General features: G+C 43.6%; 1 protein-coding gene across 1 annotated transcript; it reads left to right on the top strand.

Moving 5' to 3' along the window:
* Positions 1–13,177: 13,177 nt before the first annotated feature.
* LOC147459320 (membrane-associated progesterone-binding protein 4-like) lies at positions 13,178–50,711 on the top strand (the record flags this gene model as incomplete). Its single annotated transcript, XM_086511577.1, has 6 exons — positions 13,178–13,396; positions 48,684–48,760; positions 48,863–48,934; positions 49,697–49,734; positions 50,552–50,595; positions 50,673–50,711. Coding segments are annotated over exons 1-6 (390 nt in total), but the record flags the coding sequence as incomplete, so codon positions are not given.
* Positions 50,712–72,089: the final 21,378 nt, after the last annotated feature.

Below are 72,089 nucleotides of genomic sequence, written 5' to 3'. Positions count from 1 at the left end.
AGAAGAAGATGGGAAGTAAAGCAACAAGAATTTCAAGTCCAAGAAAAGGCACATGCATGTGGAAGATTTTGGAGAAACTTGAGAGGCAAGCGGGTTGAGAATTTTGGTAACTTGAGTCTAGTGGATATGTACACACATTGTAGGCAATTATATGAGCAAGAAAATACTGAAAAAATGCCATTTTATGGTTCACTCCCATGTATGCCGTCTTTTTTTACTATTGAGGATGTATGCGGTGGGCTTGAAAAGTTGGCCACTCGCAAAGCGGGAGATCTTCAAGGTATCAAGCCGGAGATGATCAAATGGACGGGAGATTTTACCCATGAGTGGATGTGTGATATGTTCAACCTTGCACTTCAACATGGTATGCCTTATGATTGGAGTACTAATTGGGTTAAGCCTTTGCATAAAGGAGGGGATGTAAAGAATGTAAGCAACTACCGGACTATAATGATTGGGTCTCTTATGGCAAAGTTGTTTGGGTGCATAATGGAGATGAAATTGAGTGATTGGGCTGAAGAGAATGACAAGCGTGCAAAGGGACAAGCGGGTTTTCGTCGATGCCATAGCACCATTGATCATCTTGTCACTCTTCGTGTTCTCATGGAGGAAAGTCGGTTGAAAGGCAAGCGATTGTATTGTTGTTTTGTGGACTTTAAGAAAGCCTTTGATATGATTCCACGTAACAATTTGTGGAGAAGGATGGAAGAACTCCAAGTGCCAAGTGAGTTTATGCTTGCGGTTTCTCGAATCTATGAGAAGGTGATTTGTCAATTGCGCATGGGAAGAGAAATTTCAGAAATTTTTGTAAGCACTATTGGGGTTAAACAAGGATGTCCATTATCACCAACTCTCTTTGGTCTATGCATCGATCAATTGGAACAAATGGTACTTGACTTTATGCAAGAAGAAGGCATTGAAGAGGTCACTATTTGCAATGCGGTAATCATGCTTTTGTTGTATGCGGATGATGTAGTGCTTCTAGCACACACTTTAGAAGATGCACAAAAGCTTATGGTTGTCCTTGAGAACTTTTGCTTGCATAGTGGGCTGATTGTAAATGAATCCAAAACAAAGGTTATGCTTGTGAAAACCAACCATAAGGAGAAGCCATGCATTGTGTACAACAACGAGACACTTGAAGTTGTTGAGAGCTTTAAGTACCTTGGCCTTGAGGTTCCATCCAATCACAAGTGGCATGAATGTGCTATGCGTCATTTGGAAGCGGGAAAGAGAGCCTATTATGCATTTGAGAACATGTGTAATGCGGGAAACATCAAGTGTTGGGTTCTCAAGAAGTATCTTTTTGATGCATTGGTGACACCGGTTCTTCTTTATGGAGTTGAAGTGTGGGGCGGGAGCATCTCAAAGTCTACTTGGAAAGAGTTTGAGAATGTCCAAAAGCGTTTTCTTACAAACTTTCTCCAAGTTAAGACACAAACACCATATATGCTCTTACTTCTTGAGTCGGGATCTCTTCCAATTGAGGTTATGGGCATGGAAAGGGTTGTGGAGTACATGATAAAGATGCATCAAAACCCCTCACATCGACTTCCTACAATTGCATGGGAAGCAAGCAAAAAAGTTCAAAAGACGCATAAAAGCAAGATCTTGAGCACGGGATGGATGCAAGACATAAAGAAGTGGTTTGGGAGATGGGATGCATTACACTTGCTACATGATGCTTCAATTGACTCTCAAGTGAATGAAGCTTTTCTACAACGCCAATGTATTACGGCTTGGGAGAAATCTGGTGGGTCACGCTTCATACATTACACCACCTATATTGCCCCCAACTACAAAACCATGTTCTCGCTGAGAGAGGAAACCGTACTCACACTTACATGCTTGAGCCTATTCCCTTGTCCGCGATACGCACTATCGCAGCAATTCGGCTTAGCTCCCATTTCCTTCGATGCGAGATAGGGCGTTGGAGAAGAGTCAAATCGATTGTGCACATTATGCTCACTGCAAGTTCGAGAGTCTGAGTACCACACACTACTAGAGTGCTCAGCTTTTGATCACATCCGAACTTGCTTCTCTCACATTTTCAGCCATAACTTAGACCTACACACTTTCCTCTCCCAGCCAAAGTGTGGGCTCTCCATTGCGACTCTCATCACTACAATTTTGGAGCATCGAGAGTCACTCATCAGCCATACACATACTACATCACATGTAACTTTGGTCCCATAGGTCATATTTGACCTCCGAGGACGATAATAAAATCTATCTATCTATCTATCTATCTCTCTCTCTCTCTCTCTCTCTCTCTCTCTCTCTCTCTCTCTCTCTCTCTCTCTCTCTCTCTCTCTCGCTCTCTCGTTGTCGGTACTCCCACACCTTGATCCTATCTCTATTTCACAAGTAAGTTTTTTTCTCTCCGTCTAATCCTTATGCTCTCTCCTTCCCTCGGTACTTATTTCACATACCACAACGCCACCTTAGAGAGCATACATATGAGTCAAATCCATGCTTCTATAAACTCGAAAAAGCATCACCTTTAGCCAAAAAACACGATTAACTCGTAAATAAAATTAACCCTATCTACACTTGCTAGGCGTGGTCTTGTAGTCACAGTTGTGGATGACATATGTACAATACATGATCTCAGTTTCGGTGATGAAATTGTTGCATCTGGCATTTTATGGCGTGGGCTGCATAAGCTCACTTTATATGATAAGTGTCGGCAACATTTTGCAAATGCAGTTGTGGATTCTAAGGCTATTTCAGATCCAAAACTTTGGCATGCATGTTTTGGGCATCTAAATTTTGACAGTTTGCTGCGTTTGCAGAAATCTAATATGGTTGCTTCTTTGCTGCCTCTTGAAGCACCTGTCAAACATGTTTGTGAAGGCTATATGTTGGGTAAGATGCAATGTTCAAAGTTTCCAAAGGATGGTTCAGTTAGGGCCTGACGTAGGTTGCAGCTTGTGCATAGTGATGTTTGTGGGCCCATGCAAACTCCACTTGGGCAATTACCTTTACTTTTTTACTTTCATTGACAATTACTCCAGGCATGCATGGGTATATATGCTTGAAGCGAAGTCCAAAGTATTTATGTGCTTTAAGCAATTTATGGCTATGGCTGAAAATGTCTCGAAATGTACTATGGGCACCCTCCGTTCCGATCAAGGGGGGGAGTATATGTCTCATAAATTTTTTGCATTTTTGGTTGGTCATGGGATAAAACACCAATGTACAGTGCCTTATACGCCTCAGCAAAATGGTGTTGCTGAGAGGAAAAATAGGTCACTTACAAAAATGGCACGATGTATGGTTAAAAGTCAAGCTTTGCCGCATTCGTTTTGGCTTGAGGCCATCATGTCTGCCACTTATGTACTAAACAGGTGTCCTACAAAATCTTTGCAATCTGTGACTCTATATGAATCATGGCATGATAGAAAGCCTTCTATTGAGCACATGCATGTTTTTGGCTATTTGGCATATGCTTTGGTGCCACAAACACAACGTCGAAAATTGGATGATAAGGCTGTCAAATGTATTTTTGTTGGTTATAGTGCTGAAAGCAAAGGTTATAGGTTGTATCAATCTGCAAACAAAGCGTATCTTGGTCTCACAGGATGTTGTGTTTGTGAAAGGTTCTATTCAGCCCTTGTTGTCATGTACTAGAGACAATAATGTACGCTCACATGACATTTATGACACTTTGTTGCCTCTTTTCATGGTGGAAGTTTGAATGTAAATTCCAATGAGGCAAATGTATAGCCTATGGGGGTTGCTGAAAATGTTACAGATCAGCCTATTACTGATGCAAATGTACATGCATTAAGCAAAATTTGGACTCACAAAGGGGCCCTTTAAGGAGTTTGACTTTACCTCTCTCTACCAAAACAGGCGCATGGATAAATTTTTGCAAATAAACTCCAAAGTTGGCAGAGGCTTGACAGTTAGAATGTCCTCTTCAAGCTCTATCTACTGATATATAGCACGCCATGAGATTCCTCAAATTTTAGAAGATTCTTTTTTTGATTCACCTATGATGTGACAACTCTGTCGAAATCTAAGTGAATAAAAAAAAGAATCTTCTAAAATATGAGGAATCTCATGGCGTGCTATATATCAGTAGATAGAGCTTGAAGAGGACATTCTAAATGTCAAACCTCCTCCAACTTTGGAGTTTATTTGAAAAAAATTTATCCATGCACCCGTTTTGGTAGAAAGAGGTAAAGTCAAACTCCTTAAAGGGCCCCTTTGTGAGTCTAAATTTTGCCTAATGATGTACTTGATGAGGAAAGGGTTGAGAATGTACAATCTATGGGGTTTTTCTAAAATATTACAGATCAGTATTACCGATGCACATGTACATGATGTACTTGATGAGGAAAGGGTTGAGAATGAGCAGGGTAGAGGTATGCCTAAATGGCTCGTGCATACTTTGCGTGACAATAAATTGGATGCACCTTTGTCTAGTCGTACTCGTTCATGTTCTCACCATGCATCATATTATTATGCTTTGGCTGTGTCTAGCTTACATGATGTTGAGGAACCTCTGTCTTTTCTATGAAGCACAGAATTCAGAAAATTAGATGACTGCCATGCAATCAGAATATGATGCACTTATAAAAAATGAGACATGGACTTTATGTGATTTGCCTCCTGGCAAAAAGGCCATTGGTACAAAGTGGGCTTACAAGTTGAAACGAAAGGCAGATGGTGAGATTGATCGCTATAAGGCTCGACTTGTTGTAAAAGGTTATGCATACTAGAAAGGCATAGATTATGGAGAGACTTTTGCTTCCACTTTTTGTATGACTACTGTGCATTTTCTATGTGCATTGGCATCTCATTTTGGTTGGGATGTACATCAGTCAGACATTGTTATTGCTTTCTTGAATGGTGACATATTTGAGGAAGTTTATGTAATACAGCCTCACTGTTTTGTCAAGAAAGAACAAGAGGATAAAGTGTGCAAATGTAAGAAAGCTTTGCATGGGTTGAAGCAATCTCCTCGTGCTTGGTGTGAGAAGGCTAACGCTCATTTGGTCAAACAAGGCTTTCTCAAAAGTCCAACAGAAAGCACATTGTATGTAAACCGTGAGGGTGATGTACTTCTCATTATGGTTCTCTATGTAGAGGATTTGCTTATCACTGGACCAAATGAGAGACATATTGCTGAATTTAAGGCTGATTTGAATGCTACTTTCGATATGAAAGACTTGGAGATATTGCATCACTACTTGGGTATACATTTTAAGCAGTGTGATGGTGGTATTGCCTTGTGTCAAAAACGTTACATAGAGAAATTGCTATGTAAGTTTGGACTTGAGGATTGCAAACCTATTGCCACTCCCATGGAAATAGGTTTGAAATTGAGTCTCCAAGATGTTGGTGATCCTTTCAATGTCACTCATTACCAAACTGTTGTTGACTGCCTCATTTATGTATGCAACATGAGGCTAAATATTCAATTTGCAGTCTCACAGGTCAGTATATTCATGCATAGCCCAGGGTCTAAGCATTGGTAGGCTGTCAAGAGGATTTTTTTCTACTTGAGTGGCACTTTACATCTTGGCTTGTTTTATTCCAAGGGGGATCATTTCCACCAAATTTACATGCTTTTTCGGACTCAGATTGGCCTGGTTGTTTTGACACACAAGTGTCCACAAAGTGGTTTTTGTTTCATGCTTGACATCTTATGTATATCATGGTTGAGCAAGAAGCAACCTACTGTGGTCACTTCTAGTTGTGAGGTTGAGTACATGGAAATTTTCACAGCTACGGTTGAGTGTGTATGGCTCAGACGCCTTATGGCTGATTTAGGTGTTGGACACGACATTGTCAACACTATCTACACTGACAATTAGAGCTCATTGGAAACTGCAAGGAACCCAATTTTTCATGCTCGCACAAAGCACATTGAGGTGCATTACCACTATGTCAGGAAGAGGCTCTCGGTAGGAGAGATCAGTTTGGCTTATGTGCCAACACAGGAAAACCTTGCAAATCTTTTCACAAAGGCCTTGTCTTCTGAAAAGTTTGAAGCTTTCCGCAAATCTTTGGACTTACTCCCCTTTGTGGACTGATCATGTCCTCAGGGCATGGCACTTCCCCATACTTTATGTGCCAGCTCTCGTTCACCGCATCATGCCCAGGGGGGATTTGTTACCATATACATGTGGTAGTGATGTGTGTGAACACACTTAGGACCGCAGGGGCATTTTTTCCCTCGCTAGGAGGTTTTTTCCCCATGCATTGTATATACGCCCATTACTCTAGGGCTATCTTATATTTCCATTGCACACTAAGTAATACACTCTATGTTGTGTGCCTTGAGCTTCCTTCGTCTTCTCCAAGCTGTGTGTGTTTTCTTGCAACCCTAATTCCAAAAAACAACACATACACACATAATGGTTGGTCAAGTACAACAATTTCTTTATGTAGCTCTAAATGCAAACAACTAATTTCAAAATCTAAGCACTCACAGTCTTAGATCTCCACGGTTTCCTTTGATTGAATTGAGAGTCCATACTACTGAAATCCCAAGCTCAATGCATATTATGCTCCAAAAATTGTTCCTTTTGTATGTAAAAACAATCGTTGTTACTTACTTAGAGCATAGGACAATGAGAAAACCATCTCTCTATTGTACCATGAGATGTGTTTTTCATTGAAAGAATCACTAACAACTAAGAATCCAAAATATATATCTTGAATTGGCTTTGTCAAGAAAGTTGGCTCTTCATTAAATTGCAAACAATAAATGCAAGTTAGTCTCCAATCCAAAACTAGAAATTAAGTTAGTTAAAGCAAGAGAATGGGAATAACTTTAGGCATATATAGACAATAGAGTCGGTTATCTGTGCATTTGGATCATTCGATATAGTAATATACACAAAATTGATTGGTAATTTCCTTGACACATCTGCTACTGGTGCGGCCTTTGTATGAGCTTTGCATAGAGTTTCTCTATTGCATAGCCTCATTCATTCAATTTGGGAGCTCCTCGACTATGAGCTTTGGACTTTCTTGCTCCTTAAACTTAATAGCCCTGCATTGCCTTGCATGGTTGTGCATGGCCTCAATCCTTAAACTCCACATGGTTTTTCATTGTTTCACATGGCTATGCATGGGCTTCCTTAGCTATCGTACGCAAGACCTTCTACAACCCTATCAAATTTCTCCTTATATTACCCCCTTTTTAATGTCATCAATCTCCCAGATTTTGATTTATCCTTGGACTCCGAATCTTGAGTCCAATTTCAAGCTTGTTTGGCCCATTTCGAGAAGCGATCTTGTTGTCTAGCTTTGAATCTAACTTGTAGCCATGGATTGTGATGAACTTTGCTTTGAATCCGGCTCATATCTATGAATTACACTATCAAAGATTTAAGTGTCAACATGGTAAGTCTTATAGTCTTTTGATGCCCCTCCCCATATCTAGTGGTCCCCTGTTTGAATCTGAATAACCCTTTTGTAAGGGTAGTGAAGCATTCAGTTGGGAGGAGAGAGAAGGACATTTTATTGGTTGAGAGCTCTTTCAGCAATGGTTACTTTTATGCTCAAATGGACGATTGCAATCATTGTTGAGCATTGATTTCTATCTATAAATAAATACACGCAAGAGGGAAATGCTTTGTTGCATAGGGGAAGTGTGCACCTAATATTATGTGCCATCTGCTAAAAGAAATTTACATTGGTAAACCAAAACCCTTCTTCTATCAAAACTTTACATAGTCCTAAAGAAGCCCAAGACACGTAAGAGAGAGATTCCCTTGAATAAAGAAAATTTGTATACATGGGAATTTTATAATGGGCATGAAAGAGATATATCTCTATTACATCATACAATAGGTAATCACATGAGGCATATTGTAATATCTCTATATAGGACTCATGGGATGCAAATAAGTAGATGTCTTTGAATTCACAACTAGAGTTGTCCCAAAAGCATGTGTACATTGAACATTAAATTTGAAAGGAAGTAGATTTTCATCGGTAAACCAAAACCATTCTTAATCTAAAACTTTACATAGTCCTAAACAAGACACATAAGAGAGCTTTTCTTGATAGATACAAGCTCAGGACACATAAGAGAAGAACTTCTCTTCAATAAAGAAAATGTGCACACAATGGACTTTCTTCATCATCCATTTTTATGTATATGAAGATATATATGCACCATACATTTTTACCCTCAACTATAAGCCGAGGTAGTTTGATAGAGATATGTAAGCCCATGTAGACCTAAACCCAACCATGCATAAAGTTCAAAAACATAGAGATACACCGACCTTTTGTTTCATCTTGAAGAACACAAGCACGATACCACCTCTTTGTGCCCGTGTCCTTGATTCACCAACAAGGGCACGCAAAAAATTCAAGACTAACCAATTGATTCCTGCATCCAAGAGGGTGCACTTCATGTATCATCATATTCTTCCCACCACATTAGTCATGTCCACGTGCTTGTGTCAAAAAATCTAAAAAAGTCACCACATTTGGTGCCAAGACCTCTTCCTTTGTACCACATTGCATTAAATTGTAATGGAAATGGCCTATGAACTTTGAGAATAACGGAATTAAGAGAATTAGAGTGAGCATTTTTGTGAGATCACTTTGAGAACATAGAGGGTGAACTTAATTGATGGTAGCAACATAAACATAGTACTTAATTAACTTGGCATGAACAATACTTTTGCAAGAGAGAGAGAGGATTAGAGAGCATGACAATAGTTGAGGACCGGATTTACTTGGAGCCTGTCCCCCCTCCAAAAGGTGTTTGTATTATAGATTCTCCTATCAAGAGAGACTTGGTGCAATACAATCTTTGTATTCCTTGATTGTGACCTTGGTGATGCTATGAAGATGGAAAGATTCATGCATCACAAGCATAGCATAAAATTTGCAAAAAGCGTTAACTATCCCAAGCCTCAGTCCCGAGGTCTCACCTTCGAAGGTGGAGAGAGCTAGCGAGGAATGAGGGTAGGGAAGAGGAAGAAAAATCATTCAGAGGAGAAAGAAATAGTTCCTCACTTATCATCGCTCTTCTTGCTTAGCATAGCAATGAAGATGAAGAAGATGGCAAGCTTAAGCATTGAATCATGGCTCTTGGTTGGATTTGTATTCCATAGCTAAAATTGTTGGTGTAGGCTCTCAACTTCTCAACAAGCTTGGAGAAGGAGATGGAGCTCTTGCACTTTGCACTCCACACAATGAGAGTGTGTGTGTGTGGTTGTGGGAGAGTATACCCCCTCTCAAGCTTGGTCCACCCCCTCTCCCTCTCCCTCCCCCTCCCCCCCCCCTCTCTCTCTCTCTCTCTCTCTCCCTCTCTCCCTCTCTCGTATTATTATATCATTTGGACATGTGTCCTGTTTTTCCTCTTTGAGAGAAAGAACTTAATTATTTATTTTTATGCATCTAAATTCTCATTGGACCCCTTTAAAGTCTATCCAATAGGATTGAAGCGCATCATGAGGGCCACATGTGGAGGATTTTGACATGTGTCTTTTATGCTTCTAAAGTCATTTGGTTTAAATTGGAACACTTCAAGCACTTAGTCAATTAAACATGGAAATAGTTTATGCCTCTTGAGAGTTTATCTTTGAATTTAACACTTCAAGAAATTTAGTCATGAGAATCACCTCAAGCTTGGGCAACTTTAGTTAACAAGCCGACAAGCACCTCATGCTTGGGTCGGATTCCCACCTCAAGGTCAGACCTAGCTTGCATAACGTCCAAGGACTTTTTAACGCTAACTTTTGGAGGTCTTTAATGAAGCTAACCCTAAGGTCTTTTAAGACCCATTAGATGCACGTTGCTCTTTGATAGACTACCTCCTTTTGGACTCCTATTGAGATGTAACCATCTCTCCTCTTGGTCCCTTGTTGAGGTAAATCTAGACGCACTTATCGCACATTGCTCTTTGGTAGACCATCTCCTTTTGGACCCCTATTGAGATGCAACCATTTCTCCTTTTGGTCCCCTGTCGAGATAGGTTTAGAAGCACATATCTATATCCTAACTCTTTTTTCCCTTTTTATATTCCCATATTAAATGATCAGTTTAATATGAGAAATCATTTGGTAAAGTTAGATATTATATTTTATGACAAAATTATCCATTGATGTATACATTATCGCGCATTTCCTTCGAAACCTCCAAACACAATTGAACAAAATGTTGGCATCATTACTAACTTGCTTGCAACATATAGCTTGAAACTTAATCATAATCACAACATTGAGTATAAGTAGAGGAGCAAATGCTCTACCCATGCCTTTTTTGCTTGGAATAAGCATACCACAACATCACATGCAACTTATTGGATGGTGCCATCTCTACATATATCCAATCAAAATCGAATGCTATGGAGAGCTTGCATGATGGCTCGTAATGAGGTGACGCATTTTCTATCACCAACACTCTAGGGTGAAGGTTTGACACTTTGGAAATTATGAAAATGTTTGAGAACTAGTCTTAATGTGATTTGCAAGGCAATGCTTTCTTGGCTTGTTCCAACATCATGGGTGCATAGCATGAACCATAGAGGTAAGCCAACCACCATGTTGATTTGGCAATATTGTTGCATATAGTGGCATCCCATACACATTTGTCGTAATTGTGGAATCTATTGGCCAAATCACATGTGGAGCATCAAATCATTCTGGATAATGAGAATGAAGGGGCTATCCTACTCATCTAAGGCATCAGATTTGGAGGATTGATAATATAGCACCTTATTTTGATCTTTCAATTTGAGGGCCTCCTTGTACATTAATGACCAATCGTTATTTCCTACGAGACTCGCAAACCAAATAATGCCTGAAGTCAACACAAATAATACAATACAGATAAACCTAGGTAAGCCAATGAATGTGGGTATGGATAAACATAGGCTCACGCAAACCCAAACATGGCTATAGATATGGATGTTGGTAAAGTTACCACAAACGTAAATTTAAGCATGATTATGAGATGCATAAAATAGGGAGAATATGTGGAGAATTTAAAATGAAATGATAAGAATGGAGACAGTTTTTTAGGGAGCACCCATGGTCATATATTATTACCTTTGATGTGACATCATTAGAATTTTACTTGGAATAATGAAGAATCTATAAGAGACTTGCTTTATCACTGATGCCATATTGATGTGGAATACTTCATTTGAGATGCTCACCTTGCAACATAGTGACACATGCCAACATTGAACAAATCCTCCATCTCTTGGATGCCACCAGTCATCTCCTCCTTCAAAGCATCATCTCTATCCACATGGGATCCGTTATCAATGCAATCTGTATATTAAAAACAAGCATCCATTATAACATGGTTTCTTGCGAAGGTTGCTCATTTAAAACCCAAGCATGTACCTCCTCATTGGATTGCATCTTTGTCTTTGTTGATTACTAGGGGTTATCCTCTTGTGCAATATTCTCCCTCACTTCAAAAAGTGGTGTGCAAGCTTGAAGGCTACAATCATGCAAGGCATCAACTAAATCATGCACGACATGTATTGTGCTGGCTAAACATACCCTTCCATGCTCGTCCACAACATGCTGCAACAAAATTGCATGCATGAAGCCTCACAACTCCTTGTTGCGAGGCCTCTCAAAAGTCTCACGTAATCGTTTTCCACATACTCCTTTTCTTTGAAATGTGAGGATGTGGCACCCATCGCCCCATCAACACTCTGCTTTGTGCCACATAAGCCCTCTCAAGCCTCATCACTTGCGCGGATTTGCATTTTTTGTAACCCAAGCACAGTCTGTCAAACTACTAGGTGGATAGCGGAGATTGTCTCCAAGTTCCACGATTGCTGGTTGATCACGATCATTGGATTCTCTAGGAAATGCAAAAGATTCCTAAGAGTCCCAAATCCGAGGGTTGAACCCATGTACTCTCTCCCCTTTGAGTTTGACTCTAATCGCTAAGCTATCGCATACTTGTCGAAAGGAGTGTGTATGTAAAGTTTATAGATTAGGTTGTCACGGATGAGTTCCATCTAGTTCAAGCTTAGTTCACATCTAGTTCACACCAATTTTGGTGTGGTGCTCATACCCTCCCAAGCTCACACCAATTTTGGTGTAGTGCCAAAATACCCCTCAGATTTGGGGAAATTTTGAAAATACCCTCAGATTCCCAAAATACCCTTGTTATCAATTTTAGATCGATCATTCCAAATTTTGCATAGTTTAGTCTTTCTGGCAATAGAACTACCTATAAGCATCTAGCATAAAAAAGAAAAAATTACCAATGACCTCACAAATAGAGGAATTTGTGTCTACTAATAATCAACATCAACTTGAGAGCGCACAATGCCATCCAAAATCCTAGTTCTATCATCTTTGGTTGAGGGATAACTAATTTTCATGTGAAGAGTTGCAAAGAAGAAACTGTTTGGAGATGTTTGCAAGAATAACAAGGCTGTCACTAACTTGCCAACGACAGCTCGCGCGCGAGAGAGAGAGAGAGAGAGAGAGAGAGAGAGAGAGAGAGAGAGAGAGAGAGAGCTAGCTGTAGTAGCAGCATACCTTGCACTCCTTGCTCTCGTTTCTGTTAGAGTCTTTTTGAGCTCCTTCTCTTTGCCTTGCTGCTGTCGGTTTTTTTAAGCGAGCGCTATTTTTATTTACAAGCATGGCTCCGAAGAAATGCTGAAAAATAGCATCTTAAAATAGCTTCAAAAGCCTACATCATTTCATAGACACCATGCCTATATCAAAAAATTAAAAGGTATTCCTAATGGCTTCAAAAAAATTAAAAGGTGCTCCTAGTACAAAGATTCCTTTCAAAATCAAGAAAACAATGCATTAATCTATAGCACATAACGACAGGCAATGACAAAGCACATAGATTTGCAACAATATTACCTAAGAAAGATGAATACAACATTGCGAGAGAGAGAGAGAGAGAGAGAGGAAAACGCTAATTAGATAGAACTTAGAAGAAAAGGCTAAAGGAAAAATGAAAGAGGAGAGAAACACCTATTTATATGAACACAAAAAGTCTTTTGACTTTCCATCTTCATTTGTCTTTTGACTTTCCACCTTCATGTATCTTTTCATTCACCCTTCACTTATGCACTTAATATGTTTTGAAAGAATTTTTATTTTTCTGAGATTGGGGAGACCTAATCACTTGCTCCAGATGTTTTTGGAATTTCGAAAAAATTAAGAGCATTTTGGGATTTTTTTGCAAAATATGAGGGTATTCATTTTGGTAATTTTCCGGAAGGAATGCCGCACTGCCTGTGGCGCTGCGGTCTCGACATAAGGAGGAAGACCAGGCCCCTTCTCCTCATCCTGCCGCTGCTATGGCGAAATCTCCTCGCCAAGCTAATGATGAGCGTGCCCCTGCTTGCCTTGGCCTTTCCATCGCTTTTTGCCTCGTTGCCATCGTCCTCTATTTAGCCTCTGAGCGCACTACCCCGCCGGTCAGTCCACTAGAGAGAGAGAGAGAGAGAGAGAGAGAGAGAGAGAGAGAGGTTCCTAAGCTAGATATCACAAGCTGAATACAAACGATCACAAGGACTTAATGGTTTGTGAAATATTGTTAACGGTTGACGTCTCTGTGCCCATTACTTCTCTTGTGATTGGCCATATGCTTGTCTAGCCTCCATTGGCTCCGGCGTTTCCTGGTCTAAGGGGTCGCCGTCTGGTGTAAGTTGCCGTCTAGTTTGAAACCGTTTCATGCAAAATAGCCTTGAAGAAGACTAGCGCTCCAAACTAGGATAATGGGCTCCCCTTCTTGTAGCATCATCAGTGTCTGTGCATGGGAAGCTTTTAAGTCACCAAGCCTCGTGAATCAACAGTTTGCATGTGATCAGCTTGTTGAGAATTGAGAGAATTGACTTCTGTAGGCAAAGCTTTGCAGAAAAATGTTATGTACAGATACCTTTACCTTATGTGTTAAAGGGATCGTTTTTTAATTAAACTCATTGCTCAATTGTGTTTCCTTGCGTTTCAAGACGAGGAAACCATGGTTCCGGGCCTTAGGCAGGCGTTTCTTGCAACTTAGCCTCATCGCATGTGGTGAACAGGGAGCAAATGAGTCTACCCTTGTTTTAAAAAAAGGAGTGGTGGGGGTTGTCATCCATTGGATGGGGATAAGTGAGTTGAGTATGGCCCCTTGATTGTAGGAGGAGTGCCTCCCTAAAACGTCTTTTTTGGCGCTGATAAAGAGCTGGTTCAACAGCTTTGTCTTCTTGTGACCCGAGGAACAGAATTGTCAGGCCTAAGGTAGGTTTGGGTAGGCCAGGGCCCAGGACGCTCATGCGGTTCAGGCGGACTATATTTAGCAAGCTACGGGCCTATATATAGCATGTTTGGGTGGAGAGTTGCATGCATGAGTTCCTAGTCGCCTCATATTGGTATCAGAGCTCAGGGGAGGAGGGCAGCCATGGAGGAGGAGGAGAACCGAAGGAGGAGAAGCGTGGCTGCTCTCTCTCTCTCTCTCTCTCTCTCTCTCTCTCTCTCTCTCTCTCTCTCTCTCTCTCTCTCTCTCTCTCTCTCTCTCTCTCTCTCTGGGGCCGTGGGCAAGCTCCATGAGGAGGGGATCCTCCTCCCGATGCTGCAGTATGGGCATGGAAGAAGATTCGGTAGTCGTTAGCCGTGGGAGCGGCCGCCTCCACACAAGGAGGATAGAGCAAAGGCCTGCTCTGTTTGAGGCGGAAACGGTACCAAAGGAGATCGTCTCGATGACATGAGCATAAATCTTTGCTTATGCAGGCATGGCCAAAACAGACTGTATCGACGGGCGTTTGTTTTCCTCTCCATCTGTGCTCTGCATCGTTGCCTCCATGGCCTTGTTTTCTCTTTCAAACGCGGCCGCCCAAGGCACGGCCTTTTGGCGATGAACCCATTTAAGGGAGGACGCCCATAGGGGCATACCCCCCCTCACACCTGTAACAGGCTTGGACACTCCAAGCGAGAGATCTATAGCAACACACGAACAGAAACTTCAAAATCATTGAACTTTAATAGAGAGAGAGAGAGAGAGAGAGAGAGAGAGAGAGAGAGAGAGAGAGAGAGAGAGAGAGAGAGAGAGAGAGAGAGAGAGAGAGAGAGAGAGAGAGAGAGAGAGAGAGAGACACGGCCCGACGTAGTTCCGTGCCCAGAGGTTTTGGCCCCAAAGTCTGGCGCCCCTTTCGGTATTTCTTTATCGTTAATCACTGCAACGTACAACTCCCGAGGGACCTGTGCTCTCAAACTCTGGTTTCAAATGCTTTGTAAAGTGAGGCCCCAAGGGCTCTTATAAACAGTACATGGGATGCCCAAAAGCAATCAGTCTAAAAGCACTTTCATCCAAAAGCTCTGGGCTCCAAAAGCTAGCGTTAGAGATTTCCAAAAGCAGCCAGTGTAATTTGCAAAAATCCGTACATCTTGTGTAACAAACTTGGACACCCCAAGTTTGGAATCTGTCGCGACACGAGAGAGATTCACTTTAAAAACTTCACAAATTTAAATTACAAACAATTGAGTCGACACGGCTCGTGCCCAGAGAGATTGGCCCCAAATACTGGCTCCCCTTTCGGTATTTCTTTTTGTGTTAATTAGTGAGCAAGTACAGGTGCCCTGGGCTCTCCTCTGCTCACCGGGGGTCTTATTTAAAGGCCCTTGGCCTTGGAAAAGCAGGTTACATATAAAGCTTCAGTTCCAAAAGCATTTGGTGTGCTAAAAGCTTGCGCTAAAACAACCAACGCAAATCATGGAATTACAGCTTGCCGTGTTAGCAGCGCAATTCGCAGGCGTGTGTACAACCAGCCACGTCAGTAGGTTCTACGTCTTTTTTAAGGTTTTGTGTCAGTTAGGCCCCATTGGCACTTATCCATAAGTTGAAACAACTTATAGGCTTGTAGTATTGCAAAATGGGACATGACATGTCATCAATTTGTGACATATCCCCCTCTTGAAAGAGTTGTAATCGTTCTCGATTACGCTTGCGAAACAGACAGAGGCCATAAACCAGTTCAGCAGACACTGACTGTAAGTATCGACGCACTAGACAACACACATCTAGCACTTGCACAAAGACGATAGTCACATCACATCACATCAAATCAATCACATAAAAATTGATTCCAAATTTAAGACCATATTTAGCGTCACATCTAGATCCACAAAGGACCTCACTGATGTCAGATTAAACTAATCCTTATTGCGATCATGTCTATAGATTCTCAAGTCCATGATTCCTTCCAACGTATTTAGTAATCTCATCTAGATCCACAAAGGACCTCACTGATGGCGGATTCAACTAATTCTTATTGCGATCATGTCCATAGTCTTGCAAGACCAAAATGCTGCAACCATTCCGTCTCGCAAACCTGCACTCAACACAATCAGATGAGTGAGCACAAAAATCAAATTTATTCTCGGGAATTTTCATTTCAAATGATTTCTTTTATAAAGTCATACAATAGAATACTATCAGCACAACGGTATCCTTGAAGTCCAAAAGGAAATCAGTGACTCTATTCTATCCAGGTAATGTGTGACAAAGGAGCGGAGTGACTCTCCCTCCGACCTCGTGCAGTCCCGTCTGCCGATCTGCGGGATCTTTTGGAGTAGACGCAGCTAAACCAAAAGCGTCAAGGTAATGTTCCAAAATTTGAGGAGTATCTGTGTCACAAAGTGTTGACGTGTCTGCCCGAGAGCATGCGGGAAACCCTAACCCTGATTGCTGCTGAAAACACTAATTCTGGAACCTGCAAACCCTAAAATATACCAAAACACCTAACCCTAACCCTAACCCTAAAAACTGCCATAAACCCTAACCCTAGGGCAGCAAGCTGAACCCCCTGAAAAAGCGCTGACTCGATGACGTGGCACTGTACGGCCAGGCCCGGATTTTGCGGCACCGATTTTCAGCTTTTGCGTCAGTTTTCTCTACGCAAATTGAGCATAAGAGGAGAGAGAATTCCACTGCTTTTATTTTATTAAAAGTCCTACAGAGAGAGAGCTTGTCAGAGAAAAGAGTTCTGCTTTATTTTTAAGCTTTTGGGGCTTTGCTTTTGGCATCCCTTGTAAACTTTAAATAAGTGGTTTGGGCACACTCTCTGGACGCAGAGTCTGAGAGTGAAACCCGAACCACTCTCTTGTACTTTGATCTGATTAATACATAAAGAAATACAGAAAGGGGCGCCAGTCTTTGGGGCCAATATCTCTAGGCACAAAACTCCGTCGGGCTAGTGCAAATCTATTGTGAACTGTGAACTGTTTTGAAGTGGTTATTTGGTGCTGTCGTGATTGATTCTTGACTTGGAGTGTCCAAGTCTGTTACAATGGTATCAGAGCACGGCCGATTTCTCTTCTACGGGAAATCCGATCCCAAATTTTTTCCCGCGGCACCTATGGCTTCACGCAAGGATCAGTCGACTCCCTCTGCATCCGGAGATGCGGGCAGGGATCACAACGAAGATTTCGGCAAAGAGTATGGCCCGCTTCGGCCTACTCAGGCGGAGCAACGAGAGATGAAGCATCGTCAATTGATCGGTGATGCAACAAAGATGATGCTCAGTTTTGCGAAGGATCCGAAATTGGCAAAATATATGAGCGAGACTTCTTTTCAAGAAGTGCATGCTCAGTGGCAGAAAACCACACCACCACCCCCGAAACCCGCTCTCAAGAAACCTTCCGATCACAAGCAATATTCAGAGAAGGAATTAGAAGAGGTGGTTGATGCACGGATTGCTCAGCTTTTTGACGCGCAGAAGAAAGCCAAAAAGCACGGCAAAAAGCAGAAGAAAGGCACTGACTTCCTGGGTTACTTGGGTCGTCAGTCGACATTTGATAAAGCAAAGAAACAGAAGAAGCGTGTTCGATTTGAAGAAGTACCGAGTTCTTCTTCTTCTTCTTTTGACAGTTCTTCTAGTTCTTCAGATTCGAGCGAAGAAGATAGAAAAGGCAAAAAGCGAAGCAAGAAACAATGCTTCGGAAAGGGCAAGAAAAAGGCAAAGAAGTCTAAATCTCGCCCAGTGAGTGACAGTTCTATAGAGGACTCGTCTACAGATAGTTTAGACTGTGATGATGGCAGATTTTATGCGAACAAGAAGAATTTTTACAAAGCCAATCAGTATGACTTTCTGGAAGATAGAAGCAAGAAAGTTCGAGAGTTTAAGGAAGGTGGACAGTCGATCAAATTTGACACTTTTTCAGGATACAAAGATGCTTCGAAGGCTTTGTCTTTTATACAGCAGTTTGACATCGCTTTCGTGGGAGGAGGCTACTCAGAGCACTCCAAGATTCGGAGAGCTGCCTCTTACTTTAAGGGGAATGCTCGAACTTGGTGGTCCACGCTTCTTTTAAACAAGACTGGGCCAGTTAAATGGCTTAAGAGCCTTTTTATTTCTTCTTGACTGATGCAAGAGTATGAACGCGATATACGAGCTGCTTGGAACCATCTTCGGATGACTAACAAATATACAGTGGATGCTTACTGTGAGAAATTCTGGAGCTCGTTTCTACCCGCCTCTTCATTCAAGATCTCGTTCAGAGAACAGATTGAGCGGTTCACCTTGGGTCCACCTACAGAGATCCGAGATCACTGCTTGGAACAGAAGTCAGCTTCTATTGAGGAGTTGATGAGTCATGCAAAGCGGGGCTTTGCCATTCACTCTGGCAGTCTAACCTACCCCATCGATGAGGTCATGCCACAATGAGCGGAACAGACTTCGGGAATGAAAGTAGAAAGAGAAAGAGCAACGCAGAGAAGAAGGATGCACGATCCAAGCTTACTCCTCAGGAGAGAGCTCGCTTCATCAGGGAGGGAAAGTGCTTTGGATGCGGGGAACATGGACATATCTCCGTGAAGTGTCCTAAAAAGGCACAGAAAGAACAGAATGATAAGGACGACGACAGGCCTGAGAGTTCGAGAGCAGCTGAGGACTGTGGAAGAAAAGGCAAGATGAAAACGGGACTGGTTCCAGATTGTGTGGGTACCGATCCCAATACCATGGACGAGAGTACAGAACTTTGCCGAGCTTGGGGCAAAGTGAAAGACCAAGAGGCCTTGATCTTCTTTGATGGAGGAGCCAAGGCCAACTTCATTTCACCGGAATTGGTGGCGCGGCTTGAAATCACTCCCGATCGGATGGGACCACTTGGGGAGGCACCCGGTAGGGACGTAGGGACGTAGTCATTATACCTGTCATTGGCAAACTTCGGTTGCATTGTCAGGGGTATTTGGGGCACGAGGACTTTTTCATAATGCCTTTGGAAGGTTGTGATGTTCTCTTAGGGATTCCCTGGTACCACAAGAACAATGCCGTGGTCGATTATTGGGTGAGGAAAGCAACGTTGATACAGAGAAGGGCATAACCATTGTATTTGATATTAAACTGAAGGTCGAGTCTGTCCCTATTGTATCGGCTTCGGCCATTTCTAAATTAATGAAATCCAGTCTGTTTGTTTACTCGATCTTTATGAAAGAATTGAGCGATAAGGATAGGACAAATATGTCTAAACTTGATAAAGAACGCCAAGATTTTGTCCACTCTCACGCCGATTGCTTCTCAGAGGGCCTACCAGGCGAGTTACCACCTTCTCGTCCTGAAGATCATACCATTGATCTACCATTGATCTGATACCTGGAAGCACACCATCGAATCGGCCACCTTACCGTGTGAGCCGAGCACAGATTGAAGAGATTATGAACCAAGTGAAAGACTTCTTGGAATAGGGTCTTGTAACAAACTGCTGACGTGTCGACATACTGAAGAACAGAGCTACCGGCCTAGGGGCCTAAACCCTTAGAAGAACAAGCAACAGAAGAAGTGTCACAAAGTGATGACGTGGCTGCCCGAGTGCAGAAAACCCTAACCCTAATTTCTGCCAGAAACCCTAATTCTGGAAACCCTAATTGCTAAAATCCTAATTTTGGAAACCCTAATTGCTAAAACCCTAATCTTTGAAACCCTAATTTTGGAAACCCTAACCTAAAACCTGCAAACCCTAATTCTGAAAACCCTAACCCTAAAACTACAAAAACCCTAACCCTAACCCTAAGGGCAGTAGGCGGATTTTCGAAATTTGCGCTGCTGATGACGTGGCAAGCTGTACGGATTTTCGTGATTTACGTTGGCAGCTTTTTGGCTTTGCTTTTGGACCAGAAGCTTTTAAGTTTGAAGGCTTTTTACTGTAAACTGCTTTTTAGGCCAAGGGCCTTTAAATATGAGGTTAGGGCTCATTCTTTGGGATGCTTCCTGGCGAAGGTGCAGAGTCTGGAGTACCGGCTTGTACTTTGATGATGCAATATAAAGAAATACCGAAAGGGACGCCAAGGTTTGGGGCCAATACTCTCTGGGGTGGAATTCCGCCACTGCGTGTCGCGTGTCGTCTCTCTCTTTCAGTTCAGTTGTTATTGAAGTGCTAGAAGTTTGTCCAGTCTGTTCTTTTCTATTGGCACGTGGTGCTCGTCTTGTGACAGGTCTTGTCCAGCCTAGTACTTCACCGTATTGCTCTCCAGTGTTGTTGGTTTTGAAGAAAAACGGATCTTGGAGAATGTGCATCGATTATAGAGCTCTCAACAAATTCACCATCAAGAATAGATTTCCGATTCCTAGGATCGATGATATACTCGACAGATTACAGGGATCCTCGTGCTTTAGCAGGATTAATTTGAAGAGTGGATATCTTTAGATCAGGATCGCGCCGGGAGACGTCTACAAAACAGCTTTTCGGACGACTTTTGGGTTATTTGAGTTTTTGGTGATGCCTTTTGGCTTAACCAATGCTCCTATGACATTTAACCGGATGATGGACAGGGTTTTTCGAGAGTACAGGCTATTTGTTGGCACTTTCTTTGATGATATCATTGTTTTCTCAAAGAATGAGGCAGAACACAGAGATCATCTGCTTCAGGTCTTTTAGGCATTACGAGATCACAAGTTAGTGATTAATGCAAAGAAAAGTGAATTTTGCCTACCAGAGATACACTTTTTGGGACACATTGTCTCAGCAATAGGAGTGCAAATGGATCCGGCCAAGATAGAGACTATACGTGATTGGCCCGATTTGACGAATGTCCATGATGTTAGAAGCTTCTTGGGACTGTGTTCGTACTACAGGCGGTTCATTTGAAAGTTTGCAGAGGTTGCTTTCCCTTTGCATATCTTGACATAGAAAGGAGTCCCTTTCTCGTGGGGACCCACAGAGGTGACTGCCTTTCAGACACTGAAGGAGAAATTGATTACGGGACCAGTTTTGACTTTGCCGGACTTGCAGAAGTCATTTGAAGTATATTGTGATGCTTGTGGTCGTAGTCTGGGTGCGGTCTTAATGCAAGAAGGCCATGTCATTGCTTACTAGAGCCGATTGTTCTCAAGGCCGGAGATGACAACACAAATTTATGAGAGATTTTGGCGGTTATCCATGCTCTTACTCAGTGGCGGCAGTACCTACTCGGAGCGGATTTTACTGTCTTTACAGACCATCAGAGTTTGCGCTACTTCTTGTCACAGAAGCAGCTTTTGGAAAAGCAGATGTGGTGGGCGAACATCTTGTCACAGTTTCACGTCCATTTGCAGGGATAGAAGAATGTGGTGGCAGATGCTTTGTCTCGGAAGCTGTTGATTCTGGCTATTTCCGCGATACATCATAGGAGCTTCGAGGATATGGTTGACCAGTATGCAACAGATACGGATTTTGCAGACGTTTTCACACGGATACGGGATGGGGAGACAGTAGTGGGATATTCCATTCGGGATGGCTACTTGATGAGAAAAACCATGTTGTGCGTTACACAACCGTTGAGGGAAAAGGTTATGACTGTATGCCACCGTCCACCTTTTACGGGTCACTGCGGCATTGCTACCACCATGAAAGGGGTAGAGAGATACTTCTTTCGGCCGAGACTCAAAAAGGATGTGTTAGAGTTTGTGTGCAGTTGCTTAGTATGCCAGAAGGTCAAGTTTGACAGGCATAAAGCACAGGGATTGTTATAGTCTTTACCCATATCCACCCGCCCCTGGGAAAGTATTGCAATGGATTTCAGTTTTGATCTCCCGAGAACATAGAGTGGTCACGATGGTATTTGGATTGTTATTGACAGATTTAGCAAACAGGCTCCTTTCATTTCAGTGAAGAAAACAGTCAAGGTGGATGTCACAAGGCGGGCACCATGTGCCCATAGAAAAGAACAGACTGAACAGACTTTTAGCACTTCAATAACAATTGAACTGAAAGAGAGAGACGACACGCGACACGGAGTGGCAAAATTCCAGCCCAGAGAGTATTGGCCCCAAACCTTGGCGCCCCTTTCGGTATTTCTTTATATTGCATCAACACAGTACAAGCCGGTACTCCAGACTCTGCACCTTCGCCAGGAAGCATGCCAGCGCATGAGCCCTAGCCTCATATTTAAAGGCCCTTGGCCTAAAAAGTAGTTACAGTAAAAAGCCTTTAAAACTCAAAAGCTTCTGGTCCAAAAGCAAAGCCAAAAAGCTGTCAGCGTAAATCACGGAAATCCGTACAGCCTGCCATGTCATCAGCCAGCGCAATTTTTGGAAATCTAGGGTTAGGGTTTCTGCAATTTTAGGGTTTTTGGCAAAGAATAAGGGTTTGCAGGTTTTAGGGTTAGGGTTTTCAGAATTAGGGTTTCAGCAGTTAGAGTTTCTGGCAGGAATTAGGGTTAGGGTTTCTGCTCTCGGGCAGCCACGTCATCACTTTGTGACAGTTTAGGCCCCTCGTCCACATCTCCAAGTTGGCTCCATTCTTTAGGCTTTGACACGTCAGCAGTTTGTTACACCGGATTACTTAGCAAGACTGTTTGTGGCCCAGATTTTCAGATTACATGGCATGCCTGAGACGATTGTCTCCGATAGAGACCTCAAATTTATGAGTTTGTTTTGGAAGGCAATTTGGGAGAACATTGGCACGCGATTGCAGTTCTCGTCATCGTTCCACCCGCAGACTGATAGGCAATGTGAGATTGCCAATTCAGTGGTTCTAGATTTATTGAAGTCTTATATATTGGATTAGAAGACTCAATGGGAAAAGAATCTACCTTTGGTGGAATTTGCCTACAATAACACGATACACTCTTCGACGGGGAAGGCGCCATTTGAGATTGTTGAAGGTGTTGTGAAGGTTCCACCCTTCCTAAGCACGAAAGATAAGATCTTTGAAGCGGGTGAATATACGCGAGATGTAGATACGGCTTTTGCTAAGGTTTCGCGAGACTTTGTAGAAATCTCAAGAACTACAGAAAAAGGCAGCGGATCGCCATCGTTGCGACTTGAAATTGAAGGAGGATGATTGGGTGCTCTTACGTTTTGAGAAGGCACGCCTGAGAAAGAAAAAGGGAAAGGAGAGGCTTTTTCCAAAGCTTAGTATGCGATACTACGGACCTTTCCAGATCATTGGAAAGATAAATGATGTCTCCTTCCGACTGAAACTGCCTGATACTTGGAGGATTCACAATGCATTTCATGTGAGTCTCTTGAAACCCTTTAAAGGTGATGTGCCTGATGATGGGGAGCCTGATGAGCAACCCGAAGTGAAAGAAAACGAGGAGATCCTTTTTCTTGAACAGATTTTGGCACATAAGGATATGAAGAATAAAGGTAAAGTCCGAAGGTGGTTCTTGGTTAAGTTCAAGAACTATCCTGCATTGGATGCGAAGTGGATGGAGGAGGAGGACCTTGCAGATACTCCTCAGATTGTGAAACTTTACCTCGATGCTTTTGGTTTAGCATAGTCTACTCCAAATGCAACCCAGAATTCAGCTTCGCCGGAGATCTGGTGCAGTGGGATGCACAAGAGGGGAGTCACTCTGCTCCTTTGTCTACAGATGCCTTGATTTAGATACTAGAGTCATTGATGTCTCTTTGAGCTTCAGGGATACTGAAAGCTGACAATATTCTACACTTTATGAAATGGAATTCCTGATTATGATACTGATTTGTTCTTGACTTCTTTTAAGTGTAGGAACTGATAGATGAAATGACTGCAGCATTTTGGTATGATTGATCTCGAATAGACATGGTTGCAATAGGGGTTAGTCAATCGGACATCGGATGAGGTTCTCATGACCGACTCGTTCGACTACACGTCGCCGGCGTGGGGAGTCCATGGTTGCTACTACTAGTGCTCGTCCTGAGAGAGCTACTCGAGCACGTAGGCCTAGACGCAGTGTTGCAGAGCTTACTTCTACTACTAGGCGACTTACTCCGACTCCTTCAGAGTGTGAGAGTGATGAGGGGAGTCAGTCAGATGGATCTCAGTAGTCTCTTTTTGAGTCTAGAGGAGCGACTCACTAGCGCTCAGATTTGCATATTTTGTCATGCTACTCTATCATTTTGTCATGGGACACCTTTTTTTGTGTTTGCCGTATGGGCTTTGACACCATCACTCCAGTCTTGACTCTTTACAGTCTTGTGCTATGTAGTCTGTCGAGTCTCGACAAGATTATGGTTTGGATTTCATCTTATTTACATGGAGAATTGACTTATGTGCTTGACATTCTATGTGCATTGTGTTCAAACTTCACTATCTAATCCATTGTTTTGTTTAGTTCTACTAGTAATGTTCGATGAATCAGAAATCTTGAGACTTGAATGTGCAAGTAGTTACTAGTTGTAACTTGTAACTTTGTAAGTTGTAATTTCTTGTCGCTTTGAGGTTTAAATTTTGCTCACTTTCAGTTTGTTACAGTTTAAATTATGTAGCGGTCTATACCTTGGAAAGTAGAGGTAATGTAATCGATATTGATCACATTATCATATATGATGATATCTCCCTCTCTCAAGCATCTAGATTCTAGATTTGGCACAAATGTGTGCAAATGTGCATTGCATTGTGCACACCTATTATGTATATATATAATACTATATATACCCGCGTTTCGGTCATACGTTTCACCGAGGCTCCTCTCAAGGGTGAAATGCCCCGTTTCGGGGTGAAACGTTTCGCGGTTACGCTGAGGCCTTTTCATTTAGCCATATAGATTGATAGTTTATTTGTAGGCTTCTTTTGTGAAATTTCAAATGTTTTTCCTAATTTTTAAGGGTTTTTTACCAATAGTGCGTATTTTTACGTACCTTAACCTCAATCCATAAAGGACTACGTACCTTATGTACCGAATACGTACAGTATCCTTCACTTTCCCTTAAGGGATCTGCCAAACTTGCCCCGATAGCTTAGGGGTTTATAGTCGTCTAAGCTCTCCTTTGCTTACTTCAAGCCCTTGCTTGCTTCGACCAAGCTCGCCCTTGCTTGCTTCAAGTTTATTCCCTTGCTTTGCTTGCTGGCCTCGACAAGTTCTTCTCCTTAGTTCTACTTCCTCTCCCTCGTTTTGCTTTGCTTCCACTCTCCTTGCTTGCTTCTTGTTCAAGCTCGAGAGAGAAAAAGCAAAGCTCTTTGTTCAAGCTCGAAAGAGAGAGAGCTCGAGCCTCTCTTGCTCGACCGAGCCTCTCTTGCCTAGTTCCGAGAGCGAGAGACTTTCCTTCCTTGGCTTCGTAACACCTTCCTTTCTTGCTTCACGCCCAATCTCCCTTGTCCCTAGCCCTCGCTATATTTGGCTAAACCCATCAGTCACGGCGCCGTGACTGATGTGGCGCGTGACTTATGGTGATGACGTGGCAGCTGAATCGCAACTAGCACCGTTTGCGGTGGGAGTGGTTCCAAATCCGCTCGCAAGGCCCTCCTAGTCTCTTTGCGCTTCTGCAGCGACCTCATCCGAGCACCGTAGCGCCCAGCGCGAGTGCTTTTCCCCTACTGCTCGTCGTCTTTTTCTTTCCTGCACGCCTTTGCCATGCCTTTTTCTTCACATTAGGTTAAAGTTAAAAGAAAAACCCTTTTAGGCGGCCATCCTTAGGCCCTTGGGCGGCCATTGAGAAGGCCTTTGGACGGGCCTTGGTTGTCTTGGGTGGGCTAGCCCATCTAGGGTGTGGCTTATGGGAGGCCTTTTTAGGGCTCCACTTACATATTGGCCAAGCTCCACTGGGCGGCTCTTTGGGCGGCCACCTTAATCAAATCGCCACAACATTAGGCATACACACTAAGCAATGCCAAGCACAACATCTTTCCCCTAGAGTCTTTGTCTAACCTTCATCTTGAACTTCGATGCCCGTATCAACCTCTCGTACAATCCTGCATACCTTTAAGATGCAAGTATAGGTGATTGCATTGAAGTAAAGCCTTCTCATCACATCCAATAAAAGGTGTCAGAGTTTCTTTCTTGTCAACCAAGTATTGTCAATTGCGACCTCTGCCGGCCAAGCACTGCATAAAATGACATCCCGGGCATGAGAAGCTACTACTGCTCCCGCATCCAAAACTCTAGACAATAGACACAACTCCAAGCTGAGACACCGACCGAGCCGACTGGACTGGTACGGAGCCGGCCCCCGGTGTATCTTAATCGGCCAATATCTTGGCAACTAGAACTCCGATCACTGATCTGAAAAGATCGACGCGCTCCACAAAGTGAACACTTCAGGCCCGTGCATTCATTTCATTTTTGTCACCTCACTGCAGTTGCCCAATCTGGTACGGAACTGCAATCGACTCAAACTTCAATATGCCTTAACTTCTTCACTGTAGCTCCTATCGACGAACCATAAAGACAGGCCGGTAGAGCACTTCAAGCACTACAATTCTAGATCATAAACTCCCATCTGTGCTCACTTCAAGCATAATCATTTTTGGCATCATTAAGGCATCTGGTTTCACCTTGGCCATGGAGATTCTTGAAGAAGGAAGAAGCATGACTCTAGACGAAGTTGAAGCATTGAAGGCGCCACAACAGACTCTGTCGCTTTTGGCGCGGTCTAAAGAAGCAAGCGTTGCAAACCTTTATGAAGTTCAAGTATCGCTTGACCCATGCATCAGAGTGGGCCGGCGAAGAGTCCTTTCGAGGATTCCAGAAGTTGTTGGCGATCTCCCTCGACGCCATACAGCTCGATACCAGTATCTCACTTTGAAAAGGAGAGGATGTCACGTGACACATCCAATCCTATGTGTCCGTGGACAAGCTACAACATGACCAGGGTTCAATTCAGTCAAGTCAGTCTAGAATAGGAAGTGATCTGGCACTTTTGTGAGTCTGTTCGCAAACCGTGCATGTCCAGACACTTAGAGTAGATGCATATCCTCTGGTTGCACACATCATGATCATCAGTTTTCTGTCAGGACCCATCAGGAGCATTTTTACAGTGCATAGATCTATTTTCCCTATTTTTGACATTTTTCACTTATTATTTTTAAGTGACTTTTGTTGGAAAGTAGGTAGGGCAATTTTGCTAAGCAAGTATATCAAGAAACCTAGCGCTAGCACTTTTTGGCAGAAGAGGGAGCAGGAACTTCGGTTCAACAGACACCTTCTCAGCAGGACCCCAGCAGGCCTAGCGTTTTTGCAACATAGCAGCAAGGACCTAGGGTTTTGCAACCACAGATCAGCCTTGGCGTTTTTGCTTGGCAGATCAGCCTCGGCGACCACAAGACACAATAGATCAGCCCTAGCGATAGCAGATTCCCCATCGACAGCAGATCAGCCCTAGCGTTAGCAGTTTCCTCAGCAAAGACAGATTTCAGCCCCTAGCGTTTTTGGTTTGCAGATCAACCTCAGCGTTTTTGCAGATCTTCACGACGGAATCAGCGTTTTCAGTTTTCAGCAGTCAGTTTCCACAGTAGAGCCCCCAAACCTCGCAGATCTCACCTTCCTATAGCAAATCCTCGCTGCACGGTCAGATCCTGCGAAGTTTGCAAATTCAGCGCGTCGTCATTGCATCGTCGCCATCGACATAGAGTCAGAATTCAGCAGATAGAAGATTTTGCAGATTTCAGCCATTAGCATCTTCAGATTTCAGCCTGTCTCATCGTCGTCGACATCATCGGCAAGTCAAAGCATTATAGAGATTTGTGCAATCAATAGTAGACCGCTCTCGCCATAGAGAGTGGGGCCTTCGGAGGAGGGTTTTGACAACATTCTGGTGTCGTATTCTCTTGTCTCTCTATCTCTCAGTCTCAGCACCTTCATTCACAGTGTTCACCACTTTGTTTGTGTCCATTGCACTCTCTCACTAAAGGAACGGAAGGCTCTCCCTTCCGTAAGTAAAAGGAACCTTGAGCACTGTTCAGAGCACTCATCTTGAGCAAAGTTCAACATTCACTTCCGTTGCACCTTACAGTGGCTCTCTCTCGAAGAGTGAGCCAGGGTCGTGCATGTTTATCTTTCTTTTCTTGGGGATCTTCTTCTTTCTACTTTCATTATTAGAAGTTTGTTCGGTTCTTTGCGCCATGATCTCATCTGTGGGGTAAGTCAAACTGTCTGAATGTACGACAAAATCCCGTTTCGTATGGCTCATAAGTTCTTGAATAGAATCTGACTTTTGTTCTAAGGAGTGATGTCGGATCTCTGTAGAAAGTCCACAGCTAAACCGCTCAATCTGTTCTTTAAACAAGTAAGAAGAAGCGGGTAGAAAAGAGCTCCAAAATCTCTCGCAATATGCGTCCAAAGAATCTCTCTTGGTCATTCGAAGATGATTCCAAGCAGTTCGTATATCTCGTTTGTACTCCCGAGTCAGCCAAGAAGAAATAAAAATCCTTTTAAATTTCAGCCATTCAAATGGCGCTTTCTTGTTCAATAAAAGTGTGGACCACCTTGTTCGAGCATTTCCCTTGAAGTAAGAGGTAGCCCTCCGAATCTTGGAGTGCTCTGAGTAATGCCCTCTAGAGAAAGCTATATCAAACTGCTGTATGAAGGCCAAAGCCCTCGAAGTATCTCGGAATCTAGAAAAAGTGTCAAACTTAATTGACTGTCCACCTTCTTTAAATTCTCGAACTTTCTTGCTTTTATCCTCGAGAAAGTCATACTGGTTGGCTTTATAAAAATGCTTCTTCTTTGCGTAAAATCTGTGATCGTCAGAGTCCGAACTTTTTGAAGACGATAGAACTGTCAGAATCTGGGTGAAACTTACGCTTCTTTGCCTTTTTCTTGCCCTTTCCAAAGCTCTTCTTTTTGCTTCGCTTTTTCCCTTTCCTGTCTTGTTCGCTTGAGTCAAAAGAGCTAGAAGAACTGTCAGAAGAAGAAGAAGAAGAATTGGATACTCCTTCAAATCGCACACGCTTCTTCTGCAGGCAAAAGTAGATTGACGACCCAAATAGCTCGGGAAGTTAGTTTCTTTCTTTAGCTTTTTGTCGTGCTTTTTGGCTTTGTTGTTTTGGTCAAAAAGCTGCGGAATCCGTGTATCAACCACATCTTCCAATTCTTGCTCTGTAAACATCGTCGGAGTAGGAGGTTTCTTGAGTGCCGGTTTGAGGGGTGGCTCTGTGGTCTTTTGCCACTAGATCACTGGGTGTGCACTTTGTCGAAGGACGTCCGAGTCAGAAATTTTGCAAATTTCGGATCCTTCACAAGATTGATCATCATCTTTGTCGCATTGTCAACCAATTGTCGACGTTCCATCTCTTCAATCTCCACCTGAGTGGGCCGAGGTGGGCCGTACTCTTCATGAGAATCTTCTTCGTGATCTCTTCCCGCATCCCCAAATGCAGAGGAAGTCGACTGTTTGTTGTTGGAATCCATAAGTGCTGCGAGAAAAGAATTGGATTTCTCGGTAGCAGAGAAATCGGCCGCACTCTGATACCACAGTAACAAACTTGGATACTCCAAGTCAAGATTCTACCACGACACAACAGAGATTCACATCAAAATAGTTCACAATTCACAATTGATTCGACACGGCCCGGCGGAGTTCTGTGCCTAGAGATGTTGGCCCCACAGACTGGTGCCCCTTTCGGTATTTCTTTTTGTATGAATCTGTGTTCAAAGTACGAGAGAGTGGGAGGGTTCTCACTCTTAGACTCTGCGTCGAGATGCTCCAAGTTGTGAGGGCCCTGCCCACTTATTTAAAAGTTACAAGGGATGCCCAAAAGCAGAGCCCCAAAAGCTTCTCTTTAAAAGCTTGTAAAAATAAAGCAAGGTTTCTAAAAGCTTCTCAATTTTCAGCCAGCGTAAGTTTTTTAGCCAGCGCAAAAAGCACATTTCCGTATAGCTTGTTCCACGTCAGCAGTGCAGTGCAAAAGACTGGATTTCCGTAAGCAGTCAGCGTGGAATGTGGAAATCCGTACAGTACTGCCATGTCAGGCTGCTGTCGCGTTCTTTGGTGGTGCCAACCAGGGGTGGTGTGTGTCCAGTATGCCACGCCACCGGTTTGTGACAAGAGTGGACCACCACGCTTGTGCATTTCCTTTCAAGAATGATATTGCCCTCCTGATTTTAGAGTGCTCTGAGTAATGCTCTCCAGAGAATGTTATGTTAAACTGTCGAATAAAGGCTAAAGCTTTGGGAGCATCTCAAAACCTTGAAAAGGATTCAAACTTTACTGCTTGTCCATCCTCCTTAAATTCCTTGGTCTTTTTGCCCTTGTCTTCGAGAAAATCTTGGTTGGCTCTGTAAAAGTGCTTTCTCTTTGAATAGAACATGTGGTCATCGGAGTTCGGACTCTCAAAAGAGGATGAATCCTCATCAGAACTGTCAGAAACATGTCGAGATCTCTGTCATGGTCTCCTCTTCACTTGAATCGGAAGAGGGAGAGCTATCCGAACTTTCAGAAGAGGAGGAACTGGACAGTGCTTCGAAGCGTATATGTTTCTTCTTTTTTCTTGCATTTGCAAAAGAAGATTTACGGCCCAAATAACTAAGGTAGTCAGTCCCCTTGTTGTGTTCCTTCGATTTATTGAGAGCTCTATAGTCAATGCACATTCTCCAAGATCTGTCTTTCTTTAGTACCGGAGAACAAAAAGGTGACGTGCGAGGTTGGATGATACCCTTTTCTCGAAGTTCTTTTACTTTGTTCATTATTTCTTCATTTCTGGGCTTGGCTAACTCGATAAGGTGGCCGGTTCGGTGGTGTACTTCTAGCAATCTAATCAATTGTATGGTCCTCGGGACGAGGTGGAGGTAACGTGCTTGGTAGGCCTTCAGAGAAACAATATGAGCTTGTGTGTGGAAAAATCCTTGTCGTTTCTTATCCAATTCAATCATATTGGTTCATTGTTCATCATTCAGTTCTTTCAAGTAGATCCAGTAAACGAAAAGACTAGATTTCATTTATTTGGAAATGGCCGAAGGCGATACAAATGTGTTAGGTGCAACGGAATGAATGTTTGCAGTTTGCTCAAGATGAGTGCTTCGAACTGTGCTCAAGGTTCCTTTTGTTCTCATGGAAGGTAGAGCCTTCCATTCTTAATGAGAGAATGCTATGATCACAAACAAAGTGAACGGACACTGTGCGTGCAAGTGTATGAGACTCAGAGATAGAAAGAGAAGAGAGATACGACACCAGAGACGTTGTAAAACCCTCCTCCGAAGGCCCCATTCTCGTCGGCGAGAGTAGTCTACTTATGATTGCACAATCTGGTACAAATGGAATGCATGGAACTGATGCAAGTCTAGGCTATGTTGACGACGACGACGAGGATGACGAGGCCGACACTAGGGCTGAAATCTGCAATCTTTCTACTGTTGTCCAAAAACGCTATGGGTTGAAATCTACGACTAGTCGTAAAACACTGATTTTGGGGCTGTTTCTGTGGGTCTTTGTCGCTGAAAATCTGCAGGTTTAGGGCTGAAAACTGAGGTTCCTTAAGGCTGAAAACTGAGGTTATTACCGGGCTGAATCTGCTACTCTTTAGGGCTGATCTTGCAGGTTCTTTAATGATGAAAAACGTTGCATGCTGAATCTGCAAAGGCTGAAGTTAGGACTTTCAAAAACGCTAGGCTGATGTGTTCCAAAAACGCTAAGTGTTGTGGAATGCTTGCGGGAAGATCGGATGCAAAAATGCCAATGCTGAGGCTTGCTTGGGCGATGATGCTTGATGCAAAACGCTGGTGGATGGCGATGGATTCTTGTTGGAGGAAATGCTAGTGATGGGGTTCTTTGCTTGGATGGAAACCACCAAGGGTCTTGTTGGAGAAGTTGCCTGCTGAGCTTGGCTCCTGTTGCCTCTTCTGCCATTTAGTGCTAGTCTAGGTTTGCTTATATACAAACTTACTCAATTTGCCCTACCTACTTTCCAACAAGAGTCACTTAAAAATAATAAGTGAAAAATGTCAAAAATAGGTAAAATAGGCTAAATGCACTGGAAAATTCCCCTGATGGATTTTGATGGGAATACTGATGATCATGCTGTGTGCAGCCAGAGGATATGCATCTACACTAAGTGACTGGGCATGCACGGTCTACGAATAGACTCACAAAAGTGCCAGATCACTTCTAAATCTAGACTGACTGGTCTGACTGAACCCTGATCATGCTGTAGCTTGTCCACGGACACATAGGATTGGATGTGCATCCCTCCTATTCAAAGTGAGGTACTGGTACTGAACTGTATGGCGTCGAGGGAGATCGCTATTGGCGATCCGGAATCCTGGAAGGGACTCTTCACCGGCCCACTCTGATGTGTGGGTCGTGCGGTACTTGAACTTCATAAAGGTCTGTAACGCTTGCTTCTTTGGGCCGCGCCGAAAACGACACAAAGTCTTCTGTGGCTCCTTGGATGCTTCAACTTCGTCTAGAGTCATGCTTCTTTCTTCTTCAAGAATCTCCGAGGTTGAAAATTCCTGAAACCATTTCCTACACAAACCCATGAACATACCTATTCCATGTAAAGTGAGTGGAAAAAATCTTGTCTTCCTCAAAGACTGTGCATGCAATGTAGATGAACAAAGAGACGGAGTGCCAAACTGTTCACCACACACACGCAAACAATGAGAGCGAATCTTTCTCTTTTGATCTAAAGCAATCAACTGTGGCAATTCACAACGAAAATGCCCATGCTTGGTGCTCATACTTTCATGTGCTCGTTCTACAATTGTGTCGTTCCAAGGAAGAGACATGAAATGTGACTTCCTTGAATGCGAACATTTCTGCTTTTCATGAAAAATCCGCATACATTCGTGCTCATTCATGAGTTAAACGTGCTCAACGTACAATATGTCATGCCTAGGAAAAGGGATCACATAAAGACGCTGATTAAAATACAGAAAACGATCACGAATGAAACACTCGAACAATGCGTGCGTATCAATCATGCGAACACATAATACTTCCTGTAAGGGTTCTTTGGACCTAAGCTCGAGAGCCAAGATCGCTTCTTCTTGAGGGGGTTCTTTGGACCTCGACTCGGGAGCCAAGATCGATCCTTCGTGATTGATTGAATCGGCAACGAGGTTAGCTTCGCTAGAAAAAGCATCCACTAACACATCATCCTTGTGAACAATCACATCATCGTCATGAAAATCCTCATGCTTGTGAAAATCACATCTTGATCATGCAAATCATCATGCTCATCATTATCATCCAAATCATCATGCTCATCATTGTCAATCAAATCATCATCATGCTTCTCATAATCATGCAAATCCTGTGTGTCATGCTTTGGAGAAGAAGAGACTGAGAGAGCCTCCTTCTCATGAATCCTTGCAATCTTGTCCTGCATATTAACAATGAGGAGAGGGAGAATGAACAATGTCCTCTCCACGAATGACAATGGGAGAATCACTTTTGGCATAGAGTGAAAGTGTTAAGCCTCCCAATCAATGAGAGGGTTAAGATCACGAAACCATCGAATGCCCAAAATCATATCACATTCTAAGAGAGGAGAGACAAAAATCTTCTAGTGAAGGCAGCTTGTTGTTGAATTGTAAACAAAACATCTAGACACTCCTGCGTGATGAGAGAATCCATACCGGGAACAAAGCCAGAGACCTCGAGAGGAGATTTCTGACTAACTTCTAGGCGGGCTCTCTCAACAAGAGAGGGACTGATCACATCATGCAATCTACCTGGGTCAAACAATATGACAAAACGCTGCCCTGACACATGACCATAACATTTAATGAGAGAATCATCAACGGGAGAGTCAAGAGAAACTTGGGGCACACTCGTGTTATCATTAATTGCATTGACAGAGGAAGTGGATTCTGTGGATTCTTTAGATTCATTCGATTCAAGCTTAGGACATGTTCTTTTTATGTGACCCTAAATGTGACAATGAAAACAACGACCTTCCTTAGAATAAGTGCTTTGCTCTTCCGACGTGATGTATCCTCCTACAATTCCTTGTGCTACCTTTTCATCTGGAGTAAGGTTAGGTTTAGCAATTGTGTTAGCCTTACCTTTAGGTTCATTGGAAGAATTCTTTCCAGAGAGACTGTTGGAAGATTGGTTAGAAGAGTTACCATTCTTACCGTTCTTACCTTTCTGAGGGTTCTGAAAGTCTGCGAGGTACTTGTGGAAGTCTTGTTCTCCTTAGGCTTTCCCTTGTTGTGCTTCATCTCTTGTGCGAGAGCAATCGCTACCACCTTGTTGAGATCGATTGGATCGAGCACCTCGACATCGTACTTGATATACTCGTCCAATCCATAAAGGAATGCCTCTTTGCGCTCATCATCCGACTTGCGTAATTGGGTACCTAGCTGCAAAACATGATTAGAAAAAGACATAACCGGCATATCATTTTGCTTGAGAGCGCGTGAATCGTCCTTTAATCGTGCGAGGTGCTGAGGTGGCATAAACCGTGCCTTGAGCTTGTCTTGAAAATCAGCCCAATTGAAGGAAAGGGGCGTGAATTTTTCGGCTTCCTCTAGGTGCGCGGCTAACTGTGCCTCTTGCCATGCGTGGTACCAATTGATGGCATCACCGGCAAGGTACATGGCTGCCGTCAAAACTTTGCTATTTCCTGTCTTCTTAGTTGTCGCAAAATAAGCATTAAATTGATGCAGCCAAGAATGAATAACTGTAGCATCCATCTTACCATCATACTTACTGAAAGTCAACTTCTCTGTGACTGGATGGTTGGGATCCGCATCATGGCTTGCGCCACTTGAGGAACTCCCACGATCTTTGGCTGGTTCGGACTTCGAGGCAAGTACTTGTCGAATCAATTCTTGAGTGCGTAGTTCTCTTTGAGCCTCACGCTAGGCGTCCAAGGCCACTCGTTGAGCTTCACGCTCGGCAACCAAGGCCGCGCTTTGAGCTTCCCGTTCCTCCTTTCTTTGTGCTTTTCTTTCTTTTCGTTCATCGCGCTCGCGTGCTAAAGCAATGCGATTTGCTTCTTGTTGTGCCAACGCAATTTGATTCGCTTCTTGTTGTGCCAGCGCAAGGCGAGTCGCTTCGCAATTGGCTTCTTGTTGTTGGGCCATCATGTTCATGGGAGTCTCTTCTTGTTTGGCCATCATGTCCATCATCTGCTTGACCATTGCCTCCATAGGGTTTGGTACACTTTGTGGCGTAGATGGCGAAGGGGGAGGGTCGGAAAAATCTCTTGGTGGGGAAAATTCTTCATCGCCTCTCTCATGCTCATCACCTGTATGCGAAGTATCCATTCCGCTTTGGGTGACGACCATGCACTATGATCTTTGGTTCTTAAGTCCGCGAGGGACTTGGGTTCTTGGGTTCTTGAGGGTCTTGAGGTTCTTGAGGTTTTCTTTAGCTTGCAAACAGTGTTTGAGAAGGATCTTCTCTTCACCCGAGTTCTACTCCTTTCCGCGGGCGCACCTCTTGGCGGCCTTGCGCTCACACCAAGGTTGCTTTTTCCCACCTCACGTCGATTGGCCGGCCCCTAAGTGTACGGTCCGCTCTCAATGAGTGAAAAGAGACACAAGGGGAGGCTGGACAAGCCCTTCTTTCTTGGGATTCCTGTCACTCTTCAAAAACAAGATTAGGAATAGACACGCCCAAGCGAACTTGGGTTCGTGCGACCGCAACAAGCAAAAAAATGCTTGTGATTCTTGTGGTTCTTTCCTTGAGTGATACATAACACTGCCAAAGCTCTGATACCAATGTTACGTGCAGCGGAATGAATATTTGCGCTTTGCTCAAGATGAGTGCTCCGAACTGTGCTCAAGGTTCCTTTTGTTCTTATGGAAGGTAGAGCCTTCCGTTCTTAATGAGAGAATGCTATGATCACAAACAAAGTGAATGGACACTATCCGTGCAAGTGTATGAGACTCAGAGATAGAAAGAGAAGAGAGATACGACACCAGAGACGTTGTAAAACCCTCCTCCGAAGGCCCCATTCTCATCGGCGAGAGTAGTCTACTTATGATTGCACAATCTGGTACAAATGGAATGCATGGGACTGATGCAAGTCTAGGCTATGTTGACGACGACGACGAGGATGACGAGGCCGACACTAGGGCTGAAATCTGCAATCTTTCTACTGTTGTCCAAAAACGCTATGGGTTGAAATCTGCGACTAGTCGTAAAACACTGATTTTGGGGCTGTTTCTGTGGGTCTTTGTCGCTGAAAATCTGCAGGTTTAGGGCTGAAAATTGAGGTTCCTTAAGGCTGAAAACTGAGGTTCTTACCGGGCTGAATCTGCTACTCTTTAGGGTTGATCTTGCAGGTTCTTTAATGATGAAAAACGCTGCATGCTGAATGTGCAAAGGCTGAAGTTGGGACCTTCAAAAATGCTAGGCTGATGTGTTCCAAAAACGCTAGCTTGCTGGTCTTCCAAAAACGCTAAGTGTTGTGGAATGTTTGCGGGAAGATCGGATGCAAAAACGCCAATGCTGAGGCTTGCTTGGGCGATGATGCTTGATGCAAAACCCTGGGGATGCTGGTGGATGGCGATGGATTCTTGTTGGAGGAAACGCTAGTGATGGGGTTCTTTGCTTGGATGGAAACCACCAAGGGTCTTGTTGGAGAAGTTGCCTGCTGAGCTTGGCTCCTGTTGCCTCTTCTGCCATTTAGTGCCAGTCTAGGTTTGCTTATATACAAACTTACTCAATTTTCCCTATCTACTTTCCAACAAAAGTCACTTAAAAATAATAAGTGAAAAATGTCAAAAATAGGTAAAATAGGCTAAATGCACTGGAAAATTCCCCTGATGGATTCTGATGGGAATACTGATGATCATGTTGTGTGCAACCAGAGGATATGCATCTACACTAAGTGACTGGGTATGCACGGTCTACGAATAGACTCACAAAAGTGCCAGATCACTTCTGAATCTAGACTGACTGGACTGACTGAACCCTGATCATGCTGTAGCTTGTCCACGGACACATAGGATTGGATGTGTCACGTGACAAAATGGGACGGATTTGCACTTCAGTTTTACATCAAGCACAATCTTCTTGCCCTTCTCATTCTTTAAAGTAGCTTTCTTAGCCGGATAATCAACCATGACGTTGTTCTTGTGGTACCAAGGGATTCCTAGGAGAACGTCACACCCTTTTAAAGGCATGATGTAAAAGTCCTCCTGCCCTAAATACCAATGACAATGCAAACGAAGTTTGCAAATGACAGGTGTAATGGCAACATCCTGTCCGGGTGCCGCTGGAATTGCCTCCGCCTGTGGCCCCATTCTGTCGGGCGTAATTCCAAGTTGAGCCGCCAATTCAGGTGAAATGAAGTTGGCCTTGGCTCCTCTGTCAAAGAAAATGAGGGCTTCTTGATTTCGTACTTTGCCCCATGCGCGGCAAAGTTGTGCTCTTTCATCCATTTGATCCGAGTCAGTCCCCATACAATCTGGTACCAGTGTTGCTTTCATCTTTCCTTTTCTGCTACGTTCTTCAACTGCTATGGAACTCTTTGGCCTGTCTTCTCATTGTCCTTGCTGTGCCTTTTTGGGGCACCTTGCAGAGACGTGTCCTTGCTCTCCACAATCAAAACACTTTCCCTCCTTGAGGTAGTCTGATTTCTGTTCCTTGGTCAATCGGGGTCGTGCATCCTTCTTTTTTTGACACTTCCTCTTTCTTCTGTTATCATTTGTCGAATTCTGTCCGGTCCTTGGTGTCAAAACTTGATCAGTGGGGTAAGTGAGGTTAGCCGAATGCATAGCAAATCCTTGCTTAGCATGTTCCATCAGTTGTTGTATGGACTCGGACTTCTGCTGAAGGCAGTAATCTCGGATCTCTTTGGGAAGTCCATAGCAAAATCGCTCGATTTGTTGCTTGAAAGTGACCTCTTTAAAAGAAGAGGCAGGTTGAAAAGCATCCCAAAATCTCTCACAATAAGCATCCAAAGAGTCATACTTGGTCATCCGAACGTGGTTCGAAGCTGTAATCACATCTCGTTCGTACTCCTGAGTCAGCCAAGAGGAAATAAAGATCCATTTGAACTTTAACCACTTGGTCCGGGCTTCTTTTCTTAAGAGAAGAGTAGACTGCCACGTTCATGCATTTTCTTTCAAAAACGATGCTGCCCTCCTGATTTTGGAGTGCTCTTAGTAGCGCCCTCCAGAGAATGCTATGTCAAACTGTTGAATAAAGGCTAAAGCCTTGGGAGCATCTCAAAACCGTGAAAAGGATTCAAACTTTACTGCTTGTCCACCCTCCTTAAATTCCTCGGTCTTCTTGCCCTTGTCCTCGAGAAAATCATATTAATTGGCTCTGTAAAAGTACTTCTTCTTTGAATAAATTATGTGGTCATCGAAGTCCGAACTCTCAAAAAAACGATGAGTCATCGTTAGAGTTGTCAGGCAAATGTCGAGATCTATGGTATGGTTTGCTCTTCTTTGCCTTCTTCTTGTTCTTTCCAAATCTCTGGTTCTTTCTTCGTTTCTTGCGCTTTCTGTCCTCATCACTCGATTCGGAAGAGGAAGAGCTATCCAAATTGTTAGAAGAAGATGAGGACGAACTGGGCGGTCCTTTGAAGCGTACATGCTTCTTCTGTTTTCTTGCACTTGCAAAAGAAGATTGATACCCAAATTACCAGGTTAGTCAGTCCCCTTGTTGTGTTTCTTTGATTGTTTCTTCGCCTCCAAAAGTTGGTTGATTCATCTTTCGACAACGTCATCAAGCTCATCTTCAGTAAAGCTCCTTGGGGTAGGAGGTTTCTTGAGGGCTGATTTTATTGGTGTATCAATGGCTTTTTGCCAATGAGTATGCACTTACGGGGTCGGGTCAAAAATTTGTCTCAGATCATCCTGGAACTGATGGACAGACCGAACGCACGAATCAAACTATGGAGGACATGTGTAGCATGTCTCCCGACATCAATCTGGTTGGGAACGCTATCTCCCACAGATTGAGTGTGCTTATAACAGTACAAAGCACTCGGCTACTAGTTATAGCCCGTTTATGCTTATGTAAGGTTATGAGCTGAAACCACCAATTGCCACCGGATTCAAGGGTATCAAAATGCAGTCAGTAGCCGATTTCTTACATGATACGCAAGAAAATGCTTCAGATTGCGAAAGAGAGCATAAAGATGGCACATGATCGTGCCACTTTTTACGCTAATCACAATCAGCAACCCCGCGAACTCCAGGAAGGCATGTGTGTGTACCATAGGGTACTGAAGGATCCCGAAACGATCTGAACTAGCAATGCTCAAAACTGTCTTCTTGCTATTGTGGTCCGTTTTTGTCACGTGACACATCCCAACCCTATGTGTCCGTGGACAAGCTACACCACAACAGGGTTCAGTCAGTTGAGTCAAGTCTAGATTAGCAGTGATATGGCACTTTTGTGAGTCTATTCGTAGACCGTGCATGCCCATTCACTTAGCATAGATGCATATCCTCTGGTTGCACACAACATGATCATCAGTATTCCCTTCAGAATCCATCAGATTCAGTCAGGGGAATTTGTCTAGTGCGTTTAGCCTATTTTCCCTATTTTTGGTTATTTTCACTTATTATTTTTAAGTGACTTTCCAACAAAAGTAGGTAGGGCAATTTTGCTAAGTTAATATATAAGCAAACCCAAGTAAGCACTTTCTGGCAGAAGAGGCAGCAGGAGCACATGCTCAACAGGCACCTTCTCAGCAGAACCCCCAGCAGCACTTGGCATTTTTGGATCCCCACATTCGCCACACATCAGCCCAGCGTTTTCAGTTTGCATCCTCGCCGGAAGTTTGCAGAGCCCTGGCGTTTCCATCCATTGCATGATCGCCATCATCATCAGGCAGCCCTAGCGTTTGCAGATCAACCCGATCGCCAACAGAAGCATCAATTTTGCTAGCGTTTCCAGTTCAGCCCATTAGCGTTTTTGGATGCATCAAGCTAGTGTTTTTGCTAGCGACAGAGCAACACCAGCGTTTTTGTTTTCAGCCTGATCTGCAGCAGAATAACCAGCGTTTTCAGCATACACAGGAGGTAGCAGATTCATCCCCATTGGTTGCAGAAGTTCTCTCATTTTCAGCCCACAAAAACGCAGCCAAAAGTCATTTTCAGCCATCGAAACAGCCCCGAAATTCAGCAGTTAGAAGACCACAGCTTTCAGCCCTAAAATCGTCGTCGTGATCGGCATAGTCCAAGTTGCATCAGTCCATTGCATACGCATCGTACCACTTGTGCAATCATAAGTAGACCACTCTCACCGACGAGAGTGGGGCCTTCGGAGGAGGGTTTACGTCGTCTCTGGTGTCGTATCTCTCTTCTCTCTCTATCTCTCAGTCTCATACACTTGCACGCACAGTGTCCATTCACTTTGTCGTGATCATAGCACTTTCCACTAAGAACGGAAGGCTCTCCCTTCCATAAGAACTAAAAGGAACCTTGAGCATAGTTCGGAGCACTCATCTTGAGCAAAGCGCAAACATTCATTCCGCTGCACCTAACATTGGTATCTAAGCTTTGGCAGTGTTCTGTATCACTCAAGGAAAGAACCACAATAATTTTTTTTTGCTTGTTGAGGTCGCACGAACCCAAGTTCGCTTGGGCGTGTCGATTCCTAATCGTGTTTTGTTGAAGAGTGACAGGAATCCCAAGAAAGAAGGACTTGTCCAACCTCCCCTTATGTCTCTTTTCACTCATTGAGAGCGGACCGTGCACTTAGTGGCCGGCCAATCAAAGTGAGGTGGGAAAAAGAAACCTTGGTGTGAGGGCAAGGCCGCCAAGGGGTGCGCCAGTGGAAAAGAGTAGAACTCGGGTAAAGAGAAGATCCTTCTCAACACAATTTACAAGCGAAAGAAAACCTGAAGAACCTCAAGATCCTCAAGAACCCAAGAACCAAAGAACCAAGACCCTCAAGAACCCAAGTTCCTCGTGAACTTAAGAACCAAAGATCTTAGTGCATGGTCGTCACCCGAAGCGGAATGGATACTTCGCATACAGGTGATGAGCATGAGAGAGGCGGCGAAGATTTTTCCCCACCAGGAGACTTTTTCAACCCTCCCCCTTTGCCATCTATGCCACGAGTTGCACTCACTCCTATGGAGATGATGGTCAAGTCGATGTTGGACATGATGGCACAACAACAAGAAACGATTCGAGTTGCATTGACACAACTCGCAAGCAAAGCAGAAGAACAAGCAACAAAGGACCGTGCACAAGAAGCCAAGGACCGCGAGCGCGACGAAAGAAACGCCAGACTTGCCGCACAACAGGAAGACAAGCGCCTTGCTTTAGAACGCGAGCGCGACGCAAGAAAAGAAAGAAAAGAACTAAGGAAGGAGGAAGCGGCAGCACGAGCCGCGGCTTTGGAGGCCGAGCGTGAAGCTCGAAGGGAGCTATGCACTCAAGAATTGCTTGCCGAAGTCCTAGCCTCGAAGACCGAACCACCCAAAGATCATGGGAGTTCATGAAGTGACGCAAGCCACGACGCGGATTCCAACCATCCAGTCACACAGAGAAGTTGACTTTCAATAAGTATGACTGTAAGATGGATGCTACGGTGATTCATTCTTGGTTGCATCAATTTAATGCTTATTTTGCGACAACTAAGAAGACAGTAAATAGCAAAGTTTTGACGGCAGCTATGTACCTTGCCGGTGATGCCATCAATTGGCACCACACATGGCAAGAGGCACAGCTAGCCGCGCACCTAGAGGTAGCCGACAGATTCACGCCCTTTTCCTTCGATTGGGCTGATTTCCAAGACAAGCTCAAGGCGCGGTTTATGCCACCTCAGTACCTCGCACGATTGAAGGACGATTGGCGCGCTCTCAAGCAAAATGGTATGTCGGTTATGTCTTTTTCTAATCGTGTTTTGTAGCTAGGTACCCAATTACGCATGTCGGATGATGAACGCAAAGAGGCATTCCTTTTTGGATTAGACGACTATATCAAGTTCGATGTAGAAGTCTTCGATCCAATCGATCTCAACAAGGCGGTAGCGATTGCTCTCGCACAGGAGATGAACCACAACAAGGGAAAGCCTAAGGAGAACAAGACTTCCACAAGTACCTCGTAGATTTCTTAGAACCCGCAGAACGGTAAGAATGGTAAGAATGATAACTCTTCTAACCAATCTTCCAACAGTCTTTCATCAAAGAATTCTTCCAATGAATCTAAGGGTAAGGCTAACACAATTGCTAAACCTAAGCTTACTCCATATGAAAAGGTAGCACAAGGAATTGTAGGAGGATACATTACGTCGGAAGAACAAAGCACTTATTCTAAGGAAGGTCGTTGTTTTCATTGTCACATTAAGGGTCACATAAAAAGAACATGTCCTAAGCTTGAATCGAATGAATCTAAAGAACCCACAACACCCACTTCCTCTATCAATGCAATGAATGATAACACGAGTGTGCCCCAAGTTTCTCAGGAACCTCCCATTGATGATTCTCTCATTAAATGTTATGGTCGTACGTCGGGGCACCGTTTTGTCATATTGTTTGACCTAGGTAGTATGCATGATGTGATAAGTTCCTCTCTTGTTGAGAGAGCCCGCCTCAAAGTTAGTCCAAGATCTCCTATCGAGGTCTCTGGCTTTCGTCCCGGTATGGACGCTCTCGTCACGGAGGAGTGCCTTGATGTGTTGTTTGCAATTCAACAGACTGCCTTCACTAGAAGATTTGTTGTTTCTCCTCTCTCAGGATGTGATATGATTTTGGGCATTCGATGGTTTCGTGAGACTAACGCTCTCATTGATTTTGAGGCTAACACTTTAACTCTCAATGCCAAAAGTGATTCTCCTACCGTCTTTCATGGAGAGGACAGTGCTCCTTCTCCATCTCATTGCTAATATGCAGGACAAGGTTGAAAGGATTCGGGATAAGGAGACTCTCTCAGTCTCTTTTTCTCCACAGCATGACACACAGGATTTGCATGATTATGAGAAGCATGATGATTTGAAGGATAATGATTTGCATGATGATTTGGATGACACTAATAAGCATGATGATTTGCATGATCAAGATGTGATTTCTTACGAGCATGATGAGTTGCATGAAGATGATGTGATTGTTCACAAGGACGATGTGTTAGTGGATGCTTTTCCTAGCGAAGCTAACCTCGTTGTAGATTCGATCAATCACGAAGATCCGATCTTGGCTTTCGAGTCGAGGTCCAAAGAACCCCCATAGGACGATTCGATCATTCAGGATGAACCGATCTTGGCTCTCGAGCCTTGGTCCAAAGAGCCCTCACAGGAAGTATTATGTGTTCGCATGATTGATACGCACGCATTATTCGAATGTTTCATTCGTGATCGTTTCTTGTATTTTAGTCAACATCGTTATGTGATCCCTTTTCCTAGGCATGACATATTGTATGTTGAGCACGTTTCTCTCATGGATGAGCACGACTGTATGCGGATTTTTCGTGAAAAGTTGGACAGTATGCATTCAAGGAAGTCACATTTCCTGTCTCTTCCTTGGCATGACACAGTGGTAGAAAGAGCACATGATAGTATGAGCACCAAGCATGGGCATTTTCGTTGTGATTTGCCACAGTTGATTGATTTCGATCCAATAGAAAAGATTCGACCTCATTGTTTGCATATGTTTGATGAACGGGTTGTCACTCCGTCTCTATGTTCATCGACATTGCATACACAGTCTTTAGAGAAGACAAGTTTTTTTTCCTTCACTTTACATGGAATGGGTATGTTCATGGTTGTGTTGGAGATGGTTTCATGATTTTTCAGCCATGGAGATTCTTGAAGACGGAAGAAGCAGATCTCTAGACGAAGTTGAAGCAAGGAAGGAGCCACAGAAGACTTTGTGTCGCTTTCAGCGCGGCCCAAAGAAGCAAGCGTTGGAGACCTTTATGAAGTTCAAGTACCGCGCGACCCACACATCAGAGTGGGCCGGCGAAGAGTTCCTTCCAAGATTCCGGATGCTATTGGCGATCTCCCTCGATGCCATACAGTTCGGTACCAGTACCTCACTTTGAAAAGGAGGGGATGTCACGTGACACATCCCAACCCTATGTGTCCGTGGACAAGCTACACCGTAGCAGGGTTGAGTCAGTTGAGTCAAGTCTAGATTAGCAGTGATCTAGCACTTTTGTGAGTCTATTCGTAGACCGTGCATGCCCAGTCACTTAGCATAGATGCATATCCTCTGGTTGCACACAACATGATCATCAGTAATTCCTTCAGAATCCGTCAGATTCAGTCAGGGGAATTTTCTAGTGCGTTTAGCCTATTTTCCCTATTTTTGGTTATTTTCACTTATTATTTTTAAGTGACTTTCCAACAAAAGTAGGTAGGGCAATTTTGCTAAGTTAATATATAAGCAAACTCAAGTTAGCACTTTTTGGCAAAAGAGGCAGCAGGAGCACATGCTCAACAGGCACCTTCTCAGCAGAACCTCGAGCAGCACTAGGCGTTTTTGGATCCCCACATTCAGCCCAGCATTTTCAGTTTGCATCCTCGCCGGAAGTTTGCATATCCCTAGCGTTTTCATCCATTGCATGATCGCCATCATCATCAGGCAGCCCTAGCGTTTGCAGATCAACCCGATCGCCAGCAGAAGCATCAGTTTTTCTAGCGTTTCCAGTTCAGCCCATTAGCGTTTTTGCTAGCGACAGAGCAACACCAGCGTTTTTGTTTTCAGCCTGATCTGCAGCAGAATAACCAGCGTTTTCAGCATACACAGGAGGTAGCAGATTCATCCCCATTGGTTGCAGAAGTTCCCTCATTTTCAGCCCATAAAAACGCAGCCAAAACAGTCATTTTCAGCCACAGAAACAGCCCCGAAATTCAGCAGTTAGAAGACCACAGATTTCAGCCCTAAAGTCGTCGTCGTCATCGGCATAGTCCAAGTTGCATCAGTCCATTGCATACGCATCGTACCACTTGTGCAATCATAAGTAGACCACTCTCGCTGACGAGAGTGGGGCCTTCGGAGGAGGGTTTACAACGTCTTTGGTGTCGTATCTCTCTTCTCTCTCTATCTCTCAGTCTCATACACTTGCACGCACAGTGTCCATTCACTTTGTCGTGATCATAGCACTTTCCACTAAGAACGGAAGGCTCTCCCTTCCATAAGAACTAAAAGGAACCTTGAGCACAGTTCGGAGCACTCATCTTGAGCAAAGTGCAAACAATCATTCCGCTGCACCTAAAAGTTTTAGATCACAAAGAAGATAAGTGGGTTTCCTATAAGTTGGACTTGCCTCGAGGCATTGTTGTTCATTCCGTGTTCCATGTGAGCCGTTCTTTCAGCCGTCTGAAAGAACGGCTAGGGCAAGATGACTTAGTAATTCCTCCTAAGCAAGTCCCGAACTTAAAAGACACCACCCGTTATATTCCACTTGAACCCGAATTGGTTTTCGATTAAAGGGTCTGCAAGTCTCTCAAGTCTTTGTACCTTGAATATTTGATCAAGTAGAAGGATCTTCTTGAGTCCCAAGTCACTTGGGAGTCAATTAGATCGTTAAGGAATCGTTTCCCCGGCTTTATAACCGAGGATATTGCTGAGGGTAGCAATTAAAAATAAGTGGGCAAGTGTTATGCCCCAGACGTTAGGATGGGCGCTTGCAGTTATGTTCGGCGAGTGTGAACCTGGTTCTTTGGTTATGAAGTTCTATAAATAGGACTTGAGTCTCATTTGTGAGACATCTTGTGTGATCACCACTTTGAACTCTTGGCCTTTGGCAGCTCTGCTCGCACACTCGTACTGGTGTGGGGTCGGTGGTATGGGACACCGGCCCTTGTGGGAAGTTGTGGCAGAGGCTAGCTTGCTTGGTTGTAGGCTCCCAGGCTCAGGGGTGAGCCCGTATTGGCTCTATGGCTAGGAGGTGAGCCTGATGTCCGCCCACTAAGTGTGACTAGGTGTGAGTTTGGCTTGTGTCATGTTATGTGTGTAGGATGGATCCGGCATGGGACACACACACACACACACACACACACACACACACACACACACAGAGAGAGAGAGAGAGAGAGAGAGAGAGAGAGAGAGAGAGAGAGAGAGAGAGAGAGCTATACTTTGCCGCCTTCACTAGATGTCTTCCGTCTTGGTTGGAAACCTTTACCCTGCAACGCCTGCTCTTGTTTATTGCCCAAACATGTGAGCATTAGGTTGCATCGTCCGCCTCCCTCTTGGAGTGTAGAAGAAACGGCTTGAAGGGGCTCCCCGGTCGTGTTTCAGTGAACTCCGCAAGCACAGGGCGCTACATCGATGTAAGGTGCAACGGAATGAATGTTGTTCTTTCTCAAGATGAGTGCTCGTAGTGTGCTCAAGGTTCCTTTTTGTTTTTATGGAAGGGAGAGCCTTCCGTCCTTAATGAGAGAGTGCAATGATCACGAACAAAGTGAATGGACACTGTCCGTGCAAGTGTATGAGACTAAGAGATAGAGAGAGAAGAGAATACGACACCAGAGATGTTGTAAAACCCTCCTCCGAAGGCCCCACTCTCGTTGGCGAGAGTGGTTTACTATTGATTGCACAAACCGGTACAAAGTGGATGCATGTGACTGATGCAAGTCTAGGCTAGATCGATGACGACTACGGGGATGGCGAGACCGATCTAAGGGCTGAATTCTGCTGTTCTTGTACTGCTGTCCAAAAACACTGCTGGCTGCATTCTGCTACTGCTGAAAACGCAAGAGAAAAACGATGATTTGCTGGTCTTTATGGCTGAAAATCTGCTATTGTTGTGGGGCTGAAATGGCTATGGAAAGAGGCTGAAAAAGGCCTGCTGAAAATCGCCCAATGGCTGAGATCGGTGGCGACCAATGCTTGGATGAAAAACGCTAGCCTTGATGATATTTGGTGATGGAGGTATTTGCTGAAAACGTCAATCACTGGGATTGTAGGGCGATGGTGACTTGCTGAAAACGCCAATCACTGGGAGGCCATGGTGATGCTGATGAAAAACGCTAGGGGGAGCTTGCTTGGAGGAAATCGCCCAAGGGTTGGGAGTCTTACTGAGAGAGAGGGGGAACCTTTTTCCGAGGCCTGTGTTCTCCTTGCTCATCTGCCAAGTAGTGCTAGCCTTGGTTTGCTTATATATTATCTTACCCAATTTGCCCTACGTAGTTCCTAACAAAAGTCACTCAAAATAATAAGTGAAAATTGTCAGAAATAGGGAAAATAGGTAAAATACACTGGAAAATTCCCCTAAAGGATTCTGATGGATTTGATGGGAATGCTTATGATCATGCTGTGTGCAACCAGAGGATATGCATCTACACTAAGTGCCTGGGCATGCACGATCTGCGAACATACTCACAAAAGTGCCAGAACACTTCTAATCTAGACTGACTGGACTGACGGAACCCTTGTTATGAAGTAGCTTGTCCACGGACACATAGGGTTGGATGTGTCACGTGACAATCGAGTGACGGTTGGTATCGGTGGAAGAGTGGAAGTTTCTCGCCCTTGCAGAACTATGGTAAAAGCTGCTCGGTAGGTTTTCTTTCATTCTTTGCTTTTTGTTTTGTTTTCTTTCAGCTTGCAATTCTTGCTCTGCTATATATGTGCGTGAGTATGTGTGAGTTGGTGTGTGTATAGAGTTGGTTTTGCATGCTCTGTTTTCTTCATACTCTTATCAACTGACTTTGGGGTGAGTGATTGCGTATGGGTATGTGTGTATGTGTGTGTGTGTTGGTGCATTGGTGTGAGGTGAAGTTTGTTTGTAGAGTATGTTTCTTTCATTTGATTTCCACAGTTTCGTATTTGCTACTATCTTGCCTTGTGCTCTTGCCTTCGGTGTTTCCATGTGATTTCCTCAGTTTCTTATTTGCTACTATCTTCCCTTATGTTCTTGCCTTTGTCGTTTCCTTGTGTGTTCTTTGCATCTTGGTTTACGTTTACTAGCTTGCCGCTCTGCTCTCGACTTATTCTACTAGGTTTCCACATTAAGTTTCCAAAGCTATTGTCCCCCGAGCCTCCTCCACTGTCTTCTTGGAGTTCCCTCCCCAGGTCTAGCTTTCAGGAGCCACCTTCTACAAGTGGACTGGTTTCTATCCTGGTTGATACCTCCTTGCCAACTCCAGTGCAGTGCTTTGTTACGCATCTTGTGTCTTGGTGATGTCGGTTGCCTCTTCTCTGTCATCTTCATCACCGAAAGCTCTCTCCCTTTTCCATTACCTGTTGCTATTAGGTTCTACCAGTGGCGGGTAATGCCTGATGTTCAAGCTCTTGCCATTGCAGATGTTCCTGTGCCTTTTCATCGCTGGTGGTTTCTGATGGTTCCGGGTTTTGATCTGCATTAGAGGAGTTTGCTCTTGGTGGAAGTGCCTATCTTTCAGACGCTGCTGTCATCCTCTATCCACTTAGCTTGCCAGGCTTTTTACTCTCTTTAGGAGAGGTTTTTACCCTGGCTTTTAGTTTGAACAGTTGCCATGTGCCTAGTTATTTCCAGCTTTTACAGTTTTTAGATTATTGCCTTTGGTCCTGCTTTGTAATTAGTGATATACTTGCCCTTAGAATTGGCACCATTTGGGCGTTCCGAGGGACTTTTCAAGTAATAGAAAGCACCCTCCTTTGTTGTGTGTGTGTGTGTGTGTGTGTGTGAGAGAGAGAGAGAGAGAGAGAGAGAGAGAGAGAGAGAGAGAGAGAGAGAGAGAGAGAGAGAGAGAGAGAGAGAGAGAGAGAGAGGGGTCTTTGCAGCTTATAGTTTTTCAAAGGAATAGATTTGTGCAGAGACTATGGACCCGAGAAGAGCTCACAATGTATAATGGAACCGACAAAGAGTTGCCAATCCTACTTGGCATTTTAGGGTGGGAATAAATGTCTCGCTTTGTTAAGTTTTGTGCCTTACATTCATAGTCAATTCCTACATCACATGGCTTATATTTGTCTGTTTTTTATGAAAAATCTAGGAATGTTTTTGATGTCACTAAAGGAAAAACACACTATGGAGCGGGTGGGTCTTATAATCATTTTGCTGGAAGGTACAATAGAACATATAGTTACATTTGTTCGATGGAGAGTGTTTGCTACACGGCTTCATAAGTGATACAAGCCTGGTTGGTTGTCAATTTTTATTGATTATTTAGAGGCAAGTATCTTGACTTTGATTCCAGGGTTTTTCAGGACGAGATATAAGGCCTAAGTTCAATTTTGTAGTCTTTGGGTGTGATTGAAAATAGGAATCTAGATGTAGGCCAAAACAAAAAGCGTTTATCTAGTTTATGGTGTAGGTGACTTCTTATGAATCTATATTTATGGTATGTGGCATACCCATCGTCACCATTGCGGTACATTTCTTGTCGACTTGTTTTTCAGTGTATGGGTGGATCTTGTTTTTGTCAATACTTGTCAAGGTTAAGTTTAGTCCAAAGGAGCTTTGTGAAGTTTATTCAGATTTTCTTTTCACGTTGAATCTTGCTTGCTTATGTCAATACTTGTTGAAAAGGTCATTTGCTCAACAAGGTCAGGTGAAAGCTCCAATTTAAATCAGATTCTTGTTCTATATATGTAATTTCAAATGTTCTTTGAATTTTTCAAGTGTTTTACATGGGAGCAAATCTTAGGGTTAAGGATCAAAGCTTTAAACTACGAGTAGAATATTCATGGTCTTTAGAAAAGGTTCTAGGTACATTATCCTTGCTTATGAGATCATCAGTAGCTGTATCTATTCAAGTTGTTGGTTGCAAGTTTGAAAGTTGTTGCTTGTCTATATTCATCTTATTCCTGCTAGTTGCTGATCTCAGGGATGCAACTCGTGCTTTTGTTTCCGGGAACTTCTCTGGTAAAGTGTGCAAAGTACTAAATTTATATTTTAACAACAATTTTTTCAATGCTCTCATTACTTAACTGTCAAAGATTCTTAGGGTGGTCCATTTGCTTTTTGAACTGCGATACTTTGAGGATAAATGTACCCCCAGCTTGTAATCCATCATCCTACTAAAAGCTTTCATTGTTGGCATCATAGTTGGAAATCTTGTTTAAGAAGGGCATACACTTACATGCATCACTTAAACCAATCATTTTCAACACTGACGAAAGTAGAAATGACCACACAAACACAATTGTTTGCTGGTTTTGATTCCATTATTGTTGATTCCAGCTTGACATCAACTGGGCTTGTGCGATCATGTGCCCTTTTGTCATTATTCTCAAACCCAAATAGCTTCGAAGAATACTTTTCTACGGCAAGGCAGAAACTGGTCTCAAAGGGAGGAAGTCTTTGCCTTTGGCCCTTCTGTCCAGGGACTGTGAGACCATGGAAAAAGAAGCATTCTTGGAATGTATCAGGAAGACTATATGAACATTGCAGAACCCCTTTGTAAACTTGTACAGAGGATGCGTCGACTCTTGTTAATGTTTTGAGAAACAGAAGTTCACAAGTCCCCCCTTTTTTTTAGGGATGAGCATCACCTGCATGTTGCTCTCACATCTTCTTTACGTTTAGAGAAAGATCTTTTTCTCTTGTCCGAAGTACAAGCTGTTATGGATTATGTTTTATATACAAAATTATTGACCTTCATCCATCTTCTTTAGTTGTACAACTAGTATCTTCTCGATGAAAGATTCTTTTATAATCAAGATTTCACTCTTTCCTGTAGGTGATGGTTTAACCGACTCTGTTGCTGGTCTTTCAAACATGGAGGTATGACTACCTTAGATTTTGATTTGAGATAAAGGGGCAAGTTGATTGTGAAGGAATAGTTGTGTTCTTTTTGACAGATCAAGAGTCTTGTGGATTGGAGAAGCTTTTACAACAAGACCCCCCCCCCCCCCCCCCCCCCCCCCCCCCCCCCCCCCCCCCCCCCCTTCCCCCCAAACCACCACAAAACCCCCATAACAAACACACATGCACAAGAAAATAATCTTCTAGTAAAATGAAACTTCTGGAGGCCACAATCTCGAAGATAGAATGTACAAAATATGACTTTCACCACGAAGTGTGATCCCACGGACCATAAAATCTACAATCAACACCAAGTCTACTGCTTGGTTCTCAGTCTCTCAGATTTCTACACATTTACATTTTTATGAACTCCAAGAGGTGGAAAATTCTCCTCATACTGTGATGTAGAAACAGCAAGAGGAATGTCATCTCTGTCTGAAATACATGAGGGGGCAACAATATCCTGAACAGTCTTCGTCAGGCTCTGGAGAAACAGGAGGTATAGCTGCCGAGAAGAGGAAGCATCTGGAGGTGGACCCTGGACAAATGTCCCTGCATCTGTGTAACTGTGAAAGTGGCTCGCAATTGATGGGCGGGGCTTTATGAGCGAGTCGCCTCAAAGCAAGGTGCCCATAAACAACTGATTTGGTGCGTTTCGCTGGGAAAAAGGGGCAGGATTGCTATCTCAGATTCTGATCACATAAAAACTTAAATGGTTGCAATATATAGCTTATCAGAAAGCTGTTGCATATTCTGCTAGCTGCCACCTCATCAGGTGCCATGTCAGCACTAACCACATCAGCACCTGCCATTTTACTAGTCAGCCACCTCACACTCTGTCCCGTCATCACCTAGTGACATTTACCACAGCCTTGGAAGATTCATAGCTATGCTTTCCATGCTAGTCTATTATGGTCTTATGTTGGTGAGCCTCATGAAGAATCTGTTGCAGAAGAACCTTCGGGAGTTGAGGAAATTCTTCTGTTGAGGAAACCAAGTTTTTTCACGATTGGAGCAGATTTCGAGTGTTGACCAAAGCCTGGTATGATCCATCGAAAGCAATGGATGTCAACCACCTGACCCAGAAATGCCTTACTCTTGGATGACTTGTCACAAACGTGATGACATGGTACATAATTCACCAGCTGGACAAGTCAAAAAGGGAGATCGCAAAGTATGATGATGTGGCTGTTTGTACAGTGCTGACGCGACGCGTTTTGCAGCAGCAGACTGGCTATGCACTTATGGACTAGTTTTTAATGATACTTTCGGGGTGCTATCAGCCTTGTGCTTTTCATGGAGTGCTCTGTCTTTAGGGGATTTGGTGCCTATGAAAGACGGCCTAGGGGGCACTTTGTTCAGATCAGTGTATGGTTACATGGACGTAGAGTGACTCTTGTACTTCGTATTCATCAATATAAAAATTAGCGAAAGGGGGCTCCAGATTTTGGGGCCAGTGCATCTGGAAGTGGAACTCTGCCGCTTCGTGTCTCGACTACTTCGAGTTTTGAAGTTTAAGTGTTAAAAGTTTTTGTTTTGTTAGTGTGTGGTGCTGAGGATTTTTCGTTTTGTCAAGTGCCAAGCCAGTTATAGTGGTATCAGAGCTTCAGTCGATTCTTCTTCTCAGGAGGACCTGATCTGATTTTGCAACACACTTTATGGACTCTGGCAGAAACTCCAAGCAGGAACGAGGGCAAGTTCCCGATACAGTTTTGCAGGAGGAAGATTCCAATCTCTCGAGGAGGATCAACAGACTACAGATCTACACCGCCAATTGTAGGTGAGCCCGTGTTCGAAGAGGTTGATGAAGTTTGCACGGGATGTGGCCTATGCTCAATATTTGAAGAACCAGCCAATTCGTGATTTAAGTGAAATATGGCAGAAGATGTCACAAATGTGATGACGTGGCACCCTTAAGTGGACAAGGGCCACTAGAAGCAGGACCAAACTTAAAATAAAGCAAAGGGCCAAAAATTACGTAGAGCCAAAGCTGCCGTTGACTTTTGTAAATTGCACCACAAATTTCACGTGCTGACGTGGTAGTCCGTACGGCAAGCGTGGCATAGCTTTTGGGTCCCTTGTACATATAGATAAATGGCCAGGGCTCCCTCTTCCCCTAATTAGCTTGGGAGCATTGCGAAGAAAGAGATTCTAGGGTGTTGTACTGTTTATGATCAATAAAGAAAGAAATACCAAAAGGGGTGCCATTATTTGGGACTGGTGCATTTGGAAGTGGAACTTACATGGATTTAGTATGGACCCTTTGTACTCTTTGGATGCACCCTCCATCTCCCTCACTAGGGCAGAGATTACTAGGCTCATCAGATAGGACTTGATTGTTATGAGCGCGTATAGAGCTAGAAGAAAGCAAGAGGAGGCGCTCACAATGTACAAGAACTTGGATTTGATGATAAGCTTAATATTGATTACAAGACTTAATACTTTATTAAGAGAGCTAGATACAAGACTTGGATTACATGACTTGAGTACAAGACAAGGCTTGATTGCAAGGACAAGACTTGAACATAAGAACTAGAAGAGGGATTTCCTCATAGGAGGCTCAGAACTGGTGTTGGCAAGACTGAGGGGCTTGTGGCCTAAGACCCCTATTTATACTAGTGCTTGAGGAGGTTAGGACTTTCTAGGTTCTTCTTGAGGAGGTTAGAATCTTCTAGAACCTTCTTGATCCTTCTAGTTCTTCTAGAACCTTTTGGATCCTCCTTCAACTTTCTAGAGCTTTCGAGAAGCTTCTAGATTCTTCCGGAATCTTCTCCAAGCTTCTAGAAACTTCTTGATCCTTCTAGTCCTTCTAGAACCTTCTAGATCCTTCTTCAACTTTCTAGAGCTTTCCAGAAACTTCTAGATTCTTTCGGAATCTTCTCCATGTTTCTAGAATCTTCTAGATCCTTCTAGATTCTTCTAGCGATGATGTAGGCGATGATGCAGGCAGCGACTGACTCTCAAGCATCCATGACATTACCCCCTCCTTTAGCGACGAGTTCCACGAGGAGCTGTGTTGTTCCTTGAGTTGGGCTTCCATGGATGTTGTTGATGGAACTCTTGGACTTTGAGAGATGCATGCTGTAGATTGTGTGCTGGTTCCCAGGTTCGTTCACTAACATCATAGCCTTTCCAATGCACCAAGTACTGTAACCTGCCACGCGAAACTGGAGAATCTAGGACTTTCTTGACCTCATATTCGTCATGTCCTTGAACCTCAATCGGAGGAGGTGGTTGTAGGGCCTTCCTGGGATCTTAGATGTGTGACAAGGTTCTAGGACTGAGACATGAAAGACCGGATGGATTTTCATGGATGAGGGCAATTGGAGTCGATAGGTGATTGGATTGACTTGACGGGTAATTTTAAACGGGCCAAGCCTTCGATAATCAAGCTTTTGACAGGGACGAGATGAACGCAGATCACGTCGGAGATGGATTCATGATGATGCATGGCAGATTGTGTGTCACAAAGCCATTGCGACGCAAAGTTATGGAAGAGAGTCATGTCCCACCGAATGCAGGGCATCGTGGTATCGATGCCACAGTTAAAGCGGTTGAGACATTCTTCTGTTGGCCTACATTGAGAAGAGATGTGGATGCCTTTGTGCGAGAATGCCTAATTTGCCAGAAGGTCAAGTTTGACAGGCAAAAGGCACCAGGGTTATTGCAACCACTACCTATTCCAGATAAACCATGGGAAAGTATTGCTATGGATTTTATCTTTGATCTTCCGAGCACGCAGACAAGAAACGATGGTATTTGGACCATCATTTGCAGATTCAGCAAGTAGGCTCATTTTATTCCTGTCAGGAAGAAGATAAAGCCAGATCAGATGGCACGCTTGTTTATGAGCAATATTTTCAAGTATCATGGCATGCCACAGTCGATTGTTAGCGACCGTGATCCACGCATGACAAGTTTATTTTGGAGAGGCTTGTTTGAGAATATGGGCACCACGCTCAAATTCTCTTCGTCATTTCATCCTCAAACAGATGGCAGTCAGAAGAGGAAAATTCTACTGTCCTAGATCTGCTAAAGTGCTACGTGTCAGAGCATAAGGAAAAGTGGGAGCAGTATTTGCCATTGGTGGAGTATGCATACAATAATACAGTGCATTCATCAACTGGCAAGGCACCTTTTGAGATAGTTGAAGGTGGCAAGAAAGTTCCTCCCATACTCCATACAAAGGACAAGATATTTGAAGCAGATAAGTATGTTCAGGACATGGATGAAATGTACAAGAAGGTCAAAGTGGCCTTAGAAAAGACTCAAGCAAAGCAAAAGAAAGCAGCTGATCGTCACTGTCGTGAAGTGGTATTTTCACTTGGTGATTGGGTGCTTCTACGCTTTGAAAAGGCAAGGTTAAAGAAGATGAAGGGCAAGGAAAGACTGTTTCCAAAGCTCAGCATGCGTTGCCTTTTCAAGTATGCGACATAATCAGTGATGTTGCATATAAGCTGAAATTGCCTGACAGTTGGAAGATTCACAATGCGTTTCATGTGAGTCTTCTCAAACCCTATGTGGGTGATGTGCCAGAGGATATACCAGCTGAAGACCAGCCGGAAGTCCAGGAACTCGATGAGATCTTGGTCCCGGAACAGATTTTGGCACATAAAGAAAGAAAAGTGAAAGGCAAGGTTGCTAGGCGTTACTTGGTAAAGTTCAGAAACTATCCACCAATGGATGCTAAGTGGATGGAAGAAGGTGAACTTGTAGAGTCACCAATTGTGTTATCACTTTACCTTGAACCCTTCGATTTGCAACCTACCTTGACCCCTTGAGTTTCAAAGCTACATGGATTGTCAATGTGACAATGGCTTTTGAAACAAATGATGTATATGGTATTTAAAGTGAGCTCAAATCAAATACGTGTTACATGAATGTTAGAGCTGTACAGATTGTCAGTTTGGCAATTGCTCTTATGGAATGTCCAAAAGTTTGGTTAGTGCTATAGAAGTGAGTATTTCTTGTCAGTTTGTCAAGGATATAGTGATTGCTTCTATTAAAGGGTACATGTGTAACTGCATTCTTAAACTGTCGGTTTGGGTATGCTCGAAAGTGTTACTGGGCCCAACGTGTACTATAAGACAGTGGCAAAATGTGTGCCTACCATTTTGTCATTGGAAAGTTAGTGACTCAAAGCAATGGCAGAGTGTGAAGCTACCACTATGTCATTGGGACAGGGTTCACACGCAGGCAATACATGTGTTGACGAGGTGTTGAATACACCAAGGTTGACAATGAGCATGTATGTGTCGTACGTTTGTCGATAGGTGTTGAATACATCAGTGTTGACTGTGAGCATGAACGACATAGATGCAAACGAGGATGTTTGAGATTTCAAGAGGGGGGTATGTCACCAGCGTGTGACTACTATCTGTCCTTTTTGTTGATTTCTTTCTTATTATTTATTTACTTTCACTTTTTGGAAACACCCCTCGGGAAATCTAACTGCCCTGCATTGCACAACTAGTGTGGAACTGTCCAGAGGGAGTCCAGGCCTGAGGGAAAGAGAGCACTAAGGTTGGACAAGGACTATGGTTAGTCAAAGTGGGGTCATTGACTAGCCAAAGTGGAATCCTTTGCTACAGAGGCTACATTTCAATTCTGGGTGTGGCTGCAGTGTACAAAGGGGGTCAGATGACCTAGAAAGATACAATGGCAGCATCTCCTAAAATTTAGGGAACCGCTATTTTGGGACCTAAAAATGTGTCTGCGTCATTACCTCCGGAATGACAAGGGGAACATTTTATTACTCTGTCGTGAAGTCAACCGGGCAACCGGTCGGGAGATTTTTAGGCGGCAACCCCGAAACGGGAAATAGCTTGTAAATGTGCCAAGTGGCACATTTCTGTGCACTTTCCTCATGCAAGAAGAAGTGGCGCTGAATTTATAAACGGGAGGCTCATTTTGCAAGTTCCTGTCACAGGTTAAGAGCTATGGAGTGCTTCCTTTCCCTCCTATGTACAGTGCGGTGCCAGGAGTGATGCCCTGCACGCTACACACTGCCCTCTTTCTCCTCTATGGCAATATGTTATGCCCCTCTAGTGGGCTTTTCAATTGACCAATGTACAGTTGTGTGGGTTCATGCGCGATTGCTGAGGCAAGAGCCTCTTGCACAGGTATTGGATTAGCTAGCGGCTAATCCCCCGCAGGTACAGGTGAATTCGGAGAGGTTTCACGCCAGAAATCTCGTCTGATTCAAAGGGCAAGTAGCCCTACAAGTGCGGGAGCTCGAGGACTTGCTACGGATGCGACTGGCACGCGATACGGAGCCCGAAACAGTAAATTACAGCCTGCTGTGTATTTTTGCAGGTTTAGGGTTTTGGCCCTAAACGGTCCCTAATACCCCCAAGAGGTTCGGGGACACGAGGGGACCACTGTACAGGTGATCTAGCGCATTTTCGGGGCTGAAAACAGAGAATGCAGCGTGCTACAGATTCTGGCCAGGTTTTGCAAAGTGCCCGTATGCGTCGGGAAAGTCATTCAATGCGTGGGAATACTGACTGTGAAGGGTCCTAGTACAGTTATGCTGCCGAAATCGGGCCGGAACAGTTGAAATTCAGCCAAGCTTGTGCGGGGCAGCTTGTAGGGAACCACAACGTTTATTCCCTCTTTTAAACAATAAAGAAATACCGAAAGGGGCGCCTAAGTTAGGGGCCAATTTGGTGTCGGTCTTCTCATACAGGTGCAATCTAGCAGCCTGTATCCCTCTCCCCTTTGTTGTGTCTTGAAAGTACAGGTAAAGTGGGCGACAAATTAAATGGGTGAAAGCAAATAAGGTTTAAGTCTAAGGTATACCGCCCTTTTTGAAGTTAACAGGCCGGTTTCAGTTAGAATCTTCTAGAACCTTCTTGATCCTTCTAGTTCTTCTAGAACCTTTTGGATCCTCCTTCAACTTTCTAGAGCTTTCCAGAAACTTCTAGATTCTTCCGGAATCTTCTCCAAGCTTCTAGAAACTTCTTGATCCTTCTAGTCCTTCTAGAACCTTCTAGATCTTTCTTCAACTTTCTAGAGCTTTCCAGAAACTTCTAGATTCTTCCGGAATCTTCTCCATGTTTCTAGAAACTTCTAGAATCTTCTAGATCCTTCTAGATTCTTCTAGCGATGATGCAGGCAGTGACTGACTCTCAAGCATCCATGACATTGATTCAATTGGATATGAAGAGGACATGGATACAACCTACACATGAGCTAGGTACGAAGATGACTTTCTATAGAGAGCAGATGCTCTTTATAGATGACTTTCTATAGAGAGCATCTTCTCCAACTCATGGAGGATGGTTTTGTGATCAGACCAGGATACATGGATACTCATCTATCCCACGGGATACGATGTGCTATTGGTCAGACAAGCACATCCTCACATCAGTAGAGATCGAGACAAACAGATTTAGAGGAGTACCCGTTGAGTCCAGGATTTGTCAGGTGTGCCAAATAGAGCCAGAGACAGAGCTACATTACATATGTCACTGCCCAGTATACTATGAGATACGAGGCCACTTTCACTGTCTATTCAGAGAGGGTTTTGGGCCACTTTCTAGAGTCATGAGATACAAGGATCAGAGATGCCTCGGATTATACTTGTTGGAGGTTCGCAAACACAGAGAGGACCTCTTGAAGAGGGGCACAATGAGAGAGATCCAGAGACAACGGAAGATTACAGATTTCTTTCAGTCACAGACAGAGGAGTTCGAGCAGCCCCCACAACATAACAACACCAGAGGCACCAGAGGCATACTGCTTGATCGGGCGATAGAGTTGGGGCGGTCCCGTCGCCCATGGATGAGGGAGCCCTCTCGACATCGACGCAGATTGCGACAGAGGATCCATACCATACTGATTCGACATAGGAGCCGTCCCGAATACTAACGTATATGTTTATGATGCCTCGACTGTCAGGGAGATCCATTATATCAGCTCACCCCCCTTTGTATCAGCTTTCACCCCACCCCTACCCACTATTTTCTTTCAGTTCTTTGTCCTTTTTGTACCCAGACCTGGTATTAGATTCACCACATGTAATCTTTTGGTCTCATAGGTCATTTTGGCCTTTTGAAGATGTTAATATTACATTTCATATCATTACATCTCTCTCTCTCTCTCTCTCTATTCAAGTTCGGTTGTTGCAGCTTCTGTCATGTGTTGCTATTGATTTCTTGCTTTGGTATCCAAGCCTATTACAGCGGTATGAGAGTTGAGACGATTCTTCTTCTACGAAGGATTTGATCCATTTTCTGCAGGACTCATGGGGGGGTAGAACCAACGGAGATTCCAATGAGAGAAAGCCTGCTTTCGAGGAATGAGGAGAGGGTCACGACAAATTCCGGTGGGGGATCTCGACAAGACGGAGTACAAGCATAAACGTCAGGTTGAAACATGCGCAAACGAATGATCAAGTACTCTAGAACCCAAACTACGTGAAGTATTTGAAGAATCACACGCTTGATGAGGTTCACTCTTGATAGTAGGATGCTTTCAACTCACCTATTAAGTCGGCCATGAAGATTAAAGCAAAGTTGGGTGCAGAAAAGTAGAAACTGTACTCGCAAGAAGAGTTTAACAAAGCTCTTGAGTATAAGATCAATCAAATGATGAAAGCCAAAAAGCGCTCTCGGAAGAAAAACAAGTCAAAGCACTATCCGGGTTACCTAGGCCGGAAATCGACTTTCGAGGCAGCTAGTGGATCCAAGAATCGTGCTCGCTTGAAGAACAACCCCAATTCTTCTTCGTCCTGACTCCTTATCATCCGAGAGTTCAAACAATTCCTCTTCCCTTGATTCCAACAAGGATGAGAAGAGGCGGAAGAAGCGAAGAAAGACCAAGAAAAGAAAATCCAAGCAGAAGTCTAGAAAGCACAGAAAGAACCTAGCAGCTTAGAGTAGGACACCTTGGCGTCTTCAGACAGTTTGGATAGGGATTCCTACACTTTTGGTACCATCTATGTAAAAGAAGAACCACCTTATGTGTCACAAAATGATGATATGGCATGACTCACTAGACACAACAAGTGACTTTATAAGTGTTCCAACTTATGGGTTCCTTTGGACAAGGCCGAGGGGACACTAAGGATAAAAAAAGGCACTTGGATTGCTGATGTGGACAATTGTACGAACGCTTAAAAATCGCGCTGACAAGCAGACTTGGCAGGCCGTACGGAAACTCGGAAAACGCGCTGATTGTGTTGACGTGGCAGTCGTATGGAATTCCGTGATTTGCGTTGGCTGGCTTTTGGGCCTAAAGCTTTTGAGTTTGAAGCTTTTGAGTTTGAAGCTTTTGAACTGATTGCTTTTGGCATCCCTTGTAAGTGCATAAGAGCCCCTGGGGCCTCACTCTGCAAAGCATCTGGACGTAAGGTCTGAGAGCAGTGGTCCCTTGGGAGTTGTACTTTGCAATGATTACTGATAGGCGCCAGACTTTGGGGCCAATACCTCTAGGCAAGGAATTCCGTCGGGCCTTGTCGACTCTCTCTCTCTCTCTCTCTAAAAGTTTAGTGATTTTGAATTGTGAAGTATTTTAAGTGATTCTCTCGTGTGTCGTGCCGGATTCTCGACTTGGGGTGTCATAGTTCAACTTTTAGATAGTCCATGATCACGGACAACAAAATTTAGTGGCAGATGCATTGTCTAGGAAGCCCTTGGCTCTGGCTATTTCCTCGATACATCATCAAAGCTTCGAGGATATGGTAGACTAGTACGCCGCAGATCCTGATTTTGCAAAAATCTTTCACCGGATTTAGAGTGGAGAGAAAGCTCCAGGCTATGCCATACGGGACAGCTACAGCCTTTGAGGGAGAAGGTTTTGACAGTGTCATTGTCCACCTTTTTCCGGCCACCGCGGCATAGATACCACCTTGAAGGGTGTCGACCATTACCTTTACTGGCCGAGGCTAAAAAAGGACGTGGACGAGTTTGTTGGCAGTTGCTTAGTATGCCAAAATGTCAAGTTTGATAGGCATAAGGCACCAGGATTTCTATCGCCTTTACCCATACCCTCCCGTCTCTGGGAAAGCATTGCCATGGATTTTATTTTTAATCTTCCAAAGACTCAAAGTGGGCATGATGGCATTTGGACAGTCTTCGATAAATTCAGTAAACATGTCCACTCCATTCCGGTAAAGAAGACAGTTAAGTTCGATCATTTGGCAAAACTCTTTGCCTCACAGATTATTTTTTCCGAATATATGGCATGCATGAGTTTATTGCTTTAGACAAAGATCCCCAGTTTACTAGTTTGTTTTGGAGGGCAATCTAGGAGAACATTGGCATGCGGTTGCAGCTCTCGTCCTCGTTCCACCCGGAGAGAGATGGGCAATTTCATATAGCCAATTGAATGGTTTTGGATTTATATTTCAGATTAGAAGACTTAATGGGAAGAGCCCTTGGTGGAGTTTGCCTACAACAACACATGGGGAAGGAGCCAATTGAAGTATTCGAGGGTGCTAAGGTTTCTCAATTTGCTAAGCACCAAAGACAAGATTCTTTTTGAAGAAGATTTTTGAAAAAATGGGGTTCTCAGACAAGCTGGCATGGGCTTGAGGTTTTTTCTGTAATTCTCTCTATGACATTCTAATACAATCACTCACAATTGTGTATTTTGCCCAAAAAAAAAAAGAAAAAGAAAGATTTAGTCTAGAAGGCATGGAAAGCCATCTAGTAGTTCAGAGGAGGAGAGCTCGTCCTCTTTTGACAATGACCAGATTAACAAGAAAACCAAGGAGTTCAAGGAAGGGAGTCAGGCTGTCAGCATTGAGACGTTTTCAAGCTACTAGGACACCCATCGAGCCCTTGAGTTTGTACTACAGTATGACGTCGCCTTCTCTGGAGGACGGTTCACATAACACTCTATTTTAAGACTTTTTTCACGTCAACTTGGATATCAGATGAATATGCAAGAGATGTCATCACGGCTTGGCATCACTTGAAAATGACTGAGAAGGATATATTTGTTACTACTGTCAGAGGTTTTGGGATACTTATTTTGCTAGTGTCTGCGTTTCGGAAGATTACTATGAAAGACCAGATTGAGCAATTTTGCTGTGGTTTGCTAAATGAAATTCAAGACTATTATCTAAACGAGAAGTTTGACTCTATTAAGAGACTTATGCAGCATGCTAAGGAACGATTTGGAATGCATACCGGCTCATTGACTTATCCTACGAATAGAATCGTATCCACCTCAACAAGGCAAGAGTCTGCTAGTGAAAAGAATGAATCAGGGGAACTGGATGATAGCTCATCGCAGGATTTTGGAGAAGCAGATGGTAGCACATTTGAAGGTTCCAACGAACTAAGGGAACCACATGCAAGTTCATCAGAGGATTTCAGAGAAAGGGGATCAGACGATAGTGCGTCTCAAGGTTCCGATGATTGAGACTGACGTGTCAATGGATAGGGGAAGCTAGCGAAGCTACCCACAGGTCCCAAGGCACAAGGAAAGAAAGGAAACATGGAATCAGCTGTAGATCATAGAGTTCTCCGGACCCACGATAAGATTTTTTGAAGCGGATCAGTATGATCTAGATCTGGATACTGCTTTTGCCAAGGCCCAAGGTGCACGAAGCTCTTGAGAAGTCTCAAGTATGGCATAAGAAGGCAGTCGACGAGATTCGACGCGACTTAGAGCTGAAGGAAGAAGATCGGGTGCTCTTATTGTTTGAGAAGGCACGCCAAAGAAAACAAAAGGGAAAGGATCATCTTTTTCCAAAGCTAAAATTGTGGTACTTAGGCCACGAAAAGATAAGTGATGTGTCCTTTAGACTAAAGTTGCTAGATGCTTGGAAGATTCACAATGCTTTTCATGTGAGTCTCTTGAAACCTTTCAACGGTGAGGTGCTAGTTGATAGGGAGCCTGAGGAGCAACCTAAAGTGGAAGGGAGCAAGGAGATACTTGTTCTGGAACAGATATTGGCTCCCAAGGCAAGGAAAGTGAAAGGTAAAGTGAATGGCGGTTCTTAGTCAAGAACTATCCGGCATTGGATACGAAGTGGATGGAGGAGGAGGACCTAGCAGATACTCCTCAGTTTTGGAACTTTACCTTGAGGTTTTCGGTCTAGCTTCGACTATTCCGAGAGATCCCTTGGATCAACAGGGTTGAATCTGGTGTAGACGGGACTGCATAACAGGGAGTCACTCCACTCCTTTGTCACAAGTTAGCCAGATGGAATAAAGTCATTGTTTTTTCTTTGGATTTCAAGGATATTGATGTGCTGATAGTATTCTACTACATGACTTTATGAAAGAAGTACTTTGAAATGAGAGTTCCGAAACTTGAATCTGATTGATGTTTACTCTCTCATGTGATTTTGTTCGAGTGCAGGTTTAAAAGACGAAATGACTGTAGCATTTCTCTCTTGAGAATCTATAGACATGATTGAAATAAGAATTAGCTAATCTGACATCAGTGAGGTCCTTGGGATGGATCTATATGTGATTGCTAATTACGTTGCTAGGAATCATGGTCTTAGATCTGGAATCAATTTTTATGTGATTGATATGATGTGAATGTGCACTGACTAAATCGTCTTTGTGCAAGTGCTAGATTTGTGTTTGTCTAGTGCGTTGGTACTTAGAGTCAGTGTCTACTGAACTGGTTTGTGGCTTATGTCTGCTTTTGCAGGTGTAATCGAGGGTGATTACAATTCTTTCAAGAGGGGAGTATGCCACAAAATGATGATGTGGCATGACTCATTGGACACAACAAGTGAATTTATAAGTGTTCCAACTTATGCGTTCCTTTCGATGGGGCCTAGGGGACACTAAGGATAAAAAAAAGGCACTCGGACTACTGACGTGAACAGGTGTACAGACGCTGGAAAATCTCATTGAGAAGCTGACGTGGCAAGCCGTACAGAACCTCGGAAAACACGTTGACTGTGCTGATGTGGCAGCCGTATGGAATTCCGTGATTTGCGCTGGTTGGCTTTTGGGCCTAAAGCTTTTGAGTTTGAAGCTTTTGAACTAATTGCTTTTGGCATCCCTTGTAAGTTTATAAGAGCCCCTGGGGCCTCACTCTGCAGAGCATTTGGATGTCGATTCTGAGAGCAGAGGTCCCTTGGGAGTTGTACTTTGCAGTGATTAATGATAAAGAAATACCGAAAGGGACTCCAGACTTTGGGGCCAATACCTCTGGGCACGGAACTTCGTCGGGGCGTGTCGACTCTCTCTCTCTCTCTCTCTCTCTCTCTCTCTCTATTAAAGTTCATCAGTGATTTTGAAGTTTCTATTTGTGTGTTGCTATTTATCTCGCTTGGAGTGTCCAAGCCTGTAACATTATGAAACTGATTCAATAGTCATGACTATTTGGAAAAGAAGATAAAAGAGTTCAAGGATGGGGGTCGTGCCATACGGTTTGACACTTTTTAAGGCTTCAAAGATGCCCATTGAGCTCTTGCCCAATACTGCAGTTTGACACCGCTCTCCCTGGGGATAACTTCTTAAAAGCCTCCAAGATACAAATGGCAGCATCTTTCCTTAAAGGAAATGCTCAGACATGGTGGTTGACCTTTCTCTTGTACAAGAAAGGTTCGAAAACATCGATAAAGTTCAAGAAACTGTTCACTTCCGCATGGTTGAATAGGTTGCTTTTTTCTGGAACGTCCTTTCCTGGAACGGAGAAAGCGGTTTTGTTTTGATTTACCGAAAGAGATCTAGCGGTCCTGTTTGAAGTAGAAGTCAAATAGCTGTCAGAAGCTCATGGAAGACGCAAATGACAGGTTAGCTATGCATTGACTCATCCATCGGATGAGCCAATGTCCAAGTTAGTAGGGAAAGAGTCTTCGGAGGAGAAAAAGAAGGAGGGCAAGAAGTAAAAGAAGAAACTCATTGGCCCGAAATTGGCAGTAGAGCAGCGTGCAAAGTACTACAAAGAGGGCACGTGTTATTGTTGTGGAAAATAGGGACACATTCTTGCTAAGTGTCCTAAGAAAGTATCAAAGGGGCAGACTTAGGACAAACCAGAAAGTTCTAAATCGGCAAAGCGGGCCAAGAAAGGAAAGGCAAAAGTATGTTCCAAATTTTATGGGGGCGACCTTAGATCGAAAGGATGAGAGTATTGAGCTCTACAGAGCATGGGGCAAAGTACAAAATAAGGAGGTACTGATATTTTTCGATGGAGGAGCCAAGACCAACTTCATCTCATCGGAACTGGCGGCTTGTCTTGAAATAACTCTTGAAGAAATGGGACCACAAATGGATGCGGTTTTAGCGACACTAGGGCATGATGTCACCATTACACCATTTATAGGCAAATTGCGGTGTCATTGTCAGGGGTAAGGACTTCTATATCATGCCACTTGAGGGGTGTGATGTCCTCTTGGGGGTACCTTGGTTCCTCAAGAACCGTGTTGTGTTCGACTTTTGGGCCAGAAAAGCAACATTGACAAATAAAAAGGGCAAAGAAATCATCCTAGATGTAAAGTAATGAAATCCAGTCTTTTTGTTTGCTCGATCTTTTTGAGTGATTTAGAAAAACATAAAAATTCAAATTTCTCAGAGTTAGAAAAAGAACGCCAAGAACTTTTGCAAGCCAAGCAGATTGTTTCTCTGAGGGTTTGCTTGAAGAGCTACGTCCTAAGAGACATGAAGATCATATGATTGATTTGATACCTAGTAGTACGCCACCGAACCGACCTCCTTACAAAGTGAGTTGTCACGGGACACATCCAACCCTATGTGTCCGTGGACAAGCTAAAACATGACCAGGGTTCAGCTCAGTCAAGTCAGTCTAGAATAGAAAGTGATCTGGCACTTTTGTGAGTCTGTTCGCAGACCGTGTGTCCAGACACTCAGATTAGATGCATATCCTCTGGTTGCACACAGCATGATCATCAGATTACAGTCAGAACCCATCAGGATCATTTTTACAGTGCATTAGACCTATTTTTCCTATTTTTGCCATTTTTCACTTATTTATTAAGTGACTTTTGTTGGAAACTAGGTAGGGCAATTTTGCTGAGATAATATATAAGCAAACCAAAGTTAGCACTTTCTGGCAGAAGAGGCAGCAGGAACTTCGCGTTCAACAGGCACCTTCTCAACAAGACCCCCCACCGGCGGTAAACCTAGCGTTTTCAGCCATCAAAAGGCCCAGCGTTTTTGTATTGCAGATCAGCCCCGGCTACAGCACGACAACAGATCGGCCCTACCGTTAGCAGATTCCACAGCATGACAGCATATCAGCAGATCAGCCCTAGCGTTAGCAGATTTCCACTGCAAGCACAGAATTCAGCCTAGCGTTTTTGAATCAGTAAGCCAACCAGCGCTTTTGCAGATCTTCGCGACAAAACCAACAAGAAGACCAGCGTTTTTAGTTTTCAGCATAGACCCACAGCAGAACAAGTCCTGAACCTTGCAGATCTCACCTTGCCGTAGCAGATCCTCGCCGCACGGTCAAATGCCGCAAAGTTTGCAGATTCAGCCCAGAAAACGCAGATTTCAGCGCGTCGTTGTCGTACCGTCGTCATCGACATCGTCACCGACATAGAGTCAGAATTCAGCAGATAAAGATTTGCAGATTTCAGCCCTTAGCAGTTTCAGATTTCAGCCCGTCTCGTCGTCGTCGACATCGTCGGCAAGTCCAAGCATTGTAGAGATTTGTGCAATCAGAAGTAGACCGCTCTCTCCATAGAGGGTGGGGCCCTTGGAGGAGGGTTTTACAACGTTTCTGGTGTCGTATTCTCGTCTCTCTCTATCTCTCAGTCTCATGCACCTTCATTCACAGTGTTCATCCACTTTGTTTGTCCATTGCACTATCTCACTAAAGGAACGGAAGGCTCTCCCTTCCGTAAGTAAAAGGAACCCTTGAGCACAGTTCGGAGCACTCATCTTAAACAAAGCTCAACATTCACTTCCGTTGCACCTTACATGAGCAAAGCTTAGAATGAAGAAATAATGAATCAAGTGAAGGAACTTCTCGAAAAGGGTCTGATTCAACCTAGTACTACACCTTTTTGTTCATCAAAAGATGGATCTTGGAGAATGTGCATTAACTTCAAAGCTCTCAAGAAAATCTCCATCAAGAATAGGTTTCCACTACCCAGGATCAATGATATACTCAGCAACTACCAACGTTTTTTGTGTTTTAGCAGAATTGATCTAAAAAGTGGCTATCATCAGATCAAGGTCGTTCGTGGAGATGTGTATAGGATCATGTTTAGCACATTCTTTGGATTGTACAAGTATTTGGTGTAACATTTTGGTCTCTCTCACAAGTTGGTGATGTGGCATGCACAACTTAAAAATTGGCCGAGAGGACTAAAGGGGTTAAGTTTAAAAACTCTACCGCAACCAACTTATGAGCATTGGCCGAGAGGCCTAAACCCCAATGAGACAAAGCGTAAGAAAATTGATTGGCTATGCTGGAAATCTGAAAATCGTGGGCTGGTGATAACGTATAACGTGGTAGGAGTGTACAATATTTCCACGATTTGCGTTGACATGTGCTGACGTGGCAGAGCTGTATGTAGGTAGATTTTTGACAAGGTTTTTAGGGTCACTACTTTTGGTGCCAACTGCCTTTGGAAAGAGCTTTTGAGGCTCTTCTTTTGGGCATTCCTTGTACTGTTTATAAGTGCCCTAGGGCCATTCTTATGAGAGGATGTGGACGCAAAGTCTCGGGAGCGTTGGACCGTAAGGGAGTTGTACCTTTGCGAAGCAATAATAAAGAAGTATGGGAAGGGGCACCAATCTTTGGGGCGAATGTTGACTCTTCTTTTCTCTCTCTCTATTCAAGTTCAGTTATTTGCACAGTTTCATTAACTAATAGAAGATCTTTTTCTTGAAAAAAAAAAGTTCAGGTATTTGCAGATTTTGTTCGTGTGCTGTTATTGATTTCTTGCTTGGAGTGTCCAAGTCTGTAACAGTGGTATTAGAGCTCATAATGATTCTTCTTCTATAGAGGATCTGATCCTTTTTGTAGCACACACGGGTTCTTGCAAAGAATCCGACAAATTCGACACCCCTCTGATGCGTAGTGTGCAAGGAGGTAAAGAAAAGCTAAATCCTAGAAAGGGCTTTTGACAAATTTCCGGCGGGGATTCTCGACAAAGCAAAGTACAAACGTCAACTACAGGTTAACACTTGACTCGAAATATGTGAATCACCTTAAGAAATATCCGCTTGACGAGGTTCACGCCAAATGGCTAGAAGCCATCCATGTTCCTTGCAAGTCTGTAATGGAACAGTAAGCAAAGACAAGTGCAATAAAGCAGAAACTGTACCCGCAGAAAGAGTTTGATACAGCTCTTGAAAAATCAATTGATGAAAGCTTAAAGCACTCTCTAAAGATGAGCAAATCAGTAGATTTTCCCTCTTTTTTGGGTCAAAAATCGACTTTTGAGGTGGTAAGCGAATTCAAGAAGCATGTTCATATGGGTCATGTGGAGGATGATCCAAATTTTTCTTTGCACACAGAGAGTTTGAATAGTTCGTTGTCCTCTAGTACCAATAGGATGAGAAAAAGTGGAAGAAGCAGAGAAAAAGCAAAAAAAGCAGATCCCCACTTTTCCGTCCCCACTTGCCGTCCCGCCCTCTTTCTTACACTAAAATCCATTGGAGCCCCATCCCCCATCCCCACTCCTCGAAACGCGTCCCTTGTGACTATGAACTGTTACTGTATAACACCTCTAAAAGCTTCTGGCTCCAAAATCAAGCGTCCAAGGACTGCTCATACGTGTTGCCATAGCAACCTGTCTGCAATTTATGCCGCAAATCACGGGCCAGTCCGCACAACCTGCCCCATCAACATCTCCATGTAAATTTGGGTGTTAGCTTTATTTTTACAAGGTTTTATGTCACTCGGTCAGGTTCCATAAATTGGAGGGTTAGGTTTTTAATTTTAACCCGCTTTGGGCTACTCGGCCAAGTTTTGTAAGTTTGGTACAACTTCTGCTTCTTTCCACTAGGACTTAGGCCCTTCAGTAGGGTTCTGTCCTTTAGGCCATGCCACATCATCACTTTGTGACATAACCCCCTCTTGAAAGAATTGTAATTGCCCTTGATTATGACTGCAAAATAGACATATGATAAAAACTAGTTCAGTAGACACTGACTCTAAGTATAGACGTACTAGACCACACATATCCAACACTTTTACAAAGACGACATCCGCTGAATATTCACATCACTATCCCTGTCGAGATCTTACATGAGAATCATGATCATTGTAACGTATCTAGCAATAACATTCAAAGTGCGCTGATCTTTCCATGGATGTCTTGATTTACTAAATCTCATTACTATCACATTCACATCACCCTTAAGGTGATAAAGATAAAATGCTACAATCATTTCATCTGTCTGACATGTACTCAAACAATACACACATGAGAGAGCACATGTAACATATTCAATTTAGGAACTCCCATTGTTGAGTACTTCTTTACATAAATTCATTCAGCACAATATTGTCAGCTTGTTAGTATGTTATAGGCTTGGACACTCGAAGCGAGAAATCAATAGCAACACACAAACAGAAACTGCAAAATCATTGAACTTAAAGAGAGAGAGAGAAGAGGAGAGTCGACACGTAACGACGGTGTTCCGTCCCCAGATGCACTGGCCCCAAAGACTAGCACCCCTTTCGGTATTTCTTTATTATTGCTTCGCAAAGGTACAACTCTCCCAGGTCCAACTCTCTTCAAGACTCTATGTTCAGATGCTCCTTGAGAGGTGGCCCTCTGGGCACTTGTAAACTTACAAGGGATGCCCAAGAGCAGAGCCCAAAAGCATCAGTTCTAAAAGCCAAACTCCCAAAAGCATTTGCGTCCAAAGGCTCGCATGGAAAGCTGCCCAAAATAGCTAGTGCAAATCACGGAAATCTGTACAGTGTCACAAACTGTGACATGGCTGCCCAGTACACACACTCTTTGCCTTGTGGGAACCCCGGGAGATCTTCAAATGGTGACGTGGCTGGCTGCCCGGAAATGGCGGAAGACTTGCCATGTGGAAAGCTGTACGGATGCCCGCAAAAAGTGGCAAGATGCGGTGTTCCGTCCCCAGATGCACTGGCAAGATGAAAGCAGGACTGGTTCCAGATTGCGTGGGTATTGATCCCAACACGATGGATGAGAGTACAAAACTTTGCCGAGCTTGGGGCAGAGTGAAAGACCAAGAAGCCGTGATCTCAAGGCAAACTTCATTTCACCGGAATTGGCGGCGCGGCTCGAGATCACTCCCGATCGGATGGGACCACTTGCAGAGGCAGTTCTAGCGGCACCCGACAGGGACATAGCCATTACACTTGTCATTGGCAAACTTCGATTGCATTGTTAGGGGTATTTGGGGCATGAGGACTTTTACATAATGCCTTTGAAAGTTGTGATATTCTCTTGGGAATCCCTTGGTACTGCAAGAATAACGCCGTGGTCGACTATCGGGCGAGGAAAGCGACTTTGACCACAGAGAAGGGTAGAACCATTATACTCTATGTAAAACCTAAGGGCGAGTCTGTCCCTATTGTATCGGCTTCGGCTATTGTATCGGCTTCGGCCATTTCCAAATTAATGAAATTCAGTTTGTTTGTTTACTCGATCCTTTTGAAAGTGTTGAGTGATGAGGATAGGACAATTATGTTTGAACTTGATAAAGAACGCCAAGATTTTCTCCACGCTCATGCTGATTGCTTCTCAGAGGGCCTGCCAAGCGAGTTACCACGCGCTCATCCTGAAGATCATACCATTGATCTGATACCTAGAAGCACACCACCGAACCGGCACCTTACCGTGTGAGCGAGCCCAGAACGAAGAGATTATGAACCAAGTGAAAGACCTCTTGGAAAAGGGTCTTGTCCAGCCTAGTACTTCACCGTACTGCTCTCCAGTGTCGTTGGTTTTGAAGAAAGACGGATCTTGGAGAATGTGCATCGATTATAGAGCTTTCAATAAAATCACCATCAAGAATAGATTTGCGATTCCTAGAATCGATGATATACTTGACCGACTTCAGGGATCCTCGTGCTTTAGCAGGATCGACTTGAAGTGGATATCATGAGATCAGAATCGCACCGGGAGACGTCTACAAGACAGCCTTTCGGACGACTTTTGCGTTTGAGTTTTGGGTGATGCCTATTGGCCTAACCAATGCTCATGCGACATTCAACCGGATGATGGACAGGGATCTTCAAATGCTGACGTGGCTGGCTGCGTGGAAATGGCGGAAGACTTGCCACGTGGACAGTTGTACGGACGCCCGCAAAAAGTGGCGCAATTTGTGGCAGTCTGCGACAGCTTTTGGGCATTCCTTTTTCTACGCAAATTGAGAGTTAGAGAGAGAGAGAGAGCTTTTGTTTAAAAATAGCTTTGCTTTTATTGTTCCAAGTATGGCTTGAGAGAGAAAAGAAAGCTCTTGCTTTGTTTTACAAGGCTTTTGATTTTCAGCTTTTGGGGGCTCTGCTTTTAGCATCCCTTGTAATCTTTAAATATGCGGGCAGGGCCTCACAACTCAGAGCTTCGACGTAGAGTTTGAGAGTGAGCGCCTGCCTACACTCTTGTACTCTGAACACATATTAATACAAAAAGAAATACTGAAAGGGGCACTAGTCTTTGGGGCCAATATCGAGGCACGGAACTCCGCCGGGCTAATGTCGAACCAATTGTGAACTGTGAACTGTTTTGAAGTGATTATTTGTGCTGTCGCGGTAGATTCTCGACTTAAATTGTCCAAGTCTGTTACATACAGTCTACCACGTCATTAAGTTAGTGCAATTTACGAAAATGAGTCCCAAGTGTCAAGCTTTTAAATTTTAGGTTTTAGGCCCCTCGGCCAGTGCTCCGTGAGTTTTTGCAAGTTTGTAGGTTAGGATTTTAAAGTCCTAATCCCCTTTTTAGTCCCCTCGGTCATATTTTCTTCAGTTCTTTTGGTTTCAATTTCTTGTCCTCTCGGCCATTTTCCTTCTAGTTGGGCACTTCATGTCATCAATTTGTGACATTCCCCTCTCTTGAAATCGCCCTCGATTACACTTGCAAAACAGCCAAACAAAACTTTCTTCAGTAGACACTGACACTATGTGCCTATGCACCAGACTCCTTAAATCCAACACTTCTATAAAGGCATCAGTCATCACTGATCAATCACATTTTTGTCGAGGGTCTCAGATACAAATCATGATCATTGTAACCATTTAGCTATCACATTTAGACCACGTTAAGCTTTTCACGGATGTTTTGATCTACTAAATTTTGTTATTATCAGATTCATATCCTTTCTTTTCACATTTCAATCAAGCAAACCATGCCCATGACCATGCCTACAAGACATGACATCCACATTGCATGCAATTCACAAAATCATACGCTTAGTTTACATTGAATATTATTTTTCAATCATTCAATCTAGCCATCTCATCTCGTCTAGAACTCTTATGCACCTAGATCACTGTGCAACCATCTCATCCTTGTGGAACTCTTGATGCACTCACAACAATTTCCAGTCGTCTCATCGAGATAGAAATCTTGATGCACTAGAATCTCATTCATT

This window comes from Adiantum capillus-veneris, chromosome 4 (genome assembly GCF_014529385.1).
Source record: "Adiantum capillus-veneris isolate H3 chromosome 4, ASM1452938v2, whole genome shotgun sequence".
In the NCBI taxonomy this organism is placed as follows: domain Eukaryota; kingdom Viridiplantae; phylum Streptophyta; class Polypodiopsida; order Polypodiales; family Pteridaceae; genus Adiantum; species Adiantum capillus-veneris.
This window is presented reverse-complemented; position numbering and strand designations above follow the sequence as displayed.